Source organism: Schistocerca serialis, chromosome 7 (genome assembly GCF_023864345.2).
Source record: "Schistocerca serialis cubense isolate TAMUIC-IGC-003099 chromosome 7, iqSchSeri2.2, whole genome shotgun sequence".
NCBI classification, from domain to species: domain Eukaryota; kingdom Metazoa; phylum Arthropoda; class Insecta; order Orthoptera; family Acrididae; genus Schistocerca; species Schistocerca serialis.
In genome coordinates this window covers 375,461,117-375,528,172 of record NC_064644.1, presented here as the reverse complement: position 1 = coordinate 375,528,172, position 67,056 = coordinate 375,461,117, and the positions used below count along the sequence as shown (strand labels likewise).

The window sequence follows — 67,056 nt, the reverse complement described above, 5'->3', positions numbered from 1 at the left end:
AACATACGCTAAGGACGACACACACAACCATGCCCGAGGGAGGACTCGAACCTCCGACGGGGGCAGCCGCGCGGACCGTAACAAGACGCCTCAGATAAGATAGATAATTGAGCACATAGATAGATAATTCAGAAGAATACAGATAAAATTGAGAAGAATATTCTGCTGTGACCCTGATTGTCGCTCTCTGCCGGATGCGCCCTTTACGTTATCAAATTATGCCATTTCGCCACCTGAGCGTCTCCTATAAAATTTGCCAGGTGCATATCTAAGCACGTTTTAAAAGGTCAGATTATCTGTGCGATGATAACATTCTCAAGTCTTGTGTGATGTCATACTACCTAATCGACTTACTGCGCTATCTCTCTGTGTGTAATACCGACGTATCGAGTGTCAACGGACGTGGAAAATGACAAGACCGCCCGTATGTTCAAAGTCTACCATGTGGAGCACAGTGAGTGCGTTTTTTCCTTGATCTCTCATATCCCAAATCACAATTTCTACTAATCAGATGACAACTGAACGTCGGTGCTCTTTTTGCAGCCAGTGTCTTAATTTCGTGTGCAAAAAGTAGAATTACAGCACCAATATGAATCGGTATGTTCGAAAAAGACGCACGCGGCAATTCTGTCATACAGGGAGTCATATCTCTTGTTCTATTGACCACAGCAACAAGGTGTCCTGTGTTTTGGATAGCCCATAGCACAGCCACTTTCATAGCCATTGAAAGAAAGAGCGTACGTACTATCCTATAGTACAGGGTCAAATTTTAAATGTTAGACACTTCCTCCAGCCCAGGCAGATTCGGCAAATTGACTTTTTCTTTTGCATTAGGTGTGGTCTAGGGTGGATCTTAAATGGCTCATATAAGCACCTTTTGGTCATTGGTATTTCCTGAGAAAATTCTGGAAACAACATGATTTTTAGGTACGAGAAGGACCAGTTATTGGGATAGTCATTTACACTTTCTATTCATGGGAAATCATCTAAATTTTCACGATGTTTTCGTAAGATGAAGTTCATTGGATACCTTGAAACTTTTCTCGGTATCATTATCCGCTACCGAGATTCAGAGGTTCAAAATTACCGTACTTACGCAGAAAACTTCAAAAACCGGCTCTTAGCCGTTTTGGCACAGCAGGCCGCAATTATATAAATAACCAACCACAGCTAATGACTCTGATTTTAGCTGTACATTCCTTAGACAGTCTTTTAGATAGGCCATTTTCCTTTCTTTGCAAATCTGTATGTGTTATCAAGATACGGCCGAAAAACCATGGTTTTTGGGTACCAAAAGTATCAGTTGTGGGGATGGTCACTTCAGGAATTTCTGTTGGTGGCAAATCGTCAAACTTTTTTCCATCTGTCCTTAAGATGTTTTTTTCGGGAACCTTGAAACTTTTTTGGTAACATTATTCATTACTGAGATGCAGAGGTTCAAAGCTATCGTACTTAAGCACGTAAAATACGTACGTAACATCCGGTCTGAGGTGTAAATATAAATTTTACTTACACAGTTCTATGGTCTACGCAGTGGTTCTGATGTTACTGGTTTATGTTTCTAGCCAACATTTCTCCATCTATAGAACTTTATGATCCACTGTCTCTGTAATGATCATTTCAAGCCTGTACAGACATTAACAAAACGACACTAAAGTGACACGGAAAGACTGAGATTACAGTCAGATATTTCAAATACCACGTTTACTCTTTTAAGACACAAATTGTAAGCTAGGCGCATTTGATGAATTACGATCAATGAGAGAAGTACCGAGAAAAATAAAAAAGCAACAGATTTTGTGTTAATGCGTACTTATTTCTGTTTATATGTGTCAAACTATATAAATGTATAGAATTCCTTTTCTGTAAGCAGCATACCCTGCTGCAGCAAGGAAAAGAAGGGAAACAGCGGAATAATGCTTCTGTGGGAGCACAAAAAAGGTGAATGTGTGCTGGAAGAATCGTCGGGAACCAGCTCCCTCAATTCTTATTCCGCCTTCCTAACGAAAAATTTTGGCATGCGTAAATAGCAGAGAGAAAGTGACGGTGGAAAGAGAGGAGACAGTGCCGGAGGGTGAGAAAGAGAGAGGAAACAACGATGGTGGGAGAGAGAACGTTGCAACGAAAGAGAAAGATAGATGGATAAGACAGTGACAGTGAGAGCCCAAGACACACGAGATACTGATGGTCAGTGAGGGTGAGTCGCAGTAAAAGAGAAAGACCGATGGATGGATATAGAAGTGGGGTCAAAAGGGACGAGGAACAGTGGGAATGAAAAATGCATGTGAATGGGGATCATACATAGGCTTGGGTGGTCAGTACCTTTGCTGAGCAGCAATATTTAATACTTAGGTATAGGGACCGACATTTTAAGCACATGGATATAGGGGAAAAATAAGTTGCAGCCCCAAGAATTTTCGAGCAACCGAGGTATTGCAGAAGGAAATAAAGACAAAAGGAGACAGTACAGGGTGATACAAGAGAGAGTGATATATGGATGTACTCTAAATCAAAGGGAGGAAGAGAGGGCAGTGGGCTGGGGAATACAGGACTACACAGGGTTATTCACGAATATTTGCAAATATTTTAATCTGTTATTCTACAAGTAAAACTAAAGAAAAAATTTATATAAACATAGATCCGCAAATATTTAGTTACGGAGTTACGACTAATGAAAGATTTTGCCTGAAATTTAGCAACTTCGCCAACATGAACCGATCGTAAAACTGTACGAGGTAAAGTAAAGCACGATTTCGAGGTTGTACAGTGTACCTCCCGCCGGAAGTTCGAGTCCTTTTAAGTTAGTTTAAGTAGTGTGTAAGTCTAGCGACTGATGACCTCAGCAGTTTGGTCCCTTAGGAATTCACACACATTTGAACATTTTTTGTACAGTGTAAATACAATTTCACAATACATTCACAATAAATGTTCAAAAATATCTCCATCGAGTTAAATGAATTTAGCTGCACGTGTATGAACAGATATTGTTGCTCGTTTCAGTTTCACAGGGCTGTTCTCAATTTCGTGTATTGCATTCATAACGCGAGCAAGTGATGCCCCATGTGTGTTGACTTTTTCCTCATAAACTGTGTCTTTCTTCCGTCCCCATAAACAAAATTCCATTCGTGTTAAATCGGTTATCTGGATGGCCACAGACGTGTAGTACCACGACCAATCCATTTCTGGGGAAAATATTCGTTTAAATGTGCAGTAACGGCGTTGGCGTTGGTGAAAGGTGGAGGCGCGCCGTCATGTTGAAAATACGTTTGCAAACGCGTAGCGAGTGAAACATCTTCGAGCAAGCGGCTCATTTCTTCTAACGGTTTCCAATAATGACAGAAACGTTTTTACATTCTTAATGAAAAGTAAACAAATTTACATGTATCTTTTCTTCTCTGGATGCTCTGGAAAACTATCGGAGATACACGTCTGGGACATGTTTTTAGATTCACCATATGGAAATCGTGTTTTATTTTAACCTCGTAAAGTTTTGCGATGGCTTAACATTAGCGAAGTCGCTAAATTTCAGGCAAAATCTTATATTAGCCGTAACTTCGTAACTAAACATTTGCGGATCTATTTTTATATGAACCTCTTTCTTTGGTTTTACTTGTAGATTAACATATTAAAATATTTGTATAGCTTCGTGAATCACCCTGTATATATTGTGGCAGATCCACTGACGTAAGCAACTTAGACGAACGGCAGATCGGTATTGTCCGGCGCCTGGGAACAAACATCTCGGATGCAGCGAAGCTGGCCTGCTGTCTCCGTGCTGCTGTAGTGAGCATCTGTCGAAACTGGTTGATAGACAATGAAACTACGACTAGACGACGAGGTGGCGGACCTCCACGCCCCATCACAGAATGAAGAGGAGGGACCCTTGGCTGCTCTTACGGCAGCACGTTTCGGAGCCCACCGTTCAGCGCACATTGTTGAACACTGGGCTCCGCAGTGGATGACATCTAAACATTCCCGCGCTGACCCAATGACTCACTTATGGTTGCAATGAGGATGAAATAATTCAGATTGAAGCATGAACCAAGAGAAACATGTCACCTCGTCGATTTAATCGCGCTTCTTGTTACACTAGGTGGATAGTCCTGTCCTGATAAATCCAGGCGGACGATGGACTTAACATGCACGACGCCACGAACGTAGGGCAGTAATGGCAGTATTATGCTATGGGCAACAGACTTGTATGAGACCTGAGTTAATAATCGATGACACAATGACATCTGTGGACTACGTAAACAGTATTGCCTTCCTGCTAGATGTATTACGGACGGCGATGACATTTTCCTGCAGGTTAACCGTGCCACAAGGCCAGAATCACGCTGCAATGGTTGGAGCAACACCTTAATGAACTCACGCAAATTTCTGGCTGCCGAATGCGGGAGATGGAACACTGATGCTACGCTAGCGGAGGCTACCGGCTCGTAATTTATACACTCCTGGAAATGGAAAAAAGAACACATTGACACCGGTGTGTCAGACCCACCATACTTGCTCCGGACACTGCGAGAGGGCTGTACAAGCAATGATCACACGCACGGCACAGCGGACATACCCGGAACCGCGGTGTTGGCCGTCGAATGGCGCTAGCTGCGCAGCATTTGTGCACCGCCGCCGTCAGTGTCAGCCAGTTTGCCGTGGCATACGGAGCTCCATCGCAGTCTTTAACACTGGTAGCATGCCGCGACAGCGTGGACGTGAACCGTATGTGCAGTTGACGGACTTTGAGCGAGGGCGTATAGTGGGCATGCGGGAGGCCGGATGGACGTACCGCCGAATTGCTCAACACGTGGGGCGTGAGGTCTCCACAGTACATCGATGTTGTCGCCAGTGGTCGGCGGAAGGTGCACGTGCCCGTCGACCTGGGACCGGACCGCAGCGACGCACGGATGCACTCCAAGACCGTAGGATCCTACGCAGTGCCGTAGGGGACCGCACCGCCACTTCCCAGCAAATTAGGGACACTGTTGCTACTGGGGTATCGGCGAGGACCATTCGCAACCGTCTCCATGAAGCTGGGCTACGGTCCCGCACACCGTTAGGCCGTCTTCCGCTCACGCCCAAACATCGTGCAGCCCGCCTCCAGTGGTGTCGCGACAGGCATGAATGGAGGGACGAATGGTGACGTTTCGTCTTCAGCGATGAGAGTCGCTTCTGCCTTGGTGCCAATGATGGTCGTATGCGTGTTTGGCGCCGTGCAGGTTAGCGCCACAATCAGGACTGCATACGACCGAGGCACACAGGGCCAACACCCGGCATCATGGTGTGGGGAGCGATCTCCTACACTGGCCGTACACCACTGGTGATCGTCGAGGGGACACTGAATAGTGCACGGTACATCCAAACCGTCATCGAACCCATCGTTCTACCATTCCTAGACCGGCAAGGGAACTTGCTGTTCCAACAGGACAATGCACGTCCGCATATATCCCGTGCCACCCAACGTGCTCTAGAAGGTGTAAGTCAACTACCCTGGCCAGCAAGATCTCCGGATCTGTCCCCCATTGAGCATGTTTGGGACTGGATGAAGCGTCGTCTCACGCGGTCTGCACGTCCAGCACGAACGCTGGTCCAACTGAGGCGCCAGGTGGAAATGGCATGGCAAGCCGTTCCACAGGACTACATCCAGCATCTCTACGATCGTCTCCATGGGAGAATAGCAGCCTGCATTGCTGCGAAAGGTGGATATACACTTTACTAGTGCCGACATTGTGCATGCTCTGTTGCCTGTGTCTATGTGCCTGTGGTTCTGTCAGTGTGATCATGTGATGTATCTGACCCCAGGAATGTGTCAATAAAGTTTCCCCTTCCTGGGACAATGAATTCACGGTGTTCTTATTTCAATTTCCAGGAGTGTATGATCTTCGTGTCCTGTGTGTGGACATCTGGTGCCACACATTTTCACAAATTTACCAAGCAGAAATGCTAACAGGTGATCATAATGTCTTGACTAATAAGCTTACGTCGTATTGTGATCGACAATTTCTGAAACAATGTACGTACAGTTAAGACAGACGCAGTTCGATGCATTAAAGCTATTGCAGATCCAGATAAAACATTTGAAACCGATGTAGTAAAAGTTTAAAAGTTTAAGGGACAGCGTACTCCCCTCAGGTGGCAAGCCAAGCATGCATTCTTGCACGCAAACGATCATATAGGTGTCGAATGGCATCCAGCAATGGACTCTCTCAAGCAGGTCGTACCTTTTTCTCGGAATTCTGCAATGTTTCTTGCAAGCCCTGCAGAACAAGTAAGTTCCCGCTTCATCATATCGAATACATATTCATTTGGTCAGGGACCGGGTGATCCATCTGACCAGGGCAGTTGTACTCCACGAACAGCACGTCGCGTCGCGTCGCAGCAGCCGTTTATGGACGTTTGTTGTTTTGCTGAAAAATCACCTTCCTGGCGAATAAATGGAAACAGCATGTTGATAATAGCCATTGCAATGTTGCGGACACTGTCTACTCTACCCTGCAGGAACACCAAATGTCACCGATAGTTGTTACTGATGCCCCCCCCCCCTCCTCACACACACCTTGAAGCCAATTATAGGACCGTGTGTGTTGAGGGCGAATGCACCCTGGAATAGGTAGTAAACCAGTTCCACGTCATACACGTGTACATTAATCATTTGCATACTGACAGAAACTACTCTCATCACTGTGAAGACAACAGAGTGCCACTTCACTCTCCAGTCAACAAGAGTAGCCGTGGTAGGCAGTATCGTGATGACAGTCGTAGCCTGGCCGCATACACACGTCTTCTTACTGCTGCTGCAAGCAGACGGTTCCCGAATGGTCCCTAATGACACATCAGATACAAGATGTGACCATTTTTCGTCCATTAATGATGTCTGGATGGTGGCCGCTGCTTGTTCAATGTGTAGATCTCGAGGTGCGTCTGTACTACGCAGACTACTACGCGGACGTCTACAATCTGGTCTACAGGTGTGGGTGTGTTCCACAGAGCGCTGTTGAAAGCAGTGACATACCACCGGAACATTGGGCACAACATATACTGCAATTCCTCCATACGTCCATCCAGCTTACCGCAGACCAACTATGTGACCTCATTCAAACTGCTGAGTTCGTTCAACAGAAGTATGTACACGTCACTGTGGCATAGTTGTACCTTAGAATGACTGTTGCATCTACTTCTTACCTCTGAACTCGACACAGTTGCTACCTGCAGAGTCAGAAAAGAAGGTGCACAGGCAGGTCTCTTGAGTGTCATCTGATCTCCGATGACTGTGATAAATAAATCACTAACACTTCAACACCTCAGTATGCAGGTATTATAACCGATTGCAAATGAACACGGACCTCAGGGTGATGCACATATTTTTCGGCACTACGCTTTACTAAGGCTCAGAAACTCGTAAGACAGATGTTTAATGCGAGACGAAAAATTTTGAGGTTAATATGATGTTTTGGCTTGATGAACGTCTACTGGAAGTGAACATTATTTGACCCAACAGCGCTGAAACCTCAAGTAATATTAACTGATGTCAATATTTAATTGTAATCTGAGATTATTATTGTCATCATAATGAACCTGGAGGCCAAATTTGTTATGATTGACTAGACTGTCACACAAAACCAGAAACTACGATCTGAAGAAACTACATCTGCTTTGCGAAGACCTCTGACATCTGAAGGGCAAATAATGTAAGAATGAGATGGATAGCCTGTAGATTGATCCAAAAAGATGCCAAAAGACTTGGAGTTGCGGAAAATGGTTCCTGAAGCTACCAACCTGGATACAAATACATTTCTGAAAACGCCGTCCAAAAGTATAACAGTTCATCGAAATACAGGGCACTGAAAACTTTCGGAGAAAACTTCCTGAAATGCTGTGCGAAGATTACGCTTTATAAATATTGAGGAAACGATAACTATTTACAAATTTGGACACTTTTGTAGGCGAAGTCGGGTGAACAACTTAGATCTGTAACGCCGGGAAGGAACCTCATATTATTCAATGAAATTTCGGGATTGAAACCAGATAACGTCATCTTTCTGTCGCGATATTAAGCTGACCGTCATTCAGTCATCTTCAGGTGAGTGTTTTGCACTGGAGACTGCTAGTTCGCATCGCTATCTTTATCTCAAAATCTGGCGCAAATACGAATGCGCAAAGGCAGCCGCTAAATTAGCAGCCTCTGTCCTCCTACGCGTCCTCTTAGAATATTGCTCCCTCTATGGCGCGCCAGCGGTTACGTAATGCGGTACTACATGCGCTCTCTCTGTCCTAATGTGCACTCGCGGAGTCAAAACTTAGATGTCAAAATTAATAAAATTAAATGTGGGCAGATGTGTCATTGGTCAAAATTGTTTTCCTTCTGAGAAAATCACCGGGTCCCACGCCTTACCCAGTTGAAAGCTGCCACCACGATTAATCAGATCTTGGTGTAAATGTAGTTCTTTAATAACTGAGTCCCAGAAGGATCTCGCAGAGGCCAAGATATCTGTGGCAGAGTAATCCATGGAATGTCCTGTGGAGATACAATACTCTGCTATGGATGACGTATAGACTGTGAAGGGCGAACGTGGTGATCATGTCCAACGCATCTTTTACGCGCTGTGCGCGTCCTCTGACCACTTTACACTTTGCCACACTTACAAGGTGTTCTGTAGATTCCAGCCTTTCACAGTCCCAGATCGTCCTTTGCCGAACCGGGAACAGCACAACTCTTCGTAGATGGACAGAAGATTACTTTTACATGGTGTATTCTTACATTCTGTCCAATTTCGATGAAAAGTTTTCGAAGTACGAGAAGAAAGCCATGGCATTGAACCGCTCCTTCTCCTCTTGATCTTGTGTGTGGTCACGTTCCTTCTTCAATAAAGCTGTACTAACCCTGATCGGGCGAATATCCATTTTCTTTGAAAACTGAATGAAGCTGTTCCAGCTCGGTTGAATGCTGTCTCCACCAGACACAACATGTGCCCAGTGCACCAACGTTCGAAGGACGTCCACTTTTTATGCTGGGTGGTGGCAGTTAGACGCCTGCAAATACAGGTCTGTGTGTGTGGACTTAAAGTAGACGTAATTCCCCAGTGAACCATCCGCTTTCCGTCTGTCCAACACCTCCAGAACTGGCGTACAGCCGCACAGCTCCACTTCCATCGTAAGTTTGATAGTCTCGTGGATAGAATTCAGATGCTACAAAAAGCGTGACAGTTCCTCTTCACCGTGGGGCCAAACTACAAAAATTATCCACATATCGCCAGATGACTTTTGCTTAAGTTCTGCTGAGTCAAGTGCCCTCTCCTCCAAACCTTCCTCAGAAAAGTTTGCTACCAGAGCAACACCGTCAATTTGCTGAAAACAGTATTGCTGAATAAAAGTTGATTGAAGAAATGAGATGATGAAATAGCGCTGTTATATCAGCTTTGAACTTATTGCTGCTGAGTGAAAAAGAATCCACGAGAGGGACTGTGGTGGAGAGTGAGACGACTTCGAAGCAAAAAAGTCGAACACGTTAAGTCGAAGCGCCTTCAGCCCATTAATAAAGTCACCGGAGTTGCGAATATGATGTGACCACTTAAACAAAAAAGGTCTGAGTCGAGACGCAAGATGGCTCAAATGGCTCTGAGCACTATGGGACTTAACATCTCAGGTCATCAGTCCCCTAGAACTTAGAACTACTTAAACCTAACTAACCTAAGGACATCACACACATCTATGCCCGAGGCAGGATTCGAACCTGCGACCGTAGCGGTCGCGCGGTTCCAGACTGAAGCGCCTAGAACCGCTCGGCCACCCCGGCTGGCGAGGCGCAAGATGTTTAACTAAGTAATACGTTGGAGCGCTGATATTACCCTCAATAATACGTAATGAAAGACCTTCTTTTTGTATTTTTGGAAGACCATAGCACCATGATGGAACTGAGCTATGAGCGTTGCTGGATTCTTCCCCTCTTCCGCAAAGAATTGCGAAAAGATTAAGACCTCACAGTTCTGTTCCAGCACGGTTATATGCTCGTCCAAAAACGCGCAAAGAAGGTCTTCCATACGTCCTATTGTGAGCAATATCGGTGCTGTTCTGGATTTTCGAGTGCTTGCCCTAGGTATTATACAAAATGGGTCACTCTGAAAAACCTGTTCTCGAGTTTGATGTAGAAAACAGCCATAATTGACGACCGGTTTCGGTTATCGGAACCGGTCATCAACTGAATGAAAGGAACAGAATTTTGCAACTGTGGTTGTTTTCTACATCAAACTGATTGACACCAGTTGCTATCCTGTTACTGACGCAGTAGGCTGCAAATTCAAAACTGTTCTCGGCCACGACTTGCAATAACACGCCAAGCGGTTTTAAATTATTCATTATGACACAAACTTCCTGGCAGATTAAAACTGTGTGCCCGACCGAGACTCGAACTCGGGACCTAGCCTTTCGCGGGCAAGTGCTCTACCAACTGAGCTACCGCAGCACGACTCACGCCCGCTACCCACAGCTTTACTTCTGCCAGTACCCGAGTTCGAGTCTCGGTCGGGCACACAGTTTTAATCTGCCAGGAAGTTTCATATCAGCGCACACTCCGCTGCAGAGTGAAAATCTCATTCATTATGACACAGTTTACACCAAAAATCCATAAGTCCCACATTATCCTTTATTGTACAATTACTAGCACTTTTCTATAATACAGTAAATTTTAAGACATATTCATTATGTGATCCGAAGTACCCAGTCACCCCCAAAACATACGTTTTTCATGGTAGGCTGCCATCTACTGCCAGGTACTCTATATCAGTGACCTCAGTAGTCATTAGACAGTATGAGAGAGCAGAATGGGGCGCTACGCGGAACTCACGGACTTCGAACGTGGTCAGGTGATTGGGTGTCACTTGTGTCATGCATCTGTACGTGAGATTTCCACACTCTTAAACATCACTAGGTTCACTGTGTCCGATGTGTAGTGGAAACGTGACGGGACGCGTACAGTACAAAAGCGTACAGGCCAACCTCGTCTGTTGACTGACGGAGACCACCGACAGTTGAAGAGGGTTGTAATGTGCAATAGGCAGCTATCTATCCACACCATCATATAGGAATTACAAACTGCATCAGGATCCACTGCAAGTACTATGACAGTTAGGCGAGAGGTGACACAACTTGGATTTCATGGTTGAAGGCTGCTCATAAGCCAACACATCACGTCAGTAAATGCCAAATATCGCCTCGCTTGGTGTAAAGAACGTAAACGTTGGACGATTGAATAGTGGAAGAATGTTGTGTGGAGTAATGAATCACCGTACACAATGTGTTCATCCGATGCCAGGGAATGTGGGTGTGGTGAATGCCCGGTGAACGTCATCTGCCAACGTGTGTAGTGCCAACAGCAAAATCGGAGGCGGTGGTGTTACGGTGTGGTCGTGTTTTTTATGGAGGGGGTTAGCACCCCTTGTTGTTTTGCGTGGCGCTATCACAGCACAGGCCTACATTGATGTTTTAAGCGCCTTCTTTCTTCCCACTGTTGAAGAGCTATTCGGGGATGGCGATTACGTCTTTCAACAAGATCAAGCACCCGTTCATAATGCACGGCCTATGGCGGAGTGGTTACACGACAATAACATCTCTGTAATGAACTGGCCTGCACAGAGTCCTGGCCTGAATCCTATAGAACACATTTGGGATGTTTTGGAACGCCGCCTTCATGCCAGGCCTCACTGACCGACATCGATAATTCTCCTAAGTGCAGCTGTTCGTGAAAAATGGATTGCCATTCTCCAAGAGACCTTCCAGCACCTGACTAAACGTATGCCTGCAAGAATGGAAGCTGTCATCAAGGCTAAGGTTGGATCAACATCACACTGAATTCTACCATTACTGATGGAGGGTGCCCCAAACTTGTAAGTAATTTTCAGCCAGGTGTCCGGATACTTTTGATCACATAGTGTAATTCCTTTCGAGCTCTCCTAGTAATCACATTCTTTACTTTAGTTTAGATGTGGCAAGAGCCTTATGGACTTTACGCTTGCTTTACCAGCGTCTTCCATTTCTGTTTGTCCATTCGGTGCTGGTGTTAATCCTACTTGTGTCCCCCTGGTTGTTATCTCGCCACCTACTTTTGGTTCTCCCTCTCGTTCCATGTACTGTCCTACGAATGCTATTTTAGGTAGCCTGCCCTCTGTCATTACTGCTCTATGGACTGGTCAGTCCAACCTTCTCTTACTTATTACCGACGATGTGAAGGTGATTGTATAGTTCTCTTGTTTATTCATACATGTGTATGGGATATAGTGAAGACAGAGACAGGTGGGGCCAAAAAGGAAAAGGAACAGATAGCTCTAAAAATAAATGATACTTTTGTAGTAAGTGCATGTAGTGTTGCAAAACTCATAAACAAGTACTTCATTTCTATTACTGACAGCTTGGGGTTATCAGGTTTGGTGAACGGTGCAGTGGAGTATCTGAGACCAGTCTTTAAAAATAACTTCAGTGGAATGGAAATGACCCTCACGTCTCTCAAAGATGTAGCATCGATCATAAAATCCTTAAAATCTAAATATTCCAATGGGCATGGTAACATAACAGCGAAGTTAATCAAAGAGTGCTCAAGCGAGTTGAGTTCTATCTTAAGTTATTTATGTGATTAACCTCTTAGCAGCAGAATATTTCCATACTAGCTACAATATGCTGAAGTTAAGCCTCTATACAATAAGGGGGATAAAGAGATACCATCAAATTGTCGACCAGCTTAACTTTTACCAGCTTTCTTGAAAATATTTGGAAAGGTTATGTTCAAGCGTCTCCTTAAGCATCTGATGGCAAATAATATATTGTCTGATAAAAATAAGGCTATTTACACTTACAGTGAGAATGTATTAAATTCATTAGAGGCTACTGGCATTTTCTGTGACATGTCAAAAGCCTTTGACTGTGTGAATCATAGCATTCTCTTAAATAAATTAGAATATTATGGTGTCACCAGCAATGCTGCAAAATGGTTTGAATCTTATCTGTCTAACAGGAAACAAAGGGTGTTGCTGCGAAACAGCTGTGCACTGACCAGTCAGTCTTCATCTGACTGGGAATTAATTACATGTGGTGTTCCTCAAGGTTCCATCTTCGGTCCATTGCATTTTCTTGTGTACATTAGTGATCTCTCATCTCTTACATTGCCAGATCCTAAGTTTTTTCGTTTGCAGATGATACAAACATTGCAATAAGTAACAAGTCAACTACAGATACAGAAATAGCTGCTGATCAAATTTTTGCTGACATTAATAAGTGGTTTAAAGCTAATTCACTGTCATTAAACTTTGAGAAGACCCACTACATGCAGTTCAGAACATGTAAGACATTTCCTTTCAGCAAATGTGTAACAGATGAAGACATGTAGATTGAAGAGGTTGACAGTGTTAAATTTCTGGGATTGCAACTTGATAATAAATTCAGTTGTGAAGGGAATATGTCAGAATTGCTTAAGCGCTTAAAGAAGTCTGTATTTGCAATGAGAATGATGTCAGATGTAGGAGATATAAATATAAAAAAACTTGCATTCTTTGCTTACTTTCATTCTATTATATCAAATAAGATCATATTCTGGGTCAGCTCATCAAACTGAGCAAAAGTTTTTAGGGGGCAAAAGCCTGTGATAAGAATCATTTGTGGTGTAAATTCTAGAACATCATGTAGAAACCTGTTCAAGGAAACTTGTATTCTAACCACTGCTTCTCAGTATATTTATTTTTTAATCAAATTTGTTGCAAGTAATACATTTCTATTTCCAGCCGGTAGTTCTATACACGGTATCAATTCTAGGAATAAGAACAACCTACATAAAGACCTAAAATCACTTAACTTAGTCCAATAAAAGTGTTTAGCCCTCAGGAACACACACTGTCAATAAATTGCCAGAAACCATTAAAAACTTGGTTTCAGATAAAGCATAGTTTAAACAGAGTTTGAAAGACTTTTTGATAGGCAACATCTTCTACTCTATAGACGAATATCTTAACAGAGACTGTTAAGCCAGTTTAAGAAAAATGTCTGTTAGATTTCAGTTTTGATAGCACTTGGTCACAACAGTCAAGATTAGGTATTTTGTGAATGACAAATTTATTAATAGTGCATAACAATGTTTCGTTCTCAGAGCAAGTCAATTTTGGAAATATTAGCTGTTCCAGTTTACTGCATTGTATTCACCTATTTCAACAATCTCATGACAAATGATCAGAGTAGTAAGTATTACATTCAAATGTTTCATGTTTTTATGTTATACTTTCTGACATGTTCCACACCCAAGAAAAGCATCTAATTTCTTGAGTCTATGGAACAAAAACTGAATCTAATATAATCCAATGTCGTCCATTCCATGTTATTATCATCCCACACCGATTCAAAAAGTTTTCATAGTATTTTATTTTGTACATTAACAGTTTTGCTTCAGCTTTCTTTCTAAATATTTAGCTTCACATCCGTGTGTGGAGAAAACAGTTCTGGCCCCCATGTACAGCGACTGGGGTGTGAAACAGTAGGAGGGGTGGATGTAGGGCGGGGGGGTAGCAAACTGGTAGTGCAGTCTGTTGTTGTGTGGCCTGGACATATTTCTGTCACAAAAGCTCAGAGCTATTGGACAGTTTCAGCAATTTATCAGTGCCAAAAATTTTTCAGTAGAGAATCAATCAAATATCTGCAAAGTGGATGTACATTCTATAAAATAAATAAAATAAAATAAAATAAAATAAAATAAAATAAAATAAAATAAAATAAAATATTAATTATTTTATCTGTATGATAGAGATTGGTTGTAATTAATATTTGCTTATCTGGAACGTGGACGTTTAATTATTTGGTATCAGATGCTTGACAATTGCTTTTTCGTAAATGCAATGTTATTCGTAGTTGACCGTGAAATAAGACTCAAATAATCGGACTTCGTATTTAAATCGTTTCCAAAGACTGCTGCGGTAGGTGCGGACTCAAATCTAAATTCTCAATATTAGAGTAATTTTGCCAGCCATGTCAATACGTCGTACAGAGGTGACTGTCTACTAAACATAAAAAGTTTACACAGTTAGTTAAATCAGATATATTCAACCAATAAGCCTACAGTTAAATAATTCTACTTACTTTCATAAATATAAATTCTTTACAGAATCGAGTGCCTAGTAAGATTGCAACTCGCAGTGTTCTTATATAACATCAAATATGGCGGTGTGCCAGTCAATGAAATATACATGCTTCCAGCCTCAGCTATTCTACAAGACCTCTCCCTTCTTAATGAAACATAAGAGTATCGTAATTGTGTTTTCTGTTTTATCAGCGACATAGCGCTGCAGTTCTGTGCCATAGGCTTTATTTATTTGTCAGAGATTAATTATTTAATTAAGATTTCGCGTTTCCGAGGAAACTCACGCACGGCATGCAAATGTGCCTTTATATTGCCCCCTGAATTGCGAGGCGAAAGGACACACCTGCAGGCGAGCAATTCACCTAAAGGCACAAGAAAATCTAAGTTATCTACAACTATTTACATGACTTACATTATACTGTATATTATATACAAAATTTGAATGACGCGCGTGCGCCGTAAAAGTTCTTATGTTGGCAAAATAGAGGGCGCGCATGCGCAGAAGCGTCATTATGACTCCGGCACTGCCGTTATATCGTAAATTTAGATCACGCGGCACAGTATTGCAGTTCATATTGTTCGTGTGCGCGCGCATTTCTTAGTCGTTGCACAAAGAAAATATTCCACCAAGATTACATATTAAGACTACATTCTATGACAGGTAACTTAGTTTTAAAATTACAATATTTGTTATAATACAATACAACTTTAGATTGTTGAATGTTCTTAGTTACATAGTATGCCAATGAAATGCTTCAAAAAAAAATGTCTTTTTGTTTCAGGTGCGTTGACTTATACACATCGTGTCGTTATTACAGTTTATATTCATCTGCTGCACAATAATTTTTCACAGGTTAGTGTCGTCGTGGTAAAGTTTTTCTTTTTTTTTTATCACAGTAACATCGCTGTATAACAACGTGATTGATACATAAGAATGTCCATTTCCTATTTCCATTATAGTCGTTGAGATGCAGTTCGTTGTGACAAAAAGCATTGTTTATTACAGATCAGACGTGACCCGTTGAGTAATTGGTCCATATGCAGTTTGTTTTCGATATTTCGTGGAAGCTTGGTTGCAGAACCTCGGACGGCACATAGCTGGCGTCGATCCTTGGACAGTCCAGGTAAGTGTGTCCGTCACATTTCGAGAACATTCCATTCCCTGAAGTTCCAACCAAAATTCTTCCACTCGTCGTGTTGTTTTCTGGACAGGCACGTTGTGACCATTTAATCCAGTTAACATCTTGAAGTTAGATACTGTAGTAATGTCACTAGACGATGCACCAATTACGCACTTCACATTTTCAGTTTTTTTTTTTTTAAATATAGCTCACCTAAATGTTCGTAGTTACTTATCGAAGAAATCGTTCATCGCGTTTACAAAGGTACGATGCATCATGAATGTCATTAACAGTTTCTTTCACATAGGTTTCTGCGTAGTTGCAGACTTAGTAATGTACGTTAATGTCCGTGAACAGTGGTTCACTACGCATTTTTTTTAAGTATTTTTTTTTTTTTTTTACATTTTGGCACTCGTTATTGTTCAAATTTTCACATAGTAACAGTTACATTATACATCAGTTAAAAAAAAACATAAGTAATCATACATATACACGTCACATATTTTCTTAGCATAAATATAATACAGTTACACATAAACATGTTTACATCATCATTACATAGCTATAAATTATTACATTGTGTCACATTTGATTACATGAATTGCAGATATTTACGTCCTCTTTAACGGTTTTGCTGGGATTTTATCGATGTTTTTTTTTTTATGTCATCTGAAATTAAGATAGGTTAGACACAACATTCACTACATCAGTAGGCAAGACCAGGCGTTTTCACTACTCAATAAATATTCAAAATAATAAGAGACGGAAAACTGTTCGATTCCTCGCGTTTTGTGCGTGTGTGTATAGTGTCTGTGTGGCCTTGGCTACTGGTAGATGCTTTTCTTGCTGAGAGATGTGCGTCTAATCAATTTCTCGAAGTAAAAGATCGCTTCACAGATGATGTCTGTCGGTTCGTCAGGTGTCATACCAAGTCAGTGGTACCTACAGTCACAAATGTTCCGTGAAAAATTAATATATCATTCACTGCTACGTAATCATAAATTTTACTTTAATATTCAGTCTTCTCGGTGGTGCCGCGGCGTTGAAAGAAAAGTTCTTCTGTCTTCAACTGCGTCACTGGAACCGCTGAAATGAAAATTTTCTATACTACTTATTATCTGTGTTTTGCGAGTTGCTTAGCAATGTTTTCATGGGTATGACTTTGACATTATTTAGCATGAAATGCTCTAAGATCTCGGTGTGCGTATAGCCCAATAATTTTGTTAGTTCTAGGATGTTGTAACAGATACGCACCAGGATGCGGTATGTTAACAATTATATAAGGTCCTTCATATAGCAGACGCCACTTAGCATTGCGTCGTTTGAGTGCTACAGATTTATGATGAGTACGAAGTAGTACAAGCATACCTACCTTGAATTTTTGTTTTCTTTTTATTATGTTTGTGTGATGTTTGTTTCGTATCTGTGCGTGATGTGCCAGTGTAGTCAATACTTCTTTTATTTTCTGTTCAGGTGTGATTTCCTTGTCTGACAAGATAGAATCCATTGATCGTTCTGTTTGCAACTGAACATGATCTCGTTAGGTGTGTAATTTGTATTGTAAATATTTAAGTTATTGTGTACGTCTTCGAAAAGACTTAGGTAGGACACCCAATTAGTATGTTTTGATGAAATATAGGTCCTCATGAATCGGTTTAGTTCTCGGAAAAGTCTTTCAGTAGCGTTACATTGTGGACTAAACTTTGAAATAAATATACTTTTAATGTTATTGTCCTTCAAGAAATTTCTCCATTTGTACCCAGAGTAGTATGTTGCATTATCTGACAGAATTGCTTTAGGTTTTCCCACGTGCGTCAGGTAATCACTTGAGAATCTTCGTATTATAGCATTTGCAGTGGCGGATTTTAAAGCATAAAGTTTTACATGTTTAGAAAATATATCGTAAAAAGCTAAGATATATTTGACACCTCCAGAGCTTGCTGGATGCGGTCCACTGATGTAAGTACATAGAATTTCCAGGGGTTTACTCGGTAAAATAGAATGTAAATCTGTTTTTGTGGATAAATTCTGAGGTTTTGATTTTTGACATATGACACATGTTTTCAGTTCCCTGTAAATTTTTCTTCTCATATTGCTAAAATAACAGTATGTGCTGAGCTTTGCCAAACACTTTTTCGTCCCATAATGACCCCAAACTAAGTGTGTGTGCCAAATCAGATTACGTTCAGACTCTTTGGGAATGCATACACACCAGTTAGTAGCATTTGGATGTTGGCGATAAAATAACACATCATTGTGTAACTTGTAATACCTAGTCAAAGGATGATTGTGTTTTTCTACCAGTAATGTTATTATCTTATACCAGTGAGGATCAGATTTTTGTAATTTAGCCATGTTTCTGCACATATCAATATAATATTGGTGATACTGCTTGTCTTGCATTAAGAAAATCCTGTAGTCATTTATATTTTCTAAGTCACTGTTGGTTTCATTCATACCTTGTGGAAGTCTAGACAAAGCGTCGGCAATGGTGTTGTCCTTACCTTTTATGTACTTAATTTCAAAAGAGTAGTTCTGAAGTGTAACTGCCCATCGTGATAGTCTAGGATGTACAAGTTTACATGTTAACAAAAATGTCAGGGCCTGGTGATCGGTATAAATTACTGTATGTTTTCAAATAAATAATAATTGAATTTCTTGAATGCCCAGACTATGGAAAGTGTTTCTAACTCAGTAGTGGAGTATGTACGCTCACATTCAGTTAGAGTACGACTTGCAAACCCAATAATTCTTATCTGTTCCTTTTCTTTATTCTTTACAACTTGAAATAAGCAACAGCCCAAGCCAGTACGTGAAGCGTCACAAGATCTACAAAAATCTAAATTGAAATCTGGATGGCTCAATATGTTTGCATTCACTAAAGCATGTTTAATTGTATTAAAGTCATTCTGGCACTGTTCCGACCAGATCCAAACTTGATTCTTTCTGAGTAGATTTAGCAGATGTTTACTGTTCAAAGTGGTTGTGGTAAAAAACGTCTGAAAAATGAACATAGCCCAAGGAATGATTTTAACTGCTTTTTAGTTCGAGGGCTAGCAAAGTTTCTGATAGCATCTAATTTACTGGGATCAGGACGTATGCCCTGTGAATTAAAGATATGTCCTAAATATTTTATCTCACTGCAACCAAATTTTGATTTTCTAAGATTGGCTGTGACTCCAGCTTGTGCAAATTTTTCTAAAATTCTTTGAAGTGTGTCAACATGTTCATTCCAAGACTGTGTAGCTATCAGTATATCATCTACATAGTGTGTGACTGTCTCAACTAAATCATCGCCAAGCACGGTATCCAGGGCTGTAATGAATACCCCGGAACTGACATTCAATCCTAAGGGTAGAACACAAAACTGATAGGTTCGCCCCCCGAACATAAATGCAGTATATTTCCGAGAATCAGGAGTGATACCTACTTGCCAAAATGAATTAGCGAGATCTATTGTGGAAAAATATTTTGCATCTAGAAATTTCTGTAATTGCTCTTCTAAATTTTCGGGTTTTGTGTGAACCGGTAAAATTATTTCATTAATTGCTCGTGCGTCTAACACTAGCCTAATGCTACCATTTGATTTTTTGACAACAAGTAGAGGACTACAGTAAGGTGAGGTGGATGGTTCAATGACCTTCCAGTCTAACATTTGTTTTAATTCTTGCCACACAGCAGGTCGTTGAGATAACGGTACATTATATGTCTTGTGGTAGAAGATCTCGTGAGGCTTAACTTCCATCTTGTACACATACGTGTTGATAACACCTAATCGTTTGGTAAAAACTTGTAAATATTTGGATAACACTTCCTGTAGTTTTATACGTTCATGTACACTGAGAGCTGTAGCTTCATTTATCTTATGATCAAGCAATGTTTTCAAGTCCATTAGCTCTGTGTCAGATGAGTGTGTGTGATCGTCTTGAATGTCATTGTCAAGTACTAACTGAACCTTGTACCCTGTACAGTGTTTATCATGCTTTAGAGTTCTCCTGTCCAAATCAATAATAATTACACTGCCTTTATCATTTAAAATGCATTTAACTTTGGAGAAGTCTATAATGCAGTCCTTCTCGCTCATAATATCTATTCCTAATATGCATTTTGTCACAAGGTTTTGTACAACCAGGAATGGCCATTGTACGGTTCCATTCCCTATTTTAATGTTTACAAAAACTTGCTTCGTAACCCTACATGACTTATTACCTAGAGCAGTAGTTATTTTACAGTTTTGGGCAGGAAACTCAGGCACAGGCTCCAATTCACACATCTTTTTATAGAAATTAAAAGACAAAACGCTCACAGCTGCACCTGTATCTAAGATAATAGTAGTTGGAATCCCACCTACTACACCAGTAGTAGATGCTAAAACAATTTCATTTGTGTTTGAACGACATTGTGTACTGTCTTGCAAAAGTTCATCTGATATATTGTCATTGTGGTTGTATCTTATAAATAAAACAGGTAGTTTTTGTTTAGAATTATTAGGCATATCAATATTTTGTTGTTCAATTGTAGTGTCAAATAGCTGATTAACATTTAAGTCGCCCCCCAAGAATTCTTCAGCCACGACCCGGGGCATAGAAGTGACTGTTTCTAGTTTGTTGGATTAGCATTTGTATTAGGTACTGACACAGATTGAGGTTGTGTATCAGGTGTCATTTCTATTATATTCACATTCGGCTATTGCCTGTTGTGATCTCCAAACTTTTGCGGTTGTTGTTGCTGTTGCGCATTATAACTTACCTGTCGGTCGTAAGGTATGCTCCAATTGTGTCCTGGTGGCTGCTGTGGTAAAGCAGTGTTTGAATGAAAGTACTGATCGCTACGAGTCCAGCCTTGATGCTGTCTTGGCTCGTAGTTATTATTATTTCTATTTCTGTTTGTGTTTTTGTTGTTACATTTGTATCCGTTGTTACCGTTGTTGTTATTACCGCGGTGCCTTTTGTATAGATTGCCGCATGGAGTGTTATTACTGTTGTAACTGTTGTTCGTATTGGAATACGCGTGTTGATTTTGATTTCCGTATTGAGACGGCATGTGAGTTTGCTGTTTTTGCTGTACCGCGTATCCAACTGTGGGCGCGCCAGAATTGAGTTGGCAAGCCTGCATGTTTTGCATACCACTAGTATAAACATTGTGGCTGCTGTTTTGCCGCGCGAAGCGCTGATCTTCTAGTAACATGTCGACCGAATCTAAAGCTGTTAAAAAATAATCTGGATCGTCATCCGGAATATGTAAGAGTTTTTCTTTAATGTTGAAAGGCAATTTGGCCTTCAACGCACGGAGTATATCACGTGTTGCGACTGGTTCGTCTAAAAAATGTCCCATGTTCAAGTATTTCTCAAAATATCTGCGTAAGTTACCATTTTTACTGTTAAAAGTTTCAGGTTCTAAAATTTGTCTCCTGAGTCGCTCCTGAACGGATTGCGACCAGAATTTGTTCAGAAAGGCACGCTCAAACTCACTGTACGTGGTACATACGTCAGCTTGACTGTATGCCCAGACAGCTGCATCGCCTTTGATGTAACCGATAATATATGAAATCTTTTTCCGGTCACTCCAAGTGCGTGGAAATGCGTTACTAAAAGATTTAAGAAAAATCACCTGATGAATGGTTCGTTTTTCTGGGATAAAAGCTTGAAATTGCCTGTGTTTTATTGAGCTTTCTTCTTCCTTTGCATTATGATATGGATTTCGTCCACTGTAATTACTACAATGTTCAGCTGGCGAGTAATTACGATAATGTTGCTGTGGTTTACCATTATAATAGCTTGTGTTTGTGGTTGCACGTCGTGGTATGTGTTGTAGTCGTGGTGTGATTTGTTCTTGTGTGTTTGTCGTGTGCGGTATGTGTGCGTCATACTCAAATGTATATTGGTTTCTGAACTGTACATTTTGACTGATATCTTCGTTACATTCAGACTGTGGTTGATCGGTGAATTGTCTCATGGGTGCAGTGACGGATTGTACTGCGTCACTAATCAGCTGTTTGTTATTAGTGATGTATTCCGCTACGGAGTCGTGCACAATTGTTGGTAAATTTTCACGTATGCATCTTTCAAAATGTTTGTCTTTGTTCTCTACCCAATCATGAAATTCTTTATTAATATTTTGAAAATGAGCTGTGGCATCAGATTGTAAGATGTCAGTCAGGTGTTGTTCAACATCGTCAAATTTATTCTGCACGTCAGTAATTCGTTTTTCAAGGTTGTCGTGTACTGAAGGATATGTTTGAATTTGTTCAGTAAGAGCTTCACACGTGAGATTAAGGTTTTTTAATTGTGTCTGTAAAAGTGCTACGTCATTTGTAGTCTTTTCTTGTATCGTATTAAGCTTGGAAAATTTCGTACTGAGATCAGTCATCTGTTTGGTCAGTGTGGCGTCTATAAGTTCTACACGTTTACATAAAGTGTCATTACCTGTCTTGATTGCTATGAGATCAGATTTAATTTCGTCATTTTGTGTCTTTAACTGTGTCTTTAAGGTTGCCATGTTTTCCGCGTTCTGTTTCATTAGCATTTGTAACATGTTGGCAATGTTTACTGTTTGCAAGGTCTCTGCCCCCGCCGCGTCATTAGACGTGACGTCATGTATTAACATGGGCTCTGACTGAGACTTTGAAATTTTTGTGGTGGACGGCCTATTGTCAAAATTTCCGTTAACACTCGCGTCAATATTTGATGAATCGTCACTACCGGTTGCTGTCGTAAAGTCATTTTCTAACACTTGTCTCTCGTCCGAGTCGGATTGCGTCTGAATAGTATGTCTTTGCTGTTCCATCTTTGCGTATTGCTTTCTAGTTATGACCATGCCACACGTGATATATGTTTCAAGAAAATAATGTTTGACACTGGTTTTAAAATAAAATGCAGTTGAGCATGAATCGCTCGTAGCAACAATAGCTGTTTGTTAATTTAGAAATGTAAACTGAATATGGGATTATTGTTAATGGCTGCTGTCCGTGTTACAACGTATCGTACAGAAGTCGGCCATATTGTACACTCGTGTATTGGTATTGTTGCAGAAGTTATTGTTTAAGGAAAAGTACTGAGAATGAAATTTATCACTGAAAACTGCTACGCGCGAAAGAAATACTACAGAATCTACTGAAGAGCTAATACACTGAATTATGCATCTGGTCAAGCCTGCCAATGCCAAGATGCTGCGTCTTACCTTATTTTGCTGGAAGCTTCATTGCGTCTTCCCGCAAAATTATATAATTGGCAAATATCTTCTGATTTTTGTTATTTCTCATATAGTCAAGTCCAGGTCCAGAAAGTTGATTTTTCACATGAAACAAAGAGAACAATGTAACAAATGACAAAATAACAAGTCCGACACGCAGCCACCAATATAAAATAAATAAAATAAAATAAAATATTAATTATTTATCTGTATGATAGTGATTGGTTGTAATTAATATTTGCTTATCTGGAACGTGGACGTTTAATTATTTGGTATCAGACGCTTGACAATGGCTTTTTCGTAAATGCAATGTTATTCGTAGTTGACCGTGAAATAAGACTCAAATAATCGGACTTCGTATTTAAATCGTTTCCAAAGACTGCTGCGGTAGGTGCGGACTCAAATCTAAATTCTCAATATTAGAGTAATTTTGCCAGCCTTGTCAATACGTCGTACAGAGGTGACTGTCTACTAAACATAAAAAGTTTACACAGTTAGTTAAATCAGATATATTCAACCAATAAGCCTACAGTTAAATAATTCTACTTACTTTCATAAATATAAATTCTTTACAGAATCGAGTCCCTAGTAAGATTGCAACTCGCAGTGTTTTTATATAACATCAAATATGGCGGTGTGCCAGTCAATGAAATATACGTGCTTCCAGCCTCAGCTATTCTACAAGACCTCTCCCTTCTTAATGAAACATAAGAGTATCGTAATTGTGTTTTCTGTTTTATCAGCGACATAGCGCTGCAGTTCTGTGCCATAGGCTTTATTTATTTGTCAGAGATTAATTATTTAATTAAGATTTCGCGTTTCCGAGGAAACTCACGCACGGTATGCAAATGTGCCTTTATAATTCTCAAGCTGCCCCCATTAACTATGCGTGTTTTCGAGCATAATTCAAAGGTGTGTCAAATGTTCTTCTAATTTATTTCCTTTCTTACTTTTATAGAAATAATTTCACAAAACATTTGATCGTATCTTTCAGTTTGTTCTGTTTTCACGTTTCGCTCAGAAAGCTGTTCTTCAAACATCCTAAATTTAGTACTTCTTTCAAGGGAACTCATTTTAAAAATCTAATAAATCAACGAAAATTGTCGAATTTCATCGTTCTTCATTCAGTTAGAAGACTTTTTTTCATAGGATTTTACTCATTTATAGGACTGTCCCAAAACATGTAAATAATTTCTGTCTTTATAATTTAGACTTAGTGTTTAGCTAAGCGATCAGTCATTTCCTTGAAATGGATGGCGACTTTCCTTTTCTCCAGAACCGTTGTTGCTAACACACCCGTGGAGCAAACCAGAGTATTCAAACGCAACAGATAAGAAAGCCTATACTGATATCATCGCGTATCACACAGACAGGAAGTTTTTCTCTAACATCTGTGAGAAGTACCTGTATATTACGTCAGTGTCTATTCCTAAATAAATCCTCTAATTGTATGATGAGAACATAAACCAATCAGATATAATCTATATACTGGTTTGCAACATCTTACGAAATTACAGCGTAAATAAATTACATATTACGCCTTGCACCAGCTCACACAATGACACTGAAAATTTCCAATCATGAGTTTGCTGATCGCCCTTACGGCTGTTTTGGCCGTAGCTTCGGCTCAGACAGCCACTAATAGATTCCCTGACGACTTTATGTTTGGAGCTGTAACCTCCGCGTATCAAGTCGAAGGGGCCTGGAATGAAGACGGCGAGTTTAGAAGCATTAACTGTATTCCGCAGAAAAGTAACAAAGAACAAAAGAAAACTGTTTATGAAACTTGTTCCATTATACTTACTGCTTACAATAACATACGCTTTCAGGATATTCCATGTTGTTGTTTTTCTTCGATAAACTCAATAATAAACTTACATGACAATAGTTAGTGGGTTATGTCATATACCATGTTTGCATAGGTAAAGGAGAGAGCATTCGGGACTACTTCTTCCACAACCATCCTGAATACACCACAGGAGACACCGGGGACGTCTCCTGCGATTCTTACCACAAGTACCAGGAGGACGTGCAGATGCTGAGGGCACTCAAAGTAAGTAGACTTTCCAAAGCGAAAAAGACTAACGTCTGCTTATGCAGACTTCAACTCAGTATCTGCTTCATTTTCTCTTCTACTCATACGACGTAACAAAATAGTCATATTTTAGTTACCCAATTTGCTTTCCAAAGTGTTCTAACACTACAGAAATAGTATATTTCCTCGAAAATAGGGCGTCCGTTTATTTTCAGGGATAATTTGGTTTGGATAAACACCTAAGAGTATTTCAAATGGTGAACCTCAATTACACGAAAATTGTTTAAAACTAGGACTTGGAAGATCTAATATCGGGGGAGACTGCAGTTACTACAGATGTGGCGTCCTTTCGAACTATAGAAGAAAGAACACGTTTGTCTTAGTCAGCAGTCAGAGGATGCAAATAAAGTACAAGGATCATTCCAGCACCAGACAATGAAGAACAAAGTAAAAAAATTTGGGTAATACAAAAACAAAGAAAGGGAGATTATTGCGTCAACAAAGAGATCACTATACTTGGAGCTAAGATCCAAAACGGATAAGGATGAAACGGGATAACTTCGGTGTCACTTGGAAAGAAAACTTTCTGAAAGTCGAGTTAATCGATTTAGGTCAAAATACAGAAAAAGCACTTGTGTTCTGAGGGGAGATTTGAGCCCCGCTCCTCACATATGCGTGTGAGTGCTTTAACCAGTGATCCACATGTCCTTCTTTGCTATACTTGACAGCTACTTTCATACATATTGACGTAATCCCCAGAAACATGGAGATACAGTCCTCCTCTATTCCTCTGTGGGTCACATTTTCGTTTGTTCCATGTTAGTGACAATTGCTTGTGGAAAATTTTTGTGATATCGTGTTACTACGAATTACTGAGGAAAGGAAGAAAAGACTGCCGAATAAATCGAAGGCTACTACTATTCCATTTAGTCGAGACAGCCTGCGATCGTAACGTTTCCGTGTGAATGTCGTGGGCCACAAAGGTTCTAGTGGCAGGAACTTAAAAAGTTATAAAATGCTTCCAAACGACACGAATTCCAGACAGCCATTCATATCGGAAAGGTTTTAGAACACAGAATTTCTTTGGAGGTGTAAGAAGGAGAAAAAATAATCCTTAAAATAGCAAGATAACTTGTTTTCTCGAAAAGAAAAATTTATTATGAGTATATCCAATGATAAATGTGAAGAGATTATTTTATAGTCGACAGATTCAATAGTGTGTCTGAAATAGTTCGACAAATTTTGTAGATTTTCAGGCTAACGCAAATGCTAGGAGCCAACCATGGAGTGACAACAGCGAAAATGAAAACCGCAGACTTCTTTTTTTAAGATTCAGTTGCTTGTGAGATCAACAAGTAATATATAATTTTAAGCTATCGTTACATTTGCAGTCTGCTAATGAGTACGGCAACAAGGTGGGAAGAGCCAATCAAATTACGATTATTATTGTGTAGCGTTACTTCGATCTGTATTTGGTAGATCTGTAAAGTGGACCTGTTCCTTACTCCCATTAGCTACTAAGTAAGAAAGTTTACTCTTCCTCTTCTTATAGACATTTTCTTCATAGTTGTCTGTGTAGCTGCTCACAGTTTTCCGTTCTTATTCACATTTATCTTGGTCGTCCTTACTATTGATCTTCATCCCTCGTACGGTACATATAATTCCTTTGGATACCAGGATGGAGATGCATTCTTCGTAAGGAAACTATTAATTTTCTTCTGTACTTCTGTGTGTGAACTAATACCTTTTAAGGACTTTCGGAGATAACTGCCTCCATTCGCCTTTTGTGATGGTGCAAATTTTAAAAACTGAACCATCCTCAAAGGTGGCTGGCTGCAGGTATTTCTGAGAAGCTCTATTCACCAAATTAACATTCTACATCCGTGATGAGAAAGCGCTTTGTGTTTCCAACTATAATCCTGTCCTTTAGGTATTTCATTTGTTCATCGCACTTTCCTTTGTCTTTCATAGAACCAAAACCTCACTTACACAGCCCAGGATGAATAATAATCACATTGTCCAATTCCATAATACCCTGTCCTCCCAACTAATTTTACATATTTCTGCAAAATATTTATTTTTGTAATCGGGTACCTTATTTTATTACCAAAGAGTATTTTTTCCCAGAAACGTAAATTGTACTGTAACAAGTCAATGATTTACCCTCTTTACTTGTTTATTTCCTGTTACTATGTCCCACCAATTTAGTTCTGGTTCTCTAACTGCCATGCCTGTGCTTGTGTTAGTCGAAACAGTGCGTGGCTCTACGAAAACAAAATTCTTACTCAATTGCTTCCGGGTGACGAGTTATTACGCACGTAACGCAAAGGAATTTCTATATACATACACAACCTGCGTAGTATTAACTGCATAATGACTCGTCACTCGGTACCGACTGAGTAAGAAATTTTTTCAGAAGACCACTCGCTCTTTCGACTAACACAAGCAAAGCCGTGGCAGTTAGAGAACGAGTTTTAATTTTTAATGTCCACTGTTGTATCTAATCATCTGTTTAAGACTTGCGAGATGGTTTTATGGCTTATTACAAAAATTACCATGTCACATACGTCATGCCTATCGTTGTCTTCTTCTATATCTTCACAGTAGTTGTAGGTTTCCAGAATTCAAACAATTTACTTCAGAATCGTTCCCAGAATATTATCAAGGTGAATTTATGTTACACTTTTTCAGTTTTCTTTTTTTAAAGTCAAAACGTAAATCTATTAATCAACGTATAACCATTATTCCTGGCACATTTTTCAATCTTCTACAGGACCGTCGTCCAATATACTGCCCGAGTAGGTGTTTTCAGTTTTAAATATATGTACCACTCACTGAATTCAGCATTAATATATAAATTAAAAACCAAACATAAGCCATCAATCCCCCAATCTTTCTATCGCTACCAGTAATACCTTGTGATTGAACAGGCGAACGTATACCGATTTTTGATTTCATGGGCACGTGTGTTGCCCACCGGTGATCTCGACGTTATCAACCAGGGTGGTATCGACTACTACAACAACCTCATCAACGAGCTACTCGCCAACGGAATTCAGCCTCTGGTAAGTTAGTAAGAATGTAAGGAAGTCGTATTCACAAACTTTAACTCGTGCAGTAACTCTCCCGCGCATTTATAAACACCTACAAATAATATGTTTAGGGTACTTGAGAATGCTATCAGTACGACAAAATAAAGAACATTGCTGTTATAGAGCCAAAATTATATTTCTAGGCTCTTCCTGTGAAACGCAAAAAGGCATGCGAACTTTTCCTCGTCGTTATATAAGCATTAAGACCGAAACTGCTAACCCAGTCGGATTAATATCTACCTGAGCATAGCCTGTATACAATTCATTGGCTTTAAATGAAGACTAATAATTGTGATTGGACTTATCAAGCACTACGTTGTGAACAGCACAGCCCGCAAATAATAAAAATTATGGGTAATTGTTGCCTAAACTAGTTTGATAAACGACACAGTTCAGCGCTTCTTTGGCGATGAGGCCGGCGAAGCATCCAAGGAGACAAGGAAACGTATTACAAGGGAATCTATAATCCGGCTGCATGTTATTTTCTCTGTGAGTCAACACTCCATTCAGATGAATAGAATACAGTCGACTAGAATGCAGCTGAGGTTGGCAACCAACAAAGAGATCGGTAACCAAGTTGATCATTGTGTTAGAGTGGTATCAAGTGTGTCGTTTCTGTGAAGTTGCAGATGTTCGCATGCTACAGCGAGAAGCCATTGATTTGCAGTACTGGTTTAAGGAAACCAAATGAGCAATTCTGAATACTAGTTTAGTATCAGGACTAATCCATAGTGGAGAAAACAACCATGAACATACATATTAGTTCCACAAGAGAACGGCTCTCTCAGTCACTGAACTGATGAGGCGACGTAAAACTGCGATTACATTGTACTTTCAGCACCGTGGACGTCGAGAGGTGTGTAGAGAAGACACAAGATTTAAATAACGAACGACTCCAAAATATATCCGCTGTATTCTTTTCAATGGAAACGATCACGTTACTGCTTTAGGAAAATGAAGTAAATTGAAATCTGGTTGAACAGATGGAGAGTTGTACATTTTGCAACCTGAACCCAATATTTTAACCACTGAGCCATCACCCACGAGAAGAGTGATAGTAGTGTTAACAGTAAGACAAATATTGGTATTTTGCTAAGGGATAAGGTATTGTAGTATCACAAAGTGGGCTTCTATAATAGTAACGTCTAACAATCAGTAATGACTATCATACGCTAAATATGGGACTATATAGTATTCTTTTTCTTATACAGAGTTATTTCGTGATGATGTTACATACTTTCATGGATGATGGATAAGGGTTAATGGATCAGTTTGAGGTAAGAGACCCTGGCCCGGGAAACTCCAAATCGCTCCGATTCCCTTGAAAGCTCTTTGCTTTCCATATTCTGAGACGTAGTTGTATGGAGCAAAATAAGAAGAAAACGGCCAGTAATCATGGACAGACCTTAAGAGCTATGAGCACTTGCTCAGTAAACGGGATGTGTTTTAGAGTGGCAAAGATGAGCAAGTGTTCAATAACATGCAGTTGAGCCCATGTTTATTGGACATTTTTCTGATTTTGGTTCATACTAGCACCAGCCAAAGTTTGGGAAGCATAGAGGTTGTAGTAGAAGATGATTTTTATTTTCTAAAAGCTTTTGTGCAACATTTAAAAAACGTAAAATAAAATCTAGTACTGTTTTAAGCTCCTGTTGCCTGTCTTGACCAACAAACGGCAGCATTCAGACCTCTATTCCAATACCATATTTGGTTTAATATACAACAGAGCCCCACGTTATTCTGAAATGATCTCAAAAATGCGTCAGGAGCGCAATAAAGTGAAATTTTTACATTAGTACACTGTCCAAAAACATAAAGTGTATTTAATCTGATGGTGTGTATTGTCATCACCTACCGTCTTCAAAGGAGAGTGTTGATAGTGTATCACTAGAAAAAATCAGTACAATGCAATCCATGCGAATTATTAAAAATGATTGAAGAATCTGCTACAATCAGAACTATGCCACTCTAAGAAACTGTAATCAACCACACCAGCATCTAATAAAACACCACCACGCAATAAGATTTTAGGAAGGAAGGTATTTTATTACGATACATCAGTTAATCTGCAGAGTGAGATGATTTTTACGTTCTCACTTACATAGTGACAAAAGACAGAGACAGAGATGTGGCATCTCCAAAGATAATGGCATGTTCAATACCTCAGAAATAAAAATATTTGATTAAGTCATTTATCTTTTATTGTACTGTATGTATATCACGAATTTAGCAAGCGGAATGCAGCTTCAAATTAAGTATTCCAGCACCTAAAATACCTTTATTACTTATTAAAATAAATGCAGCTTGCTTTTCGGCACTACTTAAATTATAGGTTTGATAAGATTGTAGTTCGATTTAAGTGCCATGCGTTAAAGTCATCTCAACAGGTAAGAACTGGTCACATATGAATATTACTGCAGATCTGTCTTACAGCTTAAAATTCACCAAAATTGACCTCACAGTTAAAAACCACAGAAAGTTCGACAGATTTTGTAAGAAAATTAGTTATTTTTCCACCTAAATTGTCTATAAAGCTAATTAAAATATAAACACCAATACATTCATCTAGAACACTACTGGAGATCTGACTTACAGGTACTATTTACCGAAGTCGTGAGTGACAACATTTTATGAAAAGATTTACATGTTCTCGTCACCATCTTAGTTGAACCTTAATATTCTCATATCCAACTTCTTTTCCCGCAACTTCATGCTTTGTTCCTTGCTTCATGAAGCTCCTCTTCAGTAGATAGTGTTTCATTATCATGCGAATTATAATCTTCCTGTTTCACAACTAACGAGAAAACCAATTGCTCCACCAATTTATTCCGGTCTATATTTGCACGTAGTTTTCCAATCGTGAACGACATCATAATAATTCCCTTCTTCTTCTTCTTCTTCTCCTTCTTCATAACTGTCATAATAACCACCTTCCTCTTTTCCATCATTGTAATTACCCACCTTCCTTCTTTTGGAATGATTATCCTAGTCTATGGGGCATGAGTCTAATCGGAAGTTGAATTGCTTGCTTTTTAAATCATATCTTCCCTTCTGCCAGAACCTGGTGAGATTTTTTGTATCCAACGTAAGACACAGCTGGATTAGAATCTGAAACTGAGACTAACATGTCATTAACATCTCTACCTATGGACACAGTTCCTTCGTGAGCTTGGGTACTTCATTTCCACCCCTGAATCTGATCTGCACTATGCTCCAAATAAATTAAAATTTACATTAGCCTTTCAAATCGATAAACTTTCAACGACAGCTGGTTTCACCGTTTTCAAATCTGTTGCAGTCTCTTCAGCTTTCTCTGTCTTTCTTCTATATATTTTCCCTATCTTAATCATTAAGATCAGTGGTACTAATAGGACATTGACGGTAGTTTAACGTGGTGCCCACAATTCCCTTAAGCATAAGGACGGACCTTTCTGACATGATGGAGAATGGTGATCTCACATGAATTCTACCCATTTGAAAAGTAAAAAACTAAATACTGCTGGCATTATAATGGTCATTTCACTGGGTGTTAATCATTACTGCTATGTGTGTACCATTCACTTTGGGTAGCCACCATTCCACCTTCGGTGGCCACCATTCCCCCTAGCTCTCTATCATTCCCTCTTGGTGGGCTCCATCCCCCCTCGGGTGTCAACGATTCCCCTGCATACTAATGGGTGGATCTCTTTACGTGGTGACTGCCATTACCCTGTTTGTTTAAAATCCTTAATAACTTTGTGATACAAATTAGGACTTACCTTGATTTTAAAGTTTTAGGAATCATTCTGTATTTGGAGCACAGCAGTCGGTATAAAATACTAAAAATCAAATGGAAACAATCTCGATCGCATTTTCAGATTTTTTATTTGTTAGCAACTGGTCTGAGAAAAGGGCCGAAACCGGTTGCTAACAAATAAAAAATTTGGAGACACGACCGAAACTGTTTTTATTTGCTTTTTAGCACTTACCTTGATGTTGCATAATCAGTAGTATGAGGTAACTTATTGTGAACTGTACCAACATACTCACTCGATATCCAAACAAGAGGCAAGGCAGCTCACACTACACCTCTTATTTCAGAAGACGGCAGCACTCGATACCGCGAGTGACATGGTAGGATGCATTATTTTCCAAACACAGTGCTAGTATATCTTACTTCCTTGATGTCACAAGATGTCGATGCAGTCATTGCTTCTCTAGAATTCTCTAGGACTTTGTACAATAATACAAATAAATTTTGATGTTTGATCTCGTTTGCTACGATAATTTGCCCATAACACAAAATTTAAGGCAGCACGTCTCCCCTAAGAACTTGCTCAGGTATGCTTTTGATATAATGTTTTCTGGAAATTAGAAAGATGATGAGGAGGCTACACTACGGAATACTGGTGGAGAAAAGAAATTCCATGACAAAATCCCCACCTGGTTGTTTATGTGAGGTTAGAAATTTTTGGGAAGTCCACTACCCACCACTTGCAGGCTTAGCTGAGGAATACTACTACAAACAATATTTCTTCACCTATTACATCACAATAAATGTGTCATTTACACAGCAGTAAGTTGCCCAGGTAACAATATGTTACGGGTGGAATAGAATCCCCCCCAATAGCTGACACCCACTGCAATGTGGGAAGAAAATGTGGGAAGAAGTAGAGATTTGGCAAACCACAACTTGAGTTTGCTTGTCATAGCTTGTCAGAACAAGTCTCAACTTGTTCCTAGCATGTCATGCCAAGTATGAGGAAAAGCTTATCTGTAACTGAATACAAACTTCTGCTACCGTCTCCCCAGTGTGCAATTCAGCACATGATATGGGATGCATCCTCACCTATAATGGAAATAAACACACATATTCATCTCCTGAACAAACGCAGTGTTCCTATTCAATACATAATATGCGCAACATATGCACCTACATAAAGTTAGCACATGCTGTATTAAAGATATATGAGGTGAGGTACGCATCCTTCAGTGATTTGTCCTTAGCTATCAGACAGCGTCCAGCCCAACTATGTGAACCTGAATTCTTTTGTACTTGTACTGAAGATCAAACTATGTGTTTCCATTGCGTTGGAACCTTGAAATATTGGGAATAAATGGACGACCCATGAGTTAAATATACTCTGGGGCTTCTGAAGTGTTTGTCTATGACTCTTGGGAAGAGTAAAGGATTTGTAGAACTACATGTCAGAACCAAAACATGCTAATTTCGGCGAAGGATGCAGCTAATATTGATTGTTTTCCCAAAAGCAGCAACAGCTTGGTCATCCAAACAGTAATTGACTTTAAGGGCTTTTGACAACCCTTCCACGCGTAGTATTTGTTTTCAAGAAAACATAGGACTGCTTTTCTTTCCAATCAGACACTTCTCTGTTTGCATTATAAGTGTTTCTTCCCTTTCCTCACGTGGTGTGTTTCAGATCCCTAGTTTAGCTTCACTAAGAGCACATTTGTTGCAATAAAATCAGTATCAAAGACGGATTTCAAAAATAAAATGAATAGTTAATCTGTATGTTTGTACATTGCTAACTTCAAAACATATATATCTATTGCTAATAGAATTCTCTTTTTTTATAGTAGCAGAATGAGGTAAAACGCTCTTCCAGTTTTAGAGCACAAACTTCCTTGACCATGAATGCATGTTATTTGCAAAGCGTCCACTGCAGAAAAAACTAACAATGGGCATCTTAGCTTAGAGTTTACAGTCGTGTTTTTGACAGCAGTGAGTTGTAAACATTTTACTTTCGTGCTCTGTTGATGCCTTTTTACCGACTTAGAAATAATATTGTGTCGTTTGACAAGTATCATGAATATGGAAAATAATTGTTTTACGATTGTGTTGCGTCATACACAATTCGTGGTACATAGATCGAAATTTTAATGTGATTATCAGTGCACACATCTGTTGGTGACAGTAACTAATGGAACATAAATTAACAGATAATTGTATTCAACGAGTACCCAAAATGGTATTCAAGGGCACATTTTGAAATTATTGTAATCTATTCATGTGCTTTATATTTTGAAATTTTGAAAAACTATTCATTTTATTAATGATTTCTTATACCAGATTCTGTAATTGCTTCAAATCATCAGTAGAATTTAACCCGAAATCTATGTCTTAGTAAAGAATCTGATAGTTTTCATCAAATGTTATTCATATTTTCATGTTCAGGGTCTTTCTTATGCATGTATGTTGTGAATAGTTGAAAATTTTTGTAGTGGCCATGATGCACATCTCTCCCCAATGTACGCATTATACGAAATGCATTGGTTTTGCTGAGATTGTGCTGAAAATACTTTCATGCTGTAGATCATAATTGTGCATTAGTAAGTATTGGAAAAGCGTGTTCTAAATAAAATTAATAGCAAATGAACGATATTTCTACTTTTAAATTTTTTGTGTGGGAGTAATGTACCCCCCCATCCATCCCCTTGGTGTCACACATTACAGAAGAATACGTTGGTACTGCTACGGTTAAAGTGAAACACGTCTTAAGCAACTATGTGTTACCAGTTTATTAGTTACATTTTATAACCTAATGTTGATGTTTAATTATCTATGTAGAATAGCTACTAGTTTCAGTATTCCAAAGCGAATGGTACATCACTTCTGATGAAATTTACTGATGAGACTAGTGAGCCATTCGATAGAAAACTTCTGAAGTCAATAATGAAAATGTAACGGACGACGGTATTTTAGACATGGAAATCGTTCAAAGGTAAAATTTTTTATGAATATTTGTAGTTATTTAGAGCACACCGATGATTATGTCTCAATGTCATTGACTCTTTCATTTTAATGACAGTTAAAACACGGAGCTCAGACTGGAGAATAGAGGAAGAAAGGTGTTACATTATGCAAAGTATCTTTATGCAGTTTTATGTAAATATGTCGAAAATATTTCAAGTTTGTTCCTCTTTACCCATGCTGTTAATATTGTGCTCTGATCGGTTGGCAATAGGAGAGGGAGGGACAATGGAGTATAAGGCCCAGTTGTACTAGCTCCTCCATCTTGGATATTTTTTAAAAATTTATTTATTGAACCTACATTCTGACTGGAATTTTAATATCGTTTTAAAACTATGCTCTGATGCGCTGGAGAGAGGAGGAGGGGTGGGTGTGGTGTATAAATCCCGATCGAGGTATTTGGATTCTTGAAACTTATTTTACTTAGTTTATTGATCGAGTGATTTTATTGATAGATGGTGTCACGGATAAGGACAAGGTCAAAGGTAAACGTCATTGACTCCTGCCCCTGCATAAAGGCTACAAAAGGTCGAAGCATAAATTTGTACTGCAGTCGCCACTGTATTCCTGCCCACATTGTACACTGCAATGACCTTTTGGTAATACCACGCCTAATATCCGACTGCATTCTTGCTCCAAGTAACCAACAGTTTCTCTCTCACACTGTTGTTGCTTTTTCTGCTCCACTACATAGTTTTTCAACGGTTTAGCGCTTGGAATCGTTTTTCACGTTGATCCAATACTTAATGGATGATGAAAAATATACAATGAAGTCAGGATGCAACGTCATATTAGGCTTAAGGTTGTTACTGTAAGAACAACTGTAACTAACATATCAAGCTACGTATGAAGCAGTGCAGCCTAGAATCATTCCAGCCAGATATGAATACCTTAGACAAACCTGATAACGATGTAAACACGTTTCCCGCACGTCAAGGTAATGTTTGGCCACCATTCATTGTACTGATAGGATCCTTTGATCGTTCTTGCTGTCTACTCAACTTTGCGTTCAAGTTCAAATTCTACGAAACTTACAAAGTGATCTGTTTCTTATCAAAGTCAGTACTTTCGTTGTGATTATAGAATCAGGTAAGAATCATCATAAAGCCGTGAAATACCTGTCGCCAAACATAAATTACAGAAATCCTGAAAGAAACACCAGTTTGCCTCACTTTTCAGCCGCCCACAACACCTCAAGGCATAATCACGTGGCTCTAATTGCTTGATCAAAAATATTTCCTCTATCCCGAATCACAAAGTTCGACACTGTTGTACGTCGTCTGCAGGTAACAATGTACCACTGGGACCTTCCGCAAGCATTGCAGTACATCGGAGGCTGGTCCAACGGGTTGCTGGTCGACTACTTCGTTGAATACGCCAGGACACTGTTCGAAAATTTTGGAGACAGGGTAAGTTAATGTTTGAAAGTACTTACAACCTTTCCTCACGTTCCCGTTACCTATAATTATAATTACGGGTTATTATTCCATAGGTGAAATGGTGGATCAAAATCAATGCTCCAGCTGGTTTGGTAAACGGCTACGCGGTGAACGAAGTCGCCCCCTCTCAGCCAGCATCGGGCATCGGAGACTACCTGGCAACACACACCGCCATCAAAGCTCACGCACGGGTCTGGCACCAGTACGACGAACAGACAGAGCCTCGCAGAACGGTCAGTGCCTCGTGACAACATGGAGGGCATTCCTAGTGCTTATTACAGTTCAGTCAGATAAACAGGCACATGAACCAAAACATTTTGACCACTTCCCACCCAGTTCTGAGTATCAATTGGTGGCGTTTCGACAAATGACGCGACAAAGGGATGTATGAAAATAAATGGGAGATGATTAGGAAATCATTCGAGGGCCGATATGGGCGACAGGTGGAGGAAGCCATTGACATATTTGACTTGTAAAAGGGGCAGAATATTATGACGTGTTATCTGGGAACAAGCAGCTCGTAAACGTGAATCTGGTCGGCTGTTCACCTGCTACTTTCGTGAACATCTATGGAGAGTGGCTGAAAGTTAGTGAACTCTCGAGTAGACAGCAAGTTGGTGGACATTCGTGCATCATCGTCTAATATGGACGTCAGATGCTTCTCCTCTCTTTAAAACAGTACAGGCACAATCTGTGGCAGACCTGACGAAAGAGTACAATACTTGTGCAGGTGTAAGGGATTCGGAGCATAATTATCAATGTAAATGGTTGAAAATTGGGCTCCAAAACTCACGTTCCCATGTTGACCCAACGAAATTGTCATTAGAAGCGTTGAAGTATCAAAGCGGCCAAGGGTAATTTTGGTCGAAATATATATTTTCCCATATACAGGTGCAAAGTATCAACGCACATTGTATATCAATCGGACCAAGCGCCATGGCCATGTAAGGAGTTCACACCAACATGTGTAGATGATGTGTGTGCTAAGTCGATGGGTCTTTTTAGTTTCCAAGTGAGTACATGTCATTTTGTTGAGAGAGAATATGGTTACGCAGCACACAGGTTCCTAAATTGCAATCGTGGTTTTGGTATTACATTTTTTGGTGGATCTATACTTCAGACAATAGAATTTATTTACTTTCATCCAACCCCTCTCTAGTCTTACATCGATCAGTTTATGTATAGTAACCGATTTGTTCCGTTTGTTCCGTTTTTGTAAACGTAGGTGTTGGTGTGTCGAAATATGAAATGGATAACAGGAAGATATTACAGTTAACGGAATAATGTATGAATTTTAGTAATGAACAGACATAGGAGAAACACCCGAAAGCTGCATTCGAAGAAAAAACTAGTAGCTGGGAGGAACATTATTTTTCTTTGAAATACTTCAAATCTGTCAACTGTATTCCTCACTGAAAACAACAAGCATCCGCTTCGAATCGTTTAAAGTTCTTTTGGTGTGCTCTCCCATTCCTTCATCTGTGTTCTACAAATTCCTTTCGACCATAGATTGTGCCGACCTCTACTAAGGTATGACTAAATATCTAGTAGTCTTTTGACTCTCAGCACAACATATTTTAGTGTACTCACTCACTTGAAAATAAAAGTCTTTTGTTAAACCACTGAGGCAGTTGCAAGCCAGTGTTATCTAAGAGTCTGACTGGGCAATCTCAGCATGTATAACTGTCGTCAGATTTTCTATTTGTAGCCATGAAGAAAACATTCTCAGAAAATGCATTTTTTTTTCTTTTCCGTTAGGCACTTTCAGAGTTAAGCGATAAGCGGTCGGTAGATATCTTATTGGATTTAACGACTCCGATCTTATATTTCGTGTATGCTGGATATTTCAGTATCAGTCAAAAGTTTCCATGTGGTTAGACTTCTAACAACCTAAAAGCAGACGGCTTTCCTTGGCATATGTGTAACAAGTATAAATACTCCCAGGAGTCTGCAAACTCGTAGACGCCGTAGGGTCGTTTCAAGGCCCTCTGCCTTTCCTAAATGTATATGAGTGATCTATCACTGAATTTGAGAGACGGCTACATTTGTATTTTCTTTTCGCACAAGTTTAATTCTCAAATATGTCAAAGATAAAAGGTAATGTCAATAATTTAGCACGTGCTATAATAGTTTGGAGAGAGTAAATTTTTCCTTATATGCAACACCACATACCGCTGACCGTTTCAGTAACGATAGTCTAGAAAAAGTGAAATGCCATTATGTACTAGGTGATTTAAGTGAAACAGAACATTTCGAGTTCCTTTAGTTTTTGAATTTAAATATATATCACGCTCTTTTGAATTATACAGTGACAGTTGTGATGCTCTCTTCTAAAGCATAAATCGAATACACATAAGTATTTTCAAATAACTTACGGGTTTGCTGCCGGGTGACGTCGCCGACCACCGCCGATATTTCGACAGGAGCACACCCTGCAGTTCTCAAGGCACAACTGCAAGGAAAAAGCAATGTGCAAGAGAATTTAATACCTCAGTTCACAGAGGAGAAACAAGGAAGATACCACACACAGAACAAGTAACCGCAGAGTCAACACACGACAAAAAGATAACCAACATCAGAAATGTCGAAAGTGACTATTAATCAGTAGGTGAGATAGCACTAATTCTGTCCCTCTGTTTTTTTATGAGAGACAGAGCCGGATTCCAAGAAGCATTTAAACAATTATGGAATACAACAACACGGAGATTCTGGCTTGCACGTCCAGCTATTGGGATAAATACAAAAGACTACAATGTTTCCATGTTACAAATGGTATCAAATATATTTTCTAATATCAGGGCACTTCATAGTCTCTAGTCACTCAATACTATATTGTATACCATTTCAATTACTGTACATTATGTTCTAAATAACTTACCTTTCATATAATATTACACTACAGTGTATGATGTACGTCTGTTTCTGATCTGCCTTATCTAATTAACTGTAAGTCTTGTTCTCATACAATGTACAGGTAGCGTGGGAATTACTTTTGAAATGGATGGACTTGAACCACTGACTAATTCGACAGAGGATGCAGACGCTGCTGAAAGAGCACGACAGTTTCACGTGGGTATTGTAGCTCTGCCAACCCAGTTGGAGCTCCTGTAACTTTTCAATGCATTGGTCGTTGGAGAGCGCGACTGACACTAACCACGTAACAAATGAGACCTGCATATAGGACACGAATGACTGTGAGGAAATCTGTTCTGCAGGTGGGGATCTTTGCACACCCTATCTACAGTCAAGATGGGGATTACCCTGCTGTGGTACGACAGCAAGTGGATGCCAATAGTGAGGCTGAGGGACGGCCCCGGTCAAGGCTACCAACTTCTACACAGGAAGAGATCGAGTACATTAGGGGTGAGTAACCAAATATATAGCAGTGGCAGGCCATTAAGATTAAACAGATGGGGATATAATCTAATGCAGTACTGTCCAGATATGACTGTGTCATAAATGTTCTTCTCATATGTGTCGTCCATTTCCGACCTTAGTTCTTATGATTTTTTTGTGAATGAATCGTGTCAACAGCTGAAAGTGAGCGGCAGTGGATGTTGAATTCTGTCCCACTAGAACTTCTTGACTTCCAACGACAGATTTTGTTGCTGATGTATTGAGCACAACCAGATATCTAGCGAAGTCACACACCCGAAAAAAATTTAAACAGATTCAACAGGAAAACTTGCAGACGGTCATCAATTACATTATATTGTTGGGGATGCTGTTCTGTAATTAAGTATTCTTGATTAAACATGAAGTGTCAAGTAAGATTCAAGAGACAAGCCTTTAAAGCATATGACTGTTATGACGCTGCAATCTGTCTTCGACAAGGAAGAAGTCACAGTTCTTGGAGGCTACAACAATGGCCATATACTTCCAAAATTATCAGTCTTCTCGATATAGTAAGCACATCCAAACCATATATATTTTTCTAAATTCTTTCACTGAACTAAATAACATCATTTGCCCTCAGTTTCGTTGTAGACAGTCAACTTTGCCACGTATAATCAGCTTCTTTGGAGAAACTGAACTTCAATAGCCTGTGCATTTTGAGATAGACGGTACATTACAAAATATGACATCGCGAGAGCAATCATTAGCTTTAAGAGGGGAATGTGCAGACGGGCTATCTGAAGAAGGTGAAACTGTTGGTAATGAATACTGCTGATAAATTTTATTTTGTGCTTATGATTACAAATAAAGTAGTTTCGAAATAACTATTTATCATCACACATAAATCCTTTCAATTTGGTTTCTGACAGACACCCAGTTACTAATGAGTACGCCTCTGATAGTACGGTATTTGTTATTTCCTGCTATAAATGCAAGTCACGGCCAAAATTTTCCATGTACTCTTCCTACATCACATATGTCCATCTCACATTGGTGCTCATTCATCCGATGGTAGATTATGGCCCCTCAACTTCTTCAACATTGACTGTTCCTGCGTTGTTGCCCTTTAAATGCAGAAAACGTACCACCATAAGGTGGTCTACTTCATCACTGGGCTGCGACATATCGTTATGTCTCCTGGAGCGTCTTTCTGTTGTGGTTTGTCACGCTGATTTCAATGTGTATCGCAGTGCAGGCATATATCTACAAACAAACACAACATAAATTTCACATAGTGATTTTCTTTCGACTTCATAATTAACGCTTTATGACTACCCCGCGTCTGTCATACAAACCTTACGCTACACCACTTGACCTGTTCTCTGTTACTTTTGTCTAGACTGCCAAAAATATAAGCTAATAATTCAGACATTGGCAGCGAGCGGGCATTGATTTACTCCAATAGTGAAAGTTGAAAATTTGCGTTGGGCCGGGATTAGAACGCGGGTGTGCTGCTAATGAAGTAGATGCGTTGACCACTACACCATCCCGACATAGTTGTAACAGCATGTGCACGGACTACCCTGACACGCCTCTCGTCAGCCTCACACTCTCAACTTACCACCGCAGTATTAATGTAGTGACCCTTGCCTATTATCCTCATTATTAATGGCATTTCGCCGATTCCCATTAGAGTTCGACCCTGGTTTGCATCTGAACTTAAGAAATCATTAGACGTCTCGCCTGAAATACATACAAGGTGCTTCACAATTCGAGGACATAGTAGATCAAGTTGTACATAGGAAACCATGTCCGGGAAAGTCATCCAAGGTCGCAGTAGAGCGTCGGTGCCTGTAGATGTATGTATACACAGGATGATTCCGAGATGGCGTTACAAACTCTCTAGGATGATCGAGAAGGATTAATGTATCAGGCTGAGGTAAGAGTCCCTGTATCGGAAATGAACGAGTCGAAAATTATAAGTGAGTACCGTCCAGATACTTCTGACAGTGGAATACATTTACTGATCTGTTCTCCCTAAAATTGTAGTTTAGGCAAGTTTCAGAGGTAGTAGCGTGGACTAAAAAAAGTAAAAAATGCTCAGTAAACAAGGGTTCTAAAATGCATCCCTTAAGACCTATAGCATTTGGCCAACAGGAAGATGTGTATAGCAGCAGCGAAGTTGAACAAATGTTCATGGATCCTCAGGTATGCATTTTGGAGCCCATGTTCACTGGCATTTTTTCTTGTTTTGGTCCATATTACCACCTCTAAAAGTTGCCTCCCTACAATCTTAGCAACAACAGTACCGGTACATGCATTCCACTATCAGAACGGTTTTCGCTTATAACTTTCGACTCGTTCGCTTCCGATACAAGGGTTTCTTACCTTAAGTTGATACATTTAGCCTTCCGCATCATCCTAGAAAGTTGTTAACATCATGGAAATTCCCCGTATATACATACATTTACAGGCGCCGGAGCCTATAGCTTTGACGCTCTGTAGCGTTAGCGTCGTTGGATGTCATTTCCAGACATATGTTTTTATGTAAAACTTGATCTACTAAGTCCCCTCTTCAACCACCATAATTGTATGTATGCTTCCACTACGAAATAAGACACAAAGGAATTATAGACATGGGCTGTGAGCGGACATTGATTTAAATCAATGTGAAGAGTTAAACCATTCCCCGCTCGGTGCCAATGTCCGTTATTCCTTTTCGTCTTCATTCATAGTGGCTGTTGGGTCAAAACTGTGTCTATTCTTTCGGACATGTCCGAAAGAGAAAACACCACACACACACACACACACACACACACACAAACATACCAAACACGATAAGGATATTTAAGGATTCTCGATTCGAAAGAAACAGAATTGTTCACTTCCATGGGGACTATTAAATGAAACAACAATGGGGACACTGGACACTGGAATCAGAGCCATCGGTTGAACGTTGACTTATAATTATTGCACACAGCGCTGTGTAAAAAGGAAATGCAAGAACAGCAGCGACTTCCCTAATATTCTCGGAAAATGCAACATTTTCCTCCTCATGACTTCGGACCTTCCGCCCTATAGAGCCAAGGGATTCTCGAGCGTTATACGTTAGAGTCTCAGTTTCCTACATTTGTACTTTTCTCGGACGCAACAGATTTCTCCAGAGACGACATCCACAATAGTTTTAGCATTCAGGTACGTGCCGCCCCATTACAGCTGTGGAGATCCGCCAACACAGGTTTTCAGTGAACTCTTAGCCGTATGCAGACAGTGATTGGTTAATAGTTGCGTGGTGTCAGACTCCTTTCCGATTAATAGCACCATCGTACACTGTACATCTGCGGCACATACTCCCTCGTCTCTTCTAAGATATCCCACTTCAGCTCCGTGCAAGATGCCGTTAAGTATCATCGTTGAAAGTGAGCAGCATCACCACGGGAACACGCTGTGCAAAATATTTTCCTACCTCCGTATACGCAGCAGTGCCAAACTGTTTTCTGTGTGGGATAGGTTTCGGTGCAAGAAGCGGTACTCACACAAGCGTGTGAGGGGTGACAATGGAAGTCATGACGGTCGGGATATGATTGATTTGCCTTAAATTTTCTCGGATCACGAGTCATAGTTGAAAAAATTAATCAACAGTACCATTTTGGAAAGGCAAGCCTACGTTTCTAGCATTTGTGGACTTACAGAAAGCTATTGACAATGTTGATTGAAATACTCACATTCATATTCTGAAGGTGGCTGGGGTAAAATGCAGGGAGCGAAAGGCTATTTACAATTTGTGCAGAAACCGGATGCCAGTTATAAGAGTCGAGGGCATGAAAGGGAAACAGTGGTTGGGAAGGGAGTGAGACAGGGTTGTAGCCTATCCCCAATGTTATTTAATCTGTATATTGAGCAAGCAGTAAAGGAAACAAAAGAAAAATTCGGAGTAGGAATTAAAATCCATGGAGAAGAAATAAAAACTTTGAGGTTCGACGATGACATTCTAATTCTGTCAGAGACAGCAAAGGACCTGGAAGAGCAGCTGAACGGAATCAGAATAAACAGTGTCGTGAAAGGAGGATATAAGATGAACATCAACAAAAGCAAAACGAGGATAATGGAATGTAGTCGAATTAAATCGGGTGATGCTGCGGGAATTATATTAGGAAATGAGACGCTTGAAGTAGTAAATGGGTTTTGCTATTTGGGGAGCAAAATAACTGATGATGGTCGAAGTAGAGAAGATATAGAATGTAGACTGGCAATGGCAAGGAAAGCGTTTCTGAAGAAGAGAAATTTGTTAACGTGGAGTATAAAGTGTGAGGAAGACGTTTCTGAAAGTATTTTTATGCAGTGTAGCCATGTATGGAAGTAAAACGTGGACGATAAATAGTTTATACAAGAAGAGAATAGACGCTTTCGAAATGTGGTGCTACAGAAGAATGCTCAAGATTAGATGGGTACATCACATAACTAATGAGGAGGTATTGAACAGAATTGAGGAGAAGAGAAATTTGTGGCGCAACTTGACTAGAAGAAGGGATCGTTTGGTAGGACATATTCTGAGGCATCACGGGATCACCAATTTAGCATTGGAGGGCAGCGTGGAGGGTAAAAATCAAGAGATGAATACACTAAACAGATTCAGAAGGATGTAGGTTGCAGTAGGTACTTGGAGATGAAGAAGCTTGCACAGGATAGAGTAGCGTGGAGAGCTGCATCAAACCAGTCTCTGGACTGAAGACCACAAAAATAACAGCGTTTTGGAAACACTTTAAAAACTACTTGTTTCCCAAAATCGGTAACAGCTCGAAATCGTACAGATTTTATACTAGCATGACAATACTCCGCACATAAAGAAAGGCAAATGGCATCGTGATTCCTAGAAAACCAAGTGACTCACGCAGAGTTAATTTCTCGAAGTCTCTGCCACGTCTCCTTTAGCATGAACTACTGCATTTGTTCGCTCAAAACACCAGGACAACTTTCAACCTTTCACCATGGAAAACACTTTACTATCAGTATCTTAGAACTTACTGAAGACCTTTTCGTTGATTAAACAAGGAGCAGTAGCACAGTACATGCACACACTTCTACACACTTGACTTCTATCTTTTGTATTAATGTACACGAACGGAAGCGATATTATTCTACAAAATTCATGTCAATACTAAGTACTATTCCATGAATGTCGATTACCGAGCGTTATTTCTAACATATCAAACGGTTCCTAGAAGCTATAATACATAGTGACATCTTGCACATTTCGTCCCTTTAGATTTCGAAGCTATCTTTTTTATTTGTGATTTTAATGATTTTTCTAATATACTCTTTTAAGAAAATTCGAAGTATAAATATTATCTGTAAGTATTGCAGTCCTATTTCTTATTATTAATTGCGTATGGAGAGAAACAGGAGCTACTGTAATAAATATTGAAGACAAAAAAATCTACTTTTGTAAATTTTCCTTTTGTTGAATATGCTTTAATTCAGCACTGATTACTTTCTGATGCATCTATCAAGCCTATATAACACACATACGTTTTAATGTTGGAGCTATCATTTATCATTTTCCTAAATTGGAGGGAATAAACCATGTTGCAGGATCGGCCGACTTCTTTGGAATGATACACTTCGGAACGAATTTCGTGACGCCAGGTGTCACAGGCGAATCACCTTCTAAAACACGGGACTCTGCTGTAATTACATCGTCTCGTGAGGTAAACTCAAATTACTGCTGGTACCAAAGTATAAGTAATCACAGTGTGTTAGCGGAAATACTTTAAACGGCGTCTAGCTCTCACAGATTGACTATCACAAACATAATAAAACTGTGACAGCACATTTAGGATTGCTCACGGCTCAGCCACCTTCAGACATAACACACTTCCTCCCTCCCCCATGTAAACTGGAAAAATCGGTTGGCTCTTCTGCGTTAGATGTGGCGTAGAGTGAACCGTAGTCGGCTTGGAAAACCATCATTTGTTCATGGGTGGTCCTTGAGGAAATTCCGAAAAAAGCATGGCTTTTAGAAACAAAAAGTACCAATTGTGAGGATGGCCTCTTTTACAAATCCTGTTGATTAGAGATCGTCGAAATGTTTATAATATGTTCTCAAGATGATATTCTCACGGAACTTCGAAACTTCTTTCATATCGTTATTCGTTATAACGTACTGTAAATCAAAGGGAGAAAAAGGACACAGAGGGAGACACACACACACACACGTGTGTGTGTGTGTGTGTGTATGTCCCTGTGTGTCCCTTTTCTCCCGTTGATTATATATCGGCAGTGAGATGAAGATGCTGCGTGTGAAGGCTTAGCTACAAAGGCAGACTGGCCAAAGGGATTCAGAACGTTCTCTGCTGGAACATCGTGAATATGTTGGCAAGCTAGTATTTTTGTTGAGGAAGGCGAAATGAGGATTGAAGGTGATGATCCGTCACATCTCTGTCAGAATCTCTTATAGAGGGACGTATTCATCTTTTTGTCCGCCCGCACAGTAACTCAGCGTGATCGGTAAGAGGGTAAGTTGCCCTCTGTAATAAAAAACTGAGTGAATGGATCAATGATGAACTTGAATGGATGTCATACGATGTCCACCCCGAAAAAATGCAACGAACCGTAACGAACAAAATGAGATCACAAAAAAGGCGTACCGTCTTTGATTAATAATCAACACGTCCTCGGTCCCGGGTTCGAAACCCGCCACCGCCTAAATTTCAATAACCAGCATTGATGGCATAAGACTTCCGGCATAAGAAGTCATCCTCATTTTACCAACAGTATTGTCAGAGAGAACGAAGGACTGGGGTTCAAAACACTCTTTTGTCTTGGCATGGGAAACTGCCCCTAATGACCGAAGAATCAGCAATAATCAACGGCATGAGGATACAGAAAGCAATGGAAACCACTGCATTAAAGACACATCACGCGTATACACAGGACATGTGGCCTGTAATTGAAAAAGTGTCATGATGACCTCACCATTGGCAAAAGATTCCGGAAGAGTCCCCCATTCGGATCTCCGGGAGATCACCATGAGAAAAAGACTGAATAAGCAACTAAAAGATAACGTTCTACGGGTCGGGGCGCGGAATGACAGAAGCTTGAACGTGGTAGGGAAGCTAGAAAATATGAAAAAGGAAATGCAAAGGCTCAATGTAGACATAGGTCAGTGAAGTGAAATAGAGAGAAGAGAAGGACTTCTGGTCAGATGAGTATAGGGTAAGATCAACAGCAGCAGAAAATCGTTTAACGGAAGCAGCGTTCGTCATGAATATAAAGGTAGGGCAGAGAATGTGTTATAGTGAAGAGTTAAGTGATAGGCTTGTTCTTATCAGAATCGACAGCAAACCGACACTGAAAACGATAGGTCAGGTATACATACCGACGTCACAAGCTGAAGATGAAATTATATACTGAAAGGGTAACAGTACGTAAAGGGAGACGATAATCTAACAGCCATGGGGGAATGGAATGCAGTTGTAGGGGAAGGAGTAGAAGAAAAGATTACAGGAGAAAAAGAGCTTGGGACAAGGAATGAGAGAGGTGAAAGACTAATTGAGTTCTGTAATAAATTTCAGCTAGTAATAGCGAATACTCTGTCGAAGAAACACAAAAGGTGGTGGTATACTTGGGAAAGGCCGGGTGACACGGGATGAATATGGAACGATTTCAGTTAGAATAAATCATGGTGAGGCAGCAATTCCGAAATCAAATATTAGATTGTAAGGCGTACCCAGGACTGTAAACAGACTCAGATCACAATTTGGTGTTGATGAAGAGTAGGTTGAAGCTTAAGAGACTAGTCAAGAAGAAACAATACGCAAAGAAGTTGGTACGGCAGTACTAAGGAATGACGACATACGCTTGAAGTTATCTCAAGCTAAAGATACATCAATAAGGAATAGCTCAGTACTCAGTTCAGTTGAAGTCGAATGAACATCTCTAAAAAGCGCAATCACAGAAGCTGGAAAGCAAAAGGTTGACAGAAAGAAAGTAACTGCAAAGAAACTATGGGTAACGGAAGAAATACTTTACTTGACCGATGAAAGAAGGGAGAACAAAGATATTCACGGAAATTCAGGAATATAGAAAAATTAGTCGCAGAAGAATGAAATAAATAGAAAGTGCAGGGAAGCCAAGACGAAATGGCTGCATGAAGAATGTGAAAAATCGAAAAAGGAGTGATTGTCGGAAGGACTAACTCAGCATACAGGAATATCATAATAACCTTCTGTGAAATTAAAAGCTAGGTGGTAACATTAAGGCTGCTACGGGAATTCCACAGTTAAATGCGGAGGAGAGATTACAGGCGGAAAGAACACAGTGAAAGCCTTTATGAGGGGAAAGGTTTGGTCTGATATGATAGAAGAAGAAACAGGAATCATATAGAAGAGATAGGGGATCCAGTACTAGAATCAGAATTTAAGAGAGCTTGGGAGGACTTCAGATCAAATAAGGCAGAAGGGACAGACAACATTCCATCAGAATTTCAGAATCATTGGGGGAAGTGGCAACAAATCGTCTATTTACGTTGGTGCGTAGAATGTATGAGTCTAGCGACATTATATCTGACTTCTCGAAAAATATCGTCTACGCAATTCCGAAGACTGCAATAGCTTCCAGTTGCGAGAATTATCGCAGAATCAGTTTAACAGCTCATGCATTCAAGTTCCTGACAAGAATATTATACAGAAGAATAAAAAAAATTGAGGATGTGTTCGATGACGATCAGTTTGGCTTCAGGAAAGGTAATGTCACCAGAGAAGCAATTCTGAGTTGCGTTGATAATGGAAACAAGACTGAAGAAAAAAAAAGACATAGGATTTGTCGACCGGGAAAAAGCGTTCGATAACATAAAGTGATGGAAGATTGCCGATATTTTCAGAAAATAGGAGTAAGCTATAGGGAGAGACGGATAATATGCAATATTTACAAGAGCCAAGAGAGAATAATAAAAGTGGACAACCAAGAAGGAAGTTGTCCGATTAAAAAGGGTGCAAAACAGGAATGTAGTCTTTCGCCCCTACTATTCAATCTGTACGTCGAAGAGGCAATGATGGAAATAAAAGAAAGATTGACTAAAATTAAGGTGAAAAAATATCAGTGGTATCATTCGCTGATGACACTGCTATCCTGAGTGCAAGTGAAGAATAATTGCATGATCTGCTGAATGGAATGGTCTAATGAGTACAGAATATGGACTGAGAGTAAATCAAAAAAGACGAAAGTAAAGAGAAGCGGCAGTAATTAGAACAGCGAGATACTTAACATCAGGATTGATGCTCACAAAGTAGATGAAGTCAAGGAATTCTGCTACCTAGACAGCAAAATAACCAATGGCGGTAGGAGCGAGAAGGACATCAAAAGTAGACTATCACTGATAAAAATGGCTTTCCTGTACAAGAGAAGTCTACTAGCATCAACCATAGGCCTTAATTTGAGGAAGATATTTCTGAGAATGTACGTTTGGATCATAAAGTTGTATGGCAGTGAAACATGGACCGTGGGAAAACCGCAAAAGAGGATTATCGAAGCATTTGAGATGTGGTGCTGCAGACGAATGTTAAAAATTAGGTGGACTGATAAGGTAAGAAATGAGGAGGCTCTGCAAACAATCAGAGAGGAAAGGAATATGTGGAAAACACTGATAAGGAGAAGGGATGGGATGATTGGACATATTTTAAGAAATCAGAGAATGACTTCCATGGTACTACAGGGAGCTGCATGGGGCAAAAACTGTTGAGGAAGGCTGAAGACTGATGCCTCAAAAAAAATAAAAAGTATACTTCATATAACTATTAAATTAACAATAAATTCGCAAGTCAACTTAATGATACAAACATATATTTATTGATTACTGATTCAATGTTTTCATGTAATTGAATTTTAATATATGAGCATGCACTGTTAATGCACATCGATTCTTCTCCCCTTAATGCTCAAAGCTAAAGATACTTCTTATGTATTTAATCCCATCTTCCTTGGGAATGCCAATATTTCAAGTTACAGTAAATAACTGGAGTTGACGTACATTGGAATATACGTAATTTTCAATTTTCCCAGAAGACGCAGTGCACGGAAGAATCAGAATCAACATATATACAATCAGAAATAAAGACTAACCCACCTATATCGCAGACTGATAACATGGAACTTGAAATTCAAAAGAAGAACCGAAAACGGTATAACTCAATACTGTTGACACCTTCTTTACAGAAATAGTTGATACATTAATAAATTTACATTCTGTCGCCCGTCAAATCATCCATATTCTCGTAAATCGATCGAATCGGTAGGTCTCTGAAATTCAATACACAGTATTGGTATGAAAATCTGCAGTGTAATTTTAATTATTTTTATGGTATTTTAATGCCTCTTGCATACGAAACGAACTAAGCTAATCACTAAATTAGGATTTTGAAAACAGAGGATTTCATAAACTAAATTTGTCACTACACCCTAAAACTCTTTGTATGCAGTGCTGTACGTAAAAGAATTATCTGAGTGTAATAATTTTAACATGAAATTTAACATCAGTTTAAAACAAAGTGAAGTTTTCAGCAACTTTACATTCTATGCAGTGAATGAAATCGAAGTTTGTGCTCCAATATTCATTAAGCACAGCCTCGCATATAAATTAAACACTCGCCGTGCATAATAGAGATGGTATCATATGAAAGTAATTTGAAGATACCATTAACTGTGGCCACTGACCTTCATAAAAATTCTGCAAATGACGCTGATGTAATAATCCGATAAAGCCTAGATGTTTAGCGACACTTGCACATAAGAGAGATATGAATATTGTAACATTATGTCATGAACAGTAACTATAACACGAAGCCTAGGAAAATTAGAGACTGACGTACTACCATGTAAATTACAACTAACCGAAAATAACTGTTTCTGTCAACAAGAGGAAAAAGTCAGTCCTACTGCTGATATGTCTCAAGCATGGACAGGTATGCTTTTGCTCAGAAAAGCTTGAAATAATAACGTCCAAATTTGGTACACATCTACTATGTAAAATAAGTTTTTACGTAGTCCACTACGGGTGGGGTGGAATGGGAACGGGAAAGAGTGAAACGCAAAAAAGTAGTTCTGATCGATCGATAATACTGTCGAATCGGTAGTTTTGAAAGCTGATGGACACATCACTGGCCCTGTAACTTACAATCCGAAGTTTAATCAAACAGAACAAATAGAATGGAAAACCGTGTAGAAGCAGATTAAAAAAAATAAAACTTTTAGAATTTACAGAGCCTTACGTTTAGAGAAACCGCTCCAGATCCTCAGGTAGGTGACGCATGCTTACGCGGAGGCGCTGATATCGGTAGTGTTTGTTCGAATACTGGGAGCAGAAGAAATTTTCGCAGCCAGTATTTGTCTTCCAAGGGGAAGAGGGCTGAAGTGTAATGTTCATGATCAGCAGACACTGCGCCAATGTGATGGATTAAATTCCCTCCCACTCTCCAGTGTCTCGTGGAATGAGAAAGTGTGACACTGTCGACGGTGATCCGTCCCTCGGAAAGGAAAGCTACGACCGACCGCCACTTGGTGGTTTTGTGGAGCTTTAGCCTATGTGTCGCATCGGGTTTCACCTTATGCCCTCCTTTGATCCGCAACAACACAAGCACAGCGTTACACTGCGCAGGGACTCACTACATTTATGAACACGACGTTTGATACTTCGTAATAGGTCGGAAGAAGACAGCTCACCTCAATTAGCAACCTGCTGATGACGGTAATATAGCATTCTCGGATCGGTTCCTATATCTCATTTCTTTAGTAAAGGACTTCTAAGAATCGCATCGCTCGTATATGCAGCCTCCTTATACTGTGGAAATGTTAGGGATCGAGAAAAGTAAGATTTTGTAATTAGTACACAATATTAACACTTTTAAGAACACCCAAAGAAATTATTGGATTTTACACCAAGGATTTCAGGCATTTTCCTTTCACATAAGGTTTACAAAAATTAGATGTTAGTAGCTGGGCAACGCCGTACTGTAACTAGTGACAGAAATATTTTAAATCATTTTTAACTATTAAACCTGGTAACCGCATTAGCTGTTTGTATTTCCTTTATTACAAGATTATACACAACCGGTTTGGCAATGAATTGATAGCATCCGCAGGTGTATGCGTATAACTAGTTTAACACAAATTTTTTTTTAATACACTGTCTCCCAATGTTTGGATTGCGTTCGAATTGCCAGAACCACCTAAACTGGATGGTTACAAAGTGAAACATCAAAAATTCCAAAAGGGAGTAGGCGCAGGCAGCGTACATGAGTACTGCGAGCTGCTGGTAGGGACCAGCGATGTAAAACCATTTGGCTTATGGGGTTATTTGTTGATCTTTTTTTTAAACAAATGTGTGTTAACTAGTTGTACGTATACATCTGAGGATACGATTATATCATCGCGAAACCGGTTGTATATAATCCTGTAACATAAGAGCTGTTAACAGCTAATGCGGCTACCGCAAGTTTTTCAGTACACTTCAGTAACTTTTAAAAAAATATTTAAAATATTTCTATCTTGTATCTAAGCTGTGGATACCCAAACAGTAAAATCATACGCTGTATGATAAGTACCTTAACGGTCAGACTTATCCTTGGGGATTGCGAAGTCAATTGAACTGGGTTGCCAACGAATACCCAGGTTACCCAATCTTTATAACAGAGAACGGTATGTCCAATTCTGGAGGACGAGACGGCACTGACCGCATCGAATTCTATACTGTAAGTAGGATTTTCCACAAGGATGTAGCAAACATTTCCATCTTCCGAAAGTCATTTCATTATCAGCAATGTTTTTTTCTAGGGATACCTAGGAGCTGTACTAGAGGCGATATACACAGACGGTGTTCCGGTTATCGGACACTTGGCATGGAGTCTCATGGACACCCTGGAATGGAACGCGGGATTCACGTGAGTAATTGTGATAAATTCATGTATTAAATGAAATAATATAGAAAAACAAACACATCCACAAATATTTAAAAAATGGAGGTACTTACGTCTGTATGTATGTATGTTCCCCATCTCCTCCTAAACCACTGGACCGATTTCAACGAAACATTCTACACGTATCCGTTTAGAAATACTGTAGCGCCGAAAACCACGTACCTATCAAAGTGGCGAGGCTGGGCCTGAAAAAGCACTATAGCCAAGGATGCGCGAGTACCTACAGTTTGTTCATCTGGTATTTCAGAATGACAGCACATACCGACTTTTAACAAACATTAAACAAAACTTCAAACCTTAACGAAACTTTTTCTCACTCATATTTTGCAGACAGTATTCGCATATACTGTTGAATGTACGAGGGAAATTATATCATCGTTTACGGCAAAGAGTTGAGGAGATATGACGTTATAAACACTGCAATGAATGAAAAACTACGCATCATTATGACGTTTAAATTTATTACTTCTGTGCTAGTAAATCTATTCGCAATATAGTTGCAAACAGTATCCACATATGCTGTTGAATGTACTAACAGCATTATTGTATGGCAAATAGTTCAGGAGGTATGACATCAAACACTGAGACGCGTGAAAAACTCCTGCATCGTGGATAACGTTTTAATTTATTGTTTGTTTGCTACTATTTCTATTCATAAGTCACTGCAGAGACAGTAGCCACATACGCCACTGGGTGTACGTGCTAATTTATATCACTGCACGACACATAATCAGGAGATACGGCGTCATAAACATTGAGCTGAGACAAAATGAAACCGCAGGGCAAAATACTGTAGAGATACAGGAGAAATATGTGCGCAAATATGAGTGAAATATGTTAAATAAATGTGAAATATATTTGAAATGTGTGTAAGCGAGTAAAGCGACTGGCAGGAAACCTATTCTAAATCTCTAGGCGATTTCATTCAAATTAGGTGCACATATTAGTTATGATCTGGACAGAAAAACTATGGGGGCGAGAACCACCAGCCTTTTATTGGAATGGGGATGATAACGTGGCGAGAGAAGAGGTGATGAAGATATCGACAGAGAGAGGGGGGGGGGGAAAGGACAGATACAGGGACAGACGCGAGGAGGAGTTGAACAGAGAAAGGAAAGAGGAGAATGTGTTCAAATGTGTGTGAAATCTTATGGCACTTAACTGCTAAGGTCATCAGACCCTAAGCTTACACACTATTTAACCTAAATTAACCTAAGGACAAACACACACACCCATGCCCGAGGGAATACTCGAACCTCCGCCGGGACCAGGCGCACAGTCCATGACTGCAGCGCCCTAGACCGCTCGGCTAATCCCGCGCGGCTGAAAGAGGAGATGGGCTGAGGGAGGGGAAGAGGACATGACCAGTTAGATGGGTGAGAGGGTATTAGTAACTGTCGACTAGTGTCTGAATGTGTAGAATACCAAAATGACAATCCGAAGCTGGTACTGAATACAATAATATTTGTGCTTGCTGTCTTGTTGGGTACAATGTAGCCAGTAGTTTCTCTGCTCTGTCTCATCCCTTATTATTGACAGTATCATTTCAGGTGTGGATCTGTGCTTCATGACATTTAATTACCTGATCACTCTCATGTTTTCTATGCAGAGCTAAGTACGGGCTGTACGAGGTGGATTTCAACAGTCCAAACCGAACGAGGACGCCCAAGGATTCAGCTGTATTCATGGCGGAAGTTCTACTGCTTATTACTAGGCTCATAGCAGCAAGCAACGGCCGACAAGTAACGAGAGGAAATTGGCTGAAAATGTGACAAGTGTATTAAAATTAGTATTATGATCGGGTCGCACTCCAATAAAACATGTGCTCATATACTTTGTTTAGTATATATGTATTACCGATGCTGTCAGAAAAACAGTAGAGTATCGTTGCAAATGTCAGCACGACTAATACGCTGCTGCTTTTAACACATAACTGAAAGTAATTCTATCCACAATGAAAAGCTTCTGGAATCTTTTGTGAACCGCCTATTCCCAAAATTTGAAGGATTCGCTACTTAAAATTCTTTGAGCCTGAAAAATTAATGGACTTTTTTACACCTTCGGGCATAAATTATAGAAATCAGTTAAGACCACACAGCAGAAAACTGAACGGTCTACACATTGCATCAGGCTAATAAGCTTTGTTATTTCTTAAAATACTACGATTCTAAGTTAAAAATGAACTACACATCCTCAGTCGGGACCTCATTGGCTGTACATGATTTCGAGTATCAGGCTATAGAGAATGTTATATCCAATTTTCTTTGTTTCCTACTTAACACTAATCGTTTCACAATGCAAAACCTTCCTTTTTTTCGAAATATTTCTTTGTTTTCCAGTTTCGATCAGCATGACCTTCTTCAAACGTCGCTTTCTTGCCTAAAGTCTTCTTTCCTCCAAACGTCCTGAACTTAATACTTGATTCGAAAGAAGCTATTTTCATTTTCACACTTAAATCAATATCTCACCGATTCTACTTTGTATGCGCGTCAAGAGTTTGGCCGTGAAACGATGAGCTTCCTGACACTTCATTTACGAAGCTGCAGCTGCTCGTGATGTATTTCAGTTTTTCTTTTAATCACTAATTAAGTTATTGTTATTTACCCTGATTATTTTAAGCAGTTTGTATGGGTTTTGTTAAACTATATCTGACACTGATGAATTTGATGCCCCATTTCTCCTTCGCAATCTTCATTAGTCTATGACAATTCTGACAAAACATATTGTTCAATTTATCGAGAGTCTTGCTTGCGAACATTCAGCCAAAAATATCACAACAGGAACACAAATACTTTTACAGCTTATCGGGCAGGAACGAGTTTCAGCACTGCTACCATTTAGCAAACGGCGGACCACTCCGCCTTCGTCATTCCAGCAAGTCTACATGAGATGCCAAAACCACCAACTCTCCGCTAGCTTGTGTACTTACCGCGTCTTCCAGGGAGGTAAGGGAGACTCCTGGAGAGATGGTGCGTTCTGCTAGGTCAGCACTGCTTAAGAAGAGTCAGTCAATTACAGGCATGAATTTCCCCACTCTAACTCTGCTGTTACTTTTCAATATTTGGTTGTATGAAATTCAAGTTTCCATGCATCGGTGAGACTTGTCTACAGAACTTTACTATTTCTCTATTCTAAACGTCAGTTTTAATTATTGCTTTATTAACTTAATTAGCGCTATCCAGTTAAATGATGAGACAGTATTTGGCGTGCACCTTTCGCTAGCCATCTACTGAGAGGTGTCCTTACGGAAAGAGACCAAACTTCTGGCCTTCCGTCCGGTCGTTTCTGATAGTCTGCTAACTCCCCGATCTGTATGTGGTACCGCCGGTCGCTCGCGGAATTCTTCTAGCCCAGCACACAAACCAACCGACCAAAATCTGTAATTCCTGAGGATTGTTCATTCTGTTGTCAATATCGGTTGCGGTATTATATGGTCTAATATTATTCCGTCGATTTTTCCACTTCGCTGACGCGAGTTGCAAACCCTCTGCCACTATGAGGCTCCGATATGTAGCGTGTAACATGGGGATGTATGAAGTAACTACGTCGGCGCGGAGAAACAGTGTGTTGTAATTGAGTTTCTAACCACAGAAAACGTGCTTCCATTTGAAATCCATAGAAGAATGAAAGCTGTGCACGGTATTGATTGTATCGAAACCAGTTGTTCTTGCTCGTAGTGAGGGAGACGGCGGTGCTAACCTCAACGTGTGTGACACGGCCCAGGGGGGACGACTGCATACGCAACTGACTAGACTCACCGGTAGGAGATTGATGAACTCATCACAGAAAATCGTCGGATACCACAGACACAGGTCTCAGGTATATGTGGCATATCACGAGACCACGTACTGGCCATCACTGCAGAACTGCGATACAGAAAACCGTGTGCACCGTGGCTGACTCGAATGCTCACTCCTGACATGAAACAGAGGACATCGCACACCCGTCAACAATTTGTTTTAATATGAAGATAGTAACTGTTCTTGAAAGAGCATATACCATTGGTGACCGTGCAGTTTCTCTAGAACAAATGATAATTGATTGAAGCCCTCAGCTTCCGACAGGTGTTGTTGATATACCTCGATGTTGTTGATATACCTCGATGGGGACAGGTGAAAATGTGTGCCCCGACCGGGACTCGGACCCGAGACCTCCTGCCCCATCGAGGTATATATTTGTCAGCAGCTGAGGGTTTCAATCAATTATCATTTATTCTAGAGAAGCTGCACGATCATCAATGGTATCTGTTCTTTCAAAAACAGTTACTGTCTTCATATATATAGTTCAAGGCTACCCAGCCATTGACCTTCGTCTCTACGAATGCGCACAGGTTGCCCGAACTCTTTCGGGAATCGTCACCTTAGTGTGCGCGAGTAATGAGTGGATGGGCAAAGATCTATTAGATACATTACGTATGTAGATTGTGGACAACTGAGAATGTGGGTCTCGCGGGAAGCGTGCAAGGGATAAGTCCCTGCAGTCGCGCTATTCGTCTGTTTCTTCTGTGGTTCAGATGGATACCCATCACGGTAGCTCATCGTGTTCGGTCAGAGAGCTGGTTGGCCTCTGTAATAAAAGAACTGATTGGAAGGATCAACAAACGAACCTTAACGGATGTCATGCGACGGTCGCAACGACCAAACACAACGATCAACAACGAACAAAATGAAAAAAAAATGGGTAGAACGTCTGCCCTGTAAGCAGGAGATCCCGGGTATGAGTCCTAGTAGGGGTACACATTTTCAGCTGTCCCCATCAAGACATATCAACAACACCTGTCGGCAGCTGAGGGTTTCAATCAATTATCATTAATTTGTTTTAAGTTTGAGCGTGAGCGTGAGAGCTTCCATAGCAACATTGTAACATGTGATGAAAACGAGAGAGAATCAACGGAGTTCCGCCACAATGGATCACCGACGTCAAAAAAGTTCAACAATACGCCACCAGCAGGAAAGGTCATGCTCACTGTATACTGGGATTTTCAAGGTGTGGTGAAATTGTAATTCATGCTTAAAGGCACCACCATAAACTCCGAAAGGTGCTGCGAGGTCCTCGGAAAACTGTAAGCACGAATTCGATGGGTTTGTCCTCACACGAAGTACCCTCTGCTTCAGCTTGACAGTGGCAGACCATACACAACCGCTGCAAGTCTGTAGCAATACGACGCCTTGGCTTCTGTTGTGCCATACAAATTCTCGCCGGCACAACGGTGTGTTCTTTGGTGTGTTCCCAAATTTTACTGCAGCGTATATTTACAATTTACAACATAATTATGAAGATTTAATTAACTTCGTATGACTCTTTACAAGTGATTCTGAATGTTAAAGCATCACTTAATACAGCCAAATTTACAAGACCCTTCTCTTACAGGCTAACTAAATCCTCAGCTTCTTCCGGCATACTTCATGCCGGATGTCAGTGTCCACCGCCATCATCAGATGAGCTGATGAACTGACTGATGGGATGCTTCCGCCGCGCTGTTATCTCCCCTTCTCCGTCTGATCGGCAGCTCCATCGACAGTCCGCGCCAAGCACCCCTAGCCCCGCTGCTCCCGCCGCCCCAGTGTTTCGTCCTAATTTCACTCCCAGGTGCGCTGGCAACACCTGCCTGTCCCGAAGTCAGTTCGTTGGCTTCTATTTCATTCCTCTTCTTGACCATTCTGATAGCAGGGTCCCATACCATGTCTGACGGAATTGCATGAAATTGACTAAAAGCACACCAAGATTCTGGCACAAATGCCCAAATTCTTGGACTGTGTCATTAAGGAATCTATTTAGATTCGACTAAGGGGACCACAGATAAATCGCGATAGCGGATACGTACTTAGCACCAACAGCACCCTGCTACTACAACGGTTAAGAAGAGGAATGAGATGCTACACAATGAACTGACTTCGGGACACGCAGAGGAACAGCAGAAGTGCCACCAGCACACCTGGGCGCGAACCTAGGACGGAACACTGGCTCGGCGGAAACAGTGGGGCTAGGAATGTTGGGCACGGACTGCCAATGGAGCGGCCGATCAGAGGGAGAGGGGTAGGAGATAAGAGCGCGGTGCCGCCCCCCATCTGTAAGTTCATCAGCGCCCCCGATGATGGCAACGTGGTCGTTTGCCAAAATATTGTACCCGTTGGACACCGACGTCTGGCAGCTCACCCGTGAGCTATTTCAATGCATAATACATAGGCCCACTAGGTCATTGAACAAACATTCTGCGGAAGAATCGCTGACATACTCAAGAGAGCGCCGGAGGTGGTTTCGGTGGCCCCGCTGTAGCTCCTGCAGTACCTTGGGTGACGTAAGAAGAACGTCCGACGCCTTTGGTAGTGACTGCGACCTCCAAACTATGTTTCTTTCCGAAAAATTTATAGAAGACTTCATCTTGCGCCTATACCTTTGTCTGACCGTGCGGAATGAATTGTTTCTGCGGCGATCGCAGAACATGCAAGAAGTTGCGTTGTGTACAGTTCTGACGGCGACACCCCTTCACGTAGGAAGGAGCAGTAGGAAGCAGAGGCAACTTTAAAACGTGCTCCCGTCTGTGGGAGGAAACGAGTTTCTCCATGTGACCTTTGAAAGGAAATGAATTTTGTGAGGAATCGCAACTCGTGCATCATCGTTGTACGTATGCAACAATACAATTGTAGAACACCTGGTCGCGCAGGAAACATGTGACGATGCGAGAAATGGCGGCGCGCCACTGGGCGATAATTTCTTACAAACTGCACGGTTACACATGGTTTAAGTATTGCAAAGCGACCTGTAGAGCTCCATCAGAAGCAGTGGCTAAGACAAGACGCCAGAAATCTACAGGCAAATTTTCAAGACATTCAAAATCCTATGAATCGATTTGAAAACTTGATTACTCAGAAGATTCAAACGCTGGGTCAGTACTGACTGGTAACCGAGAGTACAAGTCAGCATTCGAATGTTGGGCAGGTAGCCTCTACAACTAATTATACTGGTAGTTACACAATATCACAGCCCAATGTTGCAATTTTTGCGCTTTCCAAGATGGGAGCATCTTCGCAGGATAGAGCAACACCATCAAAGGCCCATGATCTGTCAGCAAATGTAGCTTCTGATCGTACAAATATTGGTTGAACTTCAACTCTATACATATTGGCGTGTGCCCCTTTTTCAAGCTGACTAGTTATACTGCCCTTTATAAGAGAGTTCGAGACAAAATTAACAGATCTATCAGAAGCACCAATTTCATGGTAGAGGACTGCTTCGACCTCATATGAAGATGCGTCCACAGCTAACACGACAGACTTACCTGGATTGGAATTAATCATAAATCGACGACTTAACAATGCGTTAGGTGAGCTTCCCCATGACTGATGTGAGCTTCCTAATGTTACAGAGCACAAGTCTCTATTCGCAGCCAACTGCGAAGTACTAGGATGAATACACTGTACCTCAATGACGTGACTTAAGTAGTTTAGTTCTTCCTGGAAGAAGGAGCACATGTCTTTGTTGCACTTTAAGCCTGCTGCAGAGCCGGCCGCGGTGGTCTAGCGGTTCTAGGCGCGCAGTCCGGAACCGCGCGACTGCTACGGTCGCAGGTTCGAATCCTGCCTCGGGCATGGATGTGTGTGATGTCCTTAGGTTAGTTAGGTTTAAGTAGTTCTAAGTTCTAGGAGACTTATGACCACAGATGTTAAGTCCCATAGTGCTCAGAGCCATTTGAACCCGCTGCAGAAAGAACGTGAAAGAAACAGTGTAAATTTGCTAAATGTTCAGCAGATGTGCGGTTAACAATTCCAGGAACTGTTGAAATATTTCAGGAGCTGAAGCACTCCAAAGTGGTAGTCTTTCAAAGTGAAACAAACCCAGGTCAGTGTTTATCATGAAGTATTGCTGGAACTGGTTGTCTGGTAGTAGCTGTAAATATGCCTCATGCAAATGAATTTTTGAAAACTATCTGCCCTGTCCCAGTCTGTACATCATTTCATCTGTATGAGAGAGAAGAAAAGAGTCCATGATAGTCTGTGACTTTACTGTCGCTTTGAAATCAGTACACAGATGTAAACCTCATTGATGTTTCTTGCGAATGACCAAGGGTAATAAACAGTGGCTTTTTCGGAAACGGGTTGGATAAATCCACTGTCTTTCCGTCTTACTAGAGTGTGACTAGCTTGCTCATGTATTGCATAGAGGACAGGCTGTGTGGGGAAAAAAGGAAGAAAGAAAGAAAGAAAGATGGATGCGCATTATCTTTCACAGTAATGTGCGCTTCAAAGTCTGTAGCCCCTCCTAAATCTGCTTCGAACAACTCTTTGTACTTACTACACAATTTAGAAATATTAGTGTGAGGCCCTGAAGCACTGACATGTAACACATTGTCTTGTAAGCACGGGTTGAACGAGTCAAATAAATCTAACCCAAAAAGTTTGTACGTTCCTAGAATTGAGTACATGTAACGAAACATACTTCGTCACTCCATGCAAACTTGGAGATGAACTATACACTGCGAGGATTGGAATTTCTTTCCCGTTTTAGCCAGCAAAAATGGAAATAAGCTTTTGTATAGGTGGGATACCGACTCTGTTAGTCTTTATTAACCAGGAAAACAGAATCACCATTGTCCAGCTGCAGCTTAATTGTCTTTTATTTTAATTTTAAGTGAACAAAAAGTTTGTTCGCCTACCTGCGTACTGCAGCAGAAGATTTCCGCGATTCAGATGTACGAGGTTTGGGATGTTCTGTTGTGAATGGCTTAATCGAACGCACTTGTTGACATCTTTGTCGCAGCTGTGCTTTCACATTATGGCAGTCGATTGCTGAGCCTGGGTTGCATGTAAATACACGACTTGAATGTGACCTTGCTGCCCACTCTGTAGCACTTCCAATCACGAGAATGAAAAGATATCCGGTCATGATTCGGAAAGCACTGAGGATAATATTTTCGCTTGAAATTTTGTAGCACACACAGTTTACCGCAAGACAAAGTTTTTACTTTTATGCTTACCGTTTGTCTCAGCCCTATTTTTAATCTCTTGAACATATTAACCTGCGTTAGATAAACTGTCTTGTTCAATTTGAACGACAGAAATATTTGGAGCCTAAAAATGAACCTCTGTTGAGTTCACCATTGCTTTAGATTCCCCAACAGACAGGTTTTTAAATCTCGATCTGGTACACTACTGGCCATTAAAATTGTTATACCAAGAAGAAATGCAGATGATAAACGGGTATTCATTGGACAAATATATTATACTAGAACTGACATGTGGTTACATTTTCACGCAGTTTGGGTGCATAGATCCTGAGAAATCAGTACCCAGAACAACCACCTCTGGCCGTAATAACGACAATGATACGCCTGGGCATTGAGTCAAACAGACCTTGGATGGCGTGTACAGGTACAGCTGCCCATGCAGCTTCAACACGATACCACAGTTCCTCAAGAATAGTGATTGGCGTATTGTGAAGAGCCAGTTGCTCAGCCACCACTGACTAGACGTTTTCAATTGGTGAGAGATCTGGAGAATGTGCTGGCCAGGGCAGCAGTCAAACATTTTCTGTATCCAGAAAGGCTCGTACAAGACCTGCAACATGCGGTCGTGCATTATCCTGCCGAACTGTAGGGTTCCGCAGGGATCGAATGAAGGGTAGAGCCACGGGTCGTAACACATCTGAAATGTAACGTCCACTGTTCAAAGTGCCGTCAATGCGAACAAGAGGTGACCGAGACGTGTAACCAATGGCACCCACTACCATCACGCCGGGTGATACGCCAGTATGCCGATGACGAATACACACTTCCAATGGGCGTTCACCGCCATGTCGCCAAACACGAATGCGACCATCATGATGCTGTAAACAGAACATCGATTCATCCGAAAAAATGACGTTTTGCCATTCGTACACCCAGGTTCGTCGTTGAGTACACCATCGCAGGCGCTCCTGTCTTTGATGCAGCGTCAAGGGTAACCGCAGCCATGGTCTCCGAGCTGATAGTCCATGCTACTGCAAACGTCGTCGAACTGTTCGTGCAGATGGTTGTTGTCTTTCAGACGTCCCCCTCTGTTGACTCAGGGATCGAGTCGTGGCTGCACGATCCGTTACAGCCATGCGGATAAGATGCCTGTCATCTCGACTGCTAGTGATACGAGGCCGTTGGGATCCAGCGCGGCGTTCTCTATTACCCTCCTGAACCCACCGATTCCATATTCTGCTAACAGTCATTGGATCTCGACAAATGCAAGCAGCAATGTCGCGATACGATAAACCGCAACTGCGATAGGCTACAATCCGATCTTTATCAAAGTCGGAAACGTAATGGTACGCGAGTGACTGCGTGTGAGATCGCTCTCTAAGTTTTTATATATATTTTTAGGTTTCAGATACATATTTAGACGGTTTTTGTGATAATATTTACTATATAAGTTACTTATTAGTGGCTTCTTCATTCACCTCTGCCTTTAGTGTGTTGTGACCCGATATTTGTGAGTGTTTCGTATCGAGCAACTTAACCTCTTACCTGTGTTTACATTCCGCGCTGACCAGTTGCAGCTGTAGCGGCGCATCGAAAGCTAAGTACTAATTAATTGTGTGTGTATAGTGGTTTATTTAGGAACTTTAGCAGTCTTCAACCGGTATTCTTGGTGTTTTCTGGTGAAATAATTTCAGAAGAACTTTTTGGGAACTGTTTTCAGTTTCGTTGCTGTATTAGTCTTTTGTTATATTCTCATTTGTTGTTGAGTAATACTGTTAATGATAGTAGTTACTTCCCTTGTAGAGCAAGTTTGTGATTATTGTAGTCAGGTTTTTAACATCTCACTGTAGTAGCGGAACTTAGATAAAGTAGTTTTCTTGTTTCAATAAGTGTAAAATTTTACCATGAGTGAGAAGTGTGGGCTTTGTCGTAGGTTCATGAGTAGTGGATTGCGGTGTGAGACTTGTTCGAAGTATTTTCACTGGGCGGAATGCAGTGGGGAAACCAGTGGGCATTATGGTGAGATCCTCTCCTGGAACTGCAGGTTATGTAGCAAGAGTAAGTTGATAGAGGAGCAGGAGCGTAAGATCTGTGCTCTTCAGGTGCAGCTGAAAAACGCACAGGAGCAGCTAGATAGGATGAGGAGGGATAAGGGGGTTGGGGAATGGGAGCTGGCTGTTGGCAAGAGATCTGCTAGGAGAAGATTTTCAGATAGTTTTACTATTGGCGTTTGCAACAGATATGACCAACTGTCAGAGTCTAGTGGAGAGGAATCTCTAGTAGCTGTAGATGTAGGAAGTATGCAGCAGACCTCAGCAGTTACGGTGGCTAGGACAGTTGCAAAGTCGAAGAGGAAGAAGAAGGTTCTGCTGTTAGGTAGTTCTCATGGCAGAGGTGTAGGCCAGCAGTTGCAGGAAGTGCTGGGGAGTGAGTACCAGGTCACCAGTATTGTGAAGCCTAATGCAGGATTGGCTCAGGTGAGTGTTAACATAGGGGGGGGGGGGGGGGGTTATGTAGGGATTTTACTAAAGAGGATCAGGTAGTGATTGTGGGTGGGGCTGGTAATAGTATTGATAGCGATGGGGAGTATGACATAGATGGTGACCTGGAAAAGATAGCCACTCAGACTGGCAACACGAATGTGCATTTCGTGGAACTGTATCAGCGTCACGATCGGCCTCATCTTAATACAGCCGTCAGGCGTAATAACATGAGACTTGGGGGTGCGCTGATGACAGAAAGCAAGGGCCACATTTCAGTGGTGTCGGTGGAGTCTGTCAGCAGGACGGGGTTCACTAGACATGGCCTGCACCTCAAAAGGTATGGGAAGGGGAGGTTGGCAAAACTTGTAGGTGACAGCATAGGTGGGGGTGGTGGGATCACTCATGGGAAAATAGTAGTGGGTGTTAGAGCTGCACCTTTTTTAGATTGAAGTCAGCTGATAGGTATTCCTGCTTAAGGGAAGTCTCTCTAACAAAGGAACCACTTTTGACAAAGCTTAGGTATCCGAGTAATGAGGGAATTAGTGTATTTCATCAAAATATACAAGGTATTAGAGATAAAGTTAGTGAACTCCTTATAGATGTTGACTCTGAAATTATTGGTATAACTGAACATTTCTTAAATAAGGAGATGATTCAGAGGCTTCCTTTACCAGGATACAGGTTGGTTGGCAGCTTTTCTAGGAGCTCTTTGCGGTGTGGGGGAGTAGCCATGTATGTGAAAAACGGCATCCCATTTGAGTCAATTGATGTTACAAAGTATTGCACTGATAAGGTGTTTGAATGTTGTGCAGGTGTGGTTAAATTTAATGGAGCTAAACTTCTAACTGTTGTTATTTATAGATCCCCAGACTCCGATTTCACAACATTTTTGCTAAAGCTAGAGGAGGTTCTTGGTTCACTTTATAGAAAATACAAAAAGTTAGTTATATGTGGTGACTTCAACATTAATTGTATAATGATTGTGCAAGGAAAAGGATGCTGGTAGACCTCCTTAATTCATATAATCTTATGCAAACCGTATTCTTTCCAACGAGAGTGCAAGGGAACAGTAGAACCACCATAGACAACATTTTTGTTCATTCCTCATTACTAGAAGGGCATTCTGTTAGCAAAAAAGTGAATGGCCTTTCAGATCATGATGCACAAATTTTAACTCTAAAAGATTTTTGTGCTGCAACACATGTTAAATATAGTTATCAACTGTTTAGGAAAGCAGATCCAGTTGCTGTAGAGACCTTTGTAAACCTTATCAAGGAATAAGAGTTACAAGATGTTTATAGCGCTGATGCAGTAGACGATAAATATAATGCTTTCCTCAAGACTTTTCTCGTGCTCTTTGAAAGTTGCTTTCCGTTAGAACGTTCAAAACAGGGTACTAGCACAAACAGGCAGCCTGGGTGGCTGACTAGAGGGATAAGAATATCTTGTAGAACAAAGTGGCAATTATATCAAAACGTTAGAAACAGGTAAAATCTAAATGCAGCAGCCCATTACAAATAGTATTGTAAGGTGCTTAAAAATGTTATTAGGAAGGCAAAAAGTATGTGATATGCAGATAGAATAGCTAAGTCTCAGGATAAAATTAAAACCATATGGTCAGTCGTAAAGGAAGTGGCTGGTATGCAGAGACAGGTCGAGGATATAGAATCAGCGCGTAGTGCGAATGTCCGTGTTACTGATAAGTTGCATATATGTACAGTATTTAATAATCACTTTCTGAATATAGCAGGTGAACTAAATAGAAACCTAGTCCCAACAGGAAATCATATAACGCTCTTAGAAAAAAGTGTTCCGAGACTGTTACCTGAAATGCTCCTCCATGATACTGACAAGAGGGAGATTGAGTTAACAATTAAATCACTAAAGACCAATAACTCTCATGAATATGACGGGGTATCTAGCAGAATACTGAAGTATTGTTCTATGTATGTTAGCCCAGTACTTAGCTGTATCTGTAACTTTTCCTTTAGGAGTGGTCGGTTTCCTGACCGATTAAAGTACTCGGTAGTGAAGCCACTTTATAAAAAGGAAGACTGGGATAATGTAGACAATTTTAGACCTATTTCTATGCCATCGGTGCTTGCTAAAGTTATCGAGAAGGTTGTATGTACAAGGTTACTGGAGCGTTTAAATTCACATAATTTGCTGTCAAATGTACAGTTTGGTTTTAGAAATTGTTTAACAACTGAAAATGCTATATTCTCTTTTCTCTGTGAGGTTTTGGACGGATTAAATAAAAGGTTGCGAACACTAGGTGTTTTCTTTGATTTAACGAAGGTTTTTGACTGTGTTGACCACAAAATATTACTGCAGAAGTTGGACCATTATGGAGTAAGGGGAGTAGCTTACAATTGGTTCGCCTCTTACTTTAAGAACAGAAGGCAGAAGGTAATTCTCCGCAATATTGAGAGTGGTAGTGATGTTCAGTCCCAATGGGGCACTGTTAAGTGGGGCATTCCCCAAGCATCGGTGCTGGGGCCACTGCTGTTTCTTATTTATATAAATGACATGCCTTCTAGTATTACAGGTGATTCAAAAATATTTCTTTTTGCTGATGACACCAGCTTGATAG

The 67,056-nt window shown here is 40.5% G+C and overlaps 1 protein-coding gene across 1 annotated transcript; it reads left to right on the top strand.

Annotated features, from left to right (window-relative positions):
- Positions 1-7,725: 7,725 nt before the first annotated feature.
- Positions 7,726-54,808, top strand: LOC126413099 (myrosinase 1-like). Its single transcript, XM_050082994.1, has 7 exons — positions 7,726-7,810; positions 25,338-25,468; positions 28,381-28,515; positions 36,580-36,702; positions 36,786-36,965; positions 52,894-53,000; positions 54,646-54,808. The coding sequence occupies exons 1-7, from the start codon at positions 7,726-7,728 to the stop codon at positions 54,806-54,808; spliced, it is 924 nt and encodes a 307-aa protein (XP_049938951.1).
- The last annotated feature ends 12,248 nt before the right edge of the window (positions 54,809-67,056 follow it).

Excerpts from the sequence above, each read along its gene's own strand:
- LOC126413099 (XM_050082994.1), top strand. The coding sequence starts at position 7,726 with ATGCCAAAAGACTTGGAGTTGCGGAAAATGGTTCCTGAAGCTACCAAC. Across the intron at positions 36,966-52,893 it reads AGACAGAGCCTCGCAGAACG|GGATACCTAGGAGCTGTACT; the intron begins GTCAGTGCCTCG and ends GTTTTTTTCTAG. Across the intron at positions 53,001-54,645 it reads GAATGGAACGCGGGATTCAC|AGCTAAGTACGGGCTGTACG; the intron begins GTGAGTAATTGT and ends TTTTCTATGCAG.